This window comes from Coffea arabica, chromosome 11e (genome assembly GCF_036785885.1).
Source record: "Coffea arabica cultivar ET-39 chromosome 11e, Coffea Arabica ET-39 HiFi, whole genome shotgun sequence".
Lineage (NCBI taxonomy): Eukaryota > Viridiplantae > Streptophyta > Magnoliopsida > Gentianales > Rubiaceae > Coffea > Coffea arabica.
Window position 1 is genome coordinate 30,709,997 of NC_092331.1, and position 72,089 is coordinate 30,782,085.

The following is a 72,089-nucleotide window of genomic DNA, read 5'->3' on the forward strand; positions in this document are numbered from 1 at the left end:
TGCTACGGGAGCAAATGTTTCATCAAAATCAATTCCTTCTTCTTGTGCATATCCTTTAGCAACTAATCTGGCTTTATTCCTTATAACAACACCTTTATCATCCAATTTATTTCTAAATATCCACTTTGTGCCAATGATAGGTTGATTTTGAGGTCTATCAACAAGTGTCCAAACCTTATTTCTCTCAAATTGGTTAAGTTCCTCTTGCATAGCCAAAATCCAGTTATCATCCTTTAAAGCATCATTGATATTTTTGGGTTCAAAAAGAGAAACTAAAGCAAAATTGTCTATCAATATTCTAGATGAAGAACGAGTCTTTACCTTTTCGGATGGATCACCAATTATAAGCTCTCTTGGATGATTTTGGCTGAATTTCCAAGCATTGGGAAGATCTTTGACTGAATCATCATTCTCATCTTCATCACCCTTTTCTTGATCATTATGAGCTTCATCCATCATTTCCATTGCTGCTGGTTTAGAAATTCCTTCATCACCAATTTTCAGCTTTTCCATTCCTTCACGAACACCTACATCATCATCCTCACACGACCTTTTGGAATTATCATCATTATTTTCATCAAATGTTATGTGAATGGCTTCTTCTATCACAAGAGTCCTTCTATTAAAGACTCTATATCCTCTTTTGTTCTCACAATAACCCAAAAATATTCCTTCATCAGATTTTTTCTCAAACTTACCAAGATGTTCCTTTAAATTTAAAATAAAACATTTACAACCAAAGACTTTGAAATATCCAACCGTAGGTTTTTTATCAAAAATCAGTTCATAAGAAGTCTTATTCAAGATGGGTCTCAAAAGGATTCTGTTCATCACATAACATGCAGTGTTTACCGCTTCAGCCCAAAGGTATTTTGGCAAACTACATTCACTCAACATAGTTCTAGCAGCCTCTTGTAGTGTCCTATTTTTCCTTTCTACAACACCATTTTGTTGTGGAGTTCTAGCAATTGAAAACTCATGTGTTATGCCATTATGATCACAGAAATCTGGAAAACCACAATACTTGAATTCCGTTCCATTATCACTTCTAATCCTAACAATTTTTAAGCCAAGCAGATTTTGCACTTTAGCAAACAATGAAGTGAAATTCTTGAAGGCATCATCCTTATGAGCAAGAAATATCACCCAAGTATATCTAGAATAATCATCCACAATCACAAAGCAGTATTTCTTACCTCCCAAGCTAGTGATTTGAGTAGGACCAAATAAGTCAAGATGCAAGAGTTCTAAAGGTTTAGAAGTTGAAACACACTTCTTTGGTTTAAAAGAAACTTTTGTTTGCTTTCCAAATTGACAAGCATCACAAATTTTATCCTTTTCAAAACAGATTTTTGGCAAGCCTCTAACCAGCTCCTTTTTCGAAATCTCCTTTAGTAAATCCATGTTAAAATGACAAAGTCTCCTATGCCACAACCAAGGATCTTCATTTGAAGCTTTAAGACATTTGAAGCTAGAAGAATCAATTTTATCAAGAACCACAATATATATGTCGTTAAACCTCTTACCTTTGAACACAACATTATATTTGGAATCAAGCACAATGCATTCATGCTTTTTAAACAACACATTCAAGTCTTTATCACACAATTGACTAACACTAAGCAAGTTATAACCTAAATTATCAACTAAGAGCACATTATGAACAAAAGTTTCACCATCCTTACCAACATCACCTATTCCAATTGTCTTAGCTTTCACATCATCACCGAATGTCACCTTTCCACTTGATTTTGATTTTAGCTTTATGAACAAAGAGGGATCACCGGTCATATGCCTTGAGCAGCCACTATCAATAAACCATTTGGACTTGTTTGAGCCTTTTTCCTGAAAAGAGAAAATGTTTGGTACCCTTTTTAATTTTTGGGTCCACAATAGTTAGCATTGTATCTCACTAACCATATGCATTTCATCCCTCTGTTCAGATTTCTTTTCACATAGCAATCTCCTTTCAAATGCCCTTTTTGACAACAAAAATCACACATAATGGAAGAGTCCTTAACATGTACTGGTTTGACATATCTCAATCCATTTCTTCTATATGTAGTGAAACCATGTGCATTTTTGTTGCGTGCTAATGTTCTTTGATGAGCAGTAAGAAAGGTAGATGACATGTTCTTTTTGAGAAAATCTTGTTTTCTTGCTTTCAAAGTGTCATCCAAGTTGTCCATCTTTTTTTTCAAATCACCATGTCTTTCCTTCAGCATTCTACAAATATTTGTCTTTCTATCAAGCTCATTTTGAACATTAAATCCGGCTCTTACAAGACAATCATTGTCAGTCTTTAGTTGCTTATTTTGTTGAAGAAGACTTGTATTTTCATGAATGAGAAAAGTAATTTTCTGTTTTAGCTGCTTGTTTTTATCATAAGATTCCTTCAAGGCATTATGCAGTTTTTCAACAAAGGATTCAAGATCATCATCTTCTTCATCATCACTTTCAGATTGAGAGTGTATGGAAGTTACCTCATTATCTCCAATAGCCATGAAGGCCATTTGAGCTGATTCTTCCTCTTCTTCAACTTCCCCTTCAGAGTTGCATTCATTCCAAGTAATCTGGAAGTTGTTGAATCTTGGCTTTCGATCAGCTTTCCCATCTTTCATTTTCTTCATGGGGCATTCGTTTGCATAGTGTCCAGGCTGTCCACATTCATAGCATTTATCCACTAGCTTCTTGTTGAATTCTTGTTTTCCTTTGTTCCTTGCATTTGATGAATAATTTTGAAATTGATTGCTAGGTCCTCCCTTTCTAAACTTCCTTTTATTCAAGATTCTCTTGAAACCTCTTGTGATGAGAGCAAGATCATTATCATCACCATCTGAGTCTTCATCATCCAAGTGAGCTGGATCATCTTCACTTTGAGTAGTCTTCAGAGCAATATTTCTCTTTGCTCTAGCATCCTCTTCCTCCTGCACTTTAGATTTCAGTTTCAACTCATAAGAGGTTAGTGAGTTAATGAGAGATTCAATAGGCACAGAATTTAAATCCTTAGCCTCCTCTATTGCAGTCACTTTATTTTCCCATTCTTTGCCCAATGCATTGAGAATTTTCCTGTTCTTCTCTCCCAAGGTGTACTCTTTGCCCAACACCTCGAGATCTTTGATCAAGTCATTGAACCTGCAATACATTTTGTCAATATCCTCAAGAGGTTCAATTTTAAATGATTCATACTTTGTGACCAAGATAGCCTTTTTCTGTTTTCTCACGTTGTCACCACCCTCATGGATTTCTCTTAGCTTATCCCACATTTCTTTGGCCGATTTACAGCCTTTTACTCTAATTGATTCATTTGAATCTAAGGCACTATAAAGAACATTCATGGCTTTGGCATTCAGTGTGAGATTAGTCCTATCTTGAGCATTCATTTCAGCTCTTCTTTTTGGCCGAAGCAACCCTGTATCTGCATCAAGAAAGTTAGCTTCATGCGGTCCTTCACTCACAATAAACCATAGCTCAATATCAATAGATTGCAAAAAGATAATCATCCTTTCTTTCCAGCTAACATAATTGGAGCCACTGAACATGGGAGGCCTAGTAACAGATTGTCCCTCAACAAACATCGCATGACTGGTTGTCATCTTTACTCCAAGCCGTTAGAGCTTAATCTCTAGGAGACCAAGCTCTGATACCAATTGTAAGGTCCAAAGACAACCTAAGAGGGGGGGTGAATTAGGTTGATTAAAATCTTAATCAAACTTATGCAATTTTTGCTTAATAAAATTTACCTTCTTTTCTAATAATGATCAATCAAGTAGATTAGAAGAAGAGAGCAATATTGATTCGAAAAACAAGTATAGATAAGCAATGAGAGTTTTATTAAACAAAAAGAATAAGATAGAATATCAAACCGATTGTCTACCAAGCTTTCCTCAAACTTGAAGACCAATCACTAGGTTGAGCAACTTCTCTTTGATGAAAGATGATCAACTAGATGTACAATGGAGGGAGCACTTCCTCCTTGCCCTAAGCCTCACTTAGTCAAGCTAAGAAGTTTTACAATCACTCAGATAACCCTCAAAAAAGTTACACTAAAGAAACTTTCAACCACAAGAGAAAAGCTCACAAGAAATTCACACCACTTGGAGAACAAATCTAGCTTTGGAGACTATTTTCTAGCTAAAATATCTCTTGAGATCTTGTAAACAAAGTGTGCAAAAGTCCTCTTCTGAATCAGAATCGTTTGTATTTAAAGGGAGCCAAAAATGGGCTTCATTAATACTTCCAACGGATAGAAGGCAGATGAAGAGTCAGCTAGCCGTTGGAGCTGTCGGACGTCCGACGTCTTAGTCATCGTCCGATCCCATCGTCCAAAAATCAGTCAAGTTGTTGTTCGGACGTCCGATGATATTTTATCGTCCGAGCTTCTGTGTCCGAACGTCGTCCAGAGAGTTATCAAATCTTCGTGGAATTTTTAGGACGTCCGATGAGATTGATGTGCGTCCGAAGCATGCGTCCGATCCTTCAGGACGTCCGATGCTTCCTTACGAGCGTCCGACAGAGTCTTGGCAGAGAGTCATCAACATTTTGTGGAATTTTTAGGACGTCCGACACGTTCGATGTGCGTCCGAGGAGTACGTCCGATCCATCCGGACGTCCGATGCTTCCTCACGAGCGTCCGACAGAATCTTCTTCTTAATGATCTTCATCCTTTTGGACGTCCGACCAATTCCTTAGGACGTCCGACATGAGTGTCCTGTTTTTGCTTCTTCTTTTGGTTGATTTTCATTTCTTGACATATTCGTACCTGATTCTTTAATAGGCAAAAAACACTTATATTTGAAGAGAGTTAAATAAACATTTCAAAGTCCTTTGTGATCATCAAAACCAAGAATAACATGGATTTCGATGTATATATATGCTTGGTTGAGGTTTGGTTGGAATCCGGACTGATCTACATTTCAAATGGCAAAGGAAAAATTTTGGCGGGAATGAACAGGACCAAATTCGGATTCTGATGTGGACGGTACTGTTCATCATCGGCTTCGATTTTCATTTTTTTTATTTGGTGATTTTGACTTGTTTACGCGCGTGGGTATGTTCTGGAACGTATTAAATCGATGTGAACTGATCCGTAGTCCTGGCGAGAGCTGGGCAGGCAGCCCGCTAACCCCTTTGGTTCGCCTTAGGGGAAAGTGGGGCTGTTACAAATTCGACCTCTAACTATGAGGAAAAGTACCGGGCAGAATGGTTGAATTGAAACCCTAAATCCGAATTTTTCCGTTCAATGCAGAAATTTTCCGCAAACAACCACAATTTACACATTCTAGCTTCATTCTAGATCATTTCCAACCATCATACATGGCCACACAATAGTAATCATATGAAAACAAAAAAATCATGATTAAATAGAAAATGCACCAAATTCTACCAAAAGTCATGAAACAACACCTAAAATCATCACTTCACCTCACACATGTCAATAATTAAGCATTATTGAGTTGCAAGAAAGGTCCCTTAGTTACACACCTTAACAACCCAAGAACAAGAGCAACTTAGCACCTTAATCCTCCAAACAACTTCACTAATCACCTCACAACCACTCACTTAAGGGTTTTTATGGAGTAAATGCAAGATTAAACGGTTGGTTTGTTGGATTGAGCAAGTTTGGAGCAAGAGATTGGAGAGCTTTTCCTTTCTTTTTTGGAGCAAGAGGTTCGGCCAAGGAAGCTTTAAAATGAGGATGATTTTTGGAAATTTTTACTTAAATTGGTAAAGCAAGAAAGTTGATCAAAATTGACTAAGTTGAGAATTAACCTCCAAGTGACACTTGTCACTCCATTTAATACATCTCTATCCTTTTGTCTCTCCAATAATAATCCATCTAGGTAACTTCTAATTATCTCTTAACATCTGATAAATTAAACTCGGTAAACACAACTTAACCTAATTGGCCGAATTTTATCAAACTTACCGCACTAGTGGGTCCCACGTCCGGTATACGCTCTTAATTTCTCAAAAACTAACCGATACTAGAAAAATCATCTAAAAACTATATTTACTCATAAAAATTATCTAGAAAATTTTTCTAATAAAGAAAATACAGAAAAGCGTGCAATTAAATAAAATAAAATCTAGAAAATAAGAAAATCCACGGGTTCTCACATTATAGTTGTTGCCTTTGCTTTTGAAAATACTTATTACGTTTAAATTGGAAAGGAAAATGTTGGCAAGTATCGAGTGTTGTACACAGCTCGATTGTGTACCTCAGCGGAGAACTCTAAGTTTTCGGACAGCTTTGCAAACCTGCAAGTACTAAAATGGGTGCAATTGAATGTTGGTAATGCATGAATTTCATGAAGTCAGATGTGACTGTAGTTTGACAAAATTGGATCTTCTCCCATTTATACATTGTCATGTGTCTAATGTAGCTTTTGGATTGGTGTAGATTATGTTTTGGGGTATATTGAGAAGGACTATATTAACCTTGTGGTAGATTATTGAAACTTTTAAATTGATAGTCATCATATGTACATAAGTGTACCTGTTGTTGAATTTGGATGACGAACACATTGCAGTGTGGGGTCCATACATGTCTCCCCATAAATTAGGGACCGAAGAATAGCTTTCATAGTTCAATATTTGTTACAAAGCGCACATATAAAGTTACAACAGAGCACATAAAAAAGTATGGGATCCATACAACAGAGCATATATGAATTTGGACCCAGTATGGGGTCCATACATGTCACGTTTGGACCCAAGAATAGCTTTCGTAGTTCACAATTTGTTACACAGAGCACATATAAAGTTAGTGCACGTGCATTGTTAGATTAAATTATCATATACATAGCCCGTAATAGTCACTAAATGGCGCTAACAGGTGTAGATGAAATTTTGTGTTGACATTTTCAATAAAATATGACAAATTAATATTTTTGGACATTAAGATGCATCCTTTAAGTCGGAACCTTTGACAAAATATGTATCCTTGCAAATTGGTACTACCTTTTGGACCAAAGACACCATTTATTGTCATTAATAACCCTACACGAAATGTATTTTTAAAAAAACAAAGCGTAAGTACATGGAAACTACTTGTAATAATTGAACGGGTATTCTTCACCCGTGTAATGATATGTTATCTATATGTATGTTACTTATTGTTGAAGCAGGACCAAACTTACATCTAATCAACAACCCGAGACATCATAGGTGCTTACCCGAATAAATTGACCACTGCTAAGCTTATTGTAGTAACTACCATTACTACATGGGTGTATCACTTCTTTAAAGAAGGAGTAAAGACAGGTGAACTACTTGTACATCAAATATTAAAACCCAGGGAGCCAAGACGACTATTTAAAAATTTCTATAATTTTTATCAACACTGAAGTGTGTGACAAAATAATCAATAGGTGTGCATTGAAGTGCAAACATTTGAATATACACCAAATACTGTAAAATTGGCAAGTTGTACGCTGGAAACAACAAAGGGAGGGACCCTCATTCAAAGCACATGACCCGCTGAGTTAATTGTTAAGTTCCTTTGACGATAAAAGCTGCAATCTTCCGTAACTGGTTAATAAGTCGACGTAACACTCATCAAAGGTGTCGGTACTACTTGTGCCATTACGCTTTGTACATAAACAACCCGAATTCACATGGATATAGTTGTATAAAAAAGCATGTTACTCACCAGCTTTCAATCCCGTCACCTAAATACATCACTCTTGGTCCTAGTTATAGACTAAAGACACAGTGCACATGTAAAGTTACATCTTGTGCATTTTTAAACAATATCGACCCGAACACATAACCTAACAAACAAGTATTTACTTCAAAAATTTGTATTAATTACTATAAAAGTACACCCAACATTTTTTATTCATTATGTGTACTTCGGCTTTTGTGTTTGTTTCCAAAAAACATGTTACTTATTCCATACTTACTAATTCTCCAAAATTATGTTACCAGCTTATATCCTTTCTTGCCACATATTAACTCCCACCTATGTGTTGGTCCGTGTTAGCTCCTGATCGACACACAACCACTACTTCATCAAAAGGTTAAAACACTTCAGCTTATATGCCCCAAAGGAGTTTTAGATCGTTCAAATGTCTTCATCGAGCAATATTGGTGGCGCATCTACTGAGTTAAGGTACCAATATCGGTACTATCACTGCGAAAAAAGGGCTGGGCTGAAGATCGTGGAGTCACAGAAACCAACGAAGGGGTTGCTGTACTTCGTCTGTGAAGGAAAAATTTGTGCTTTTTTTGCTTGGTGTCATCCAATAGGGAGAAGTCCTGAGCAAGTTCAGGCTAACTACTGCCCTCCCTCACCTAATCGACAAGCAATAAGCAGAGAAAGCTCCTTTGACAGTCCCGGAACAGTGCAAAATGAACCAAACTCTTTCCCGTATCATGTGCACCGAATCGAACAAGATATTCGACAAATGAAAACCTTCATGACGATATCGGTAGCGGTCGCCATTCTGTTGCTCCTAATAGTAATTTTTCGCTGACACCACTTTCAATTTTTCGACCCATATGATACGAACTTCGCCTGTAGTTTGTCGGAGATGTATCCTCTATAGGCAAAGTAGCTGACTTCCTTGTACTGTTGACTTTCCATTTTGGCAGTTGATCAAGAAGATAGAGTAAACAGTAGATGCAGTCGTATAGTTGAATGAAACTGTTGAAGTCACATTGAAAGTTTTTTGTGAAGTTATATGATTGCTCTTTCATCTGAAATCACTTGTGTTGTTCAATTGTTCTGTGTTGATGACTCCTACAGCATTGAAGCTATTAATTGTATAATGATGCATGAATGGCTACCTTAATTGTAAATTGTCACAATTCATACATTCTTACTTACAGCTTTGTTCGTTCTAAGTTACAACATTCATAAAATTAAAGGTCGAGAAGAACTTCTCTAATAGAGCATCAGGAGCAGAAGGAGGTGCTCGTTCAGGTACTAATTTTGGGTCATAACATGACCAAGGCCATTCAGTTTTACACATCTGACTTTGGGCTAAGAAACTGACATTCATTATGAGGCTTTGTGCACAACGTGTTGCGTATCACTGTGTATGCACATTGTCAAAATTAAGGTCACTGATGTGTAACTCTGTATTCACACCGGTACCCTTAATGTTGCAGTACAGGTCATTTCATGATAAAAACTGTAAAATTTGTTTTATTTTCTGATGCTGATTAGTGACATAACATAACACTTATCAAGAGTATCGATACTAAAAATATAGTTCAACATTTTGTCCATACGATTGACAAACGGTTCATATATTGTTACAATTCGTAAGTTCTTACTTACAGCTTTGTTCGTTCTGAGTTACAACATTCATAAAATTTCTAGTCGAATTTGAAAGGACCTATAGAGCATTGGAGCAGAAGGAGGTACGAATCGCTCACAGAGGCAGTAAATTTGGGTCATACACTGACCAACGCCATAGAGTGTTACACATCTGACTCTTGGCCAAGAAACTGTTGTTTTGGGCTTTCTTACCTACGTGTAGAGTGTAACTGTGTATGCACACAGTGAAATGTACATGAATCCAATGTGTAACTCTGTATCCACGTGACCCTTAAAGTTGGCGTACAGGACCAGAACATGATAAAAGCTGCAAAATTTGTTTTATTGTCTAAATTGATTTGAAATAGTTCACCAGCGGCATGTGACTCTATAGCTTCCACATTTGGGATGAAATTGTTGGCCTGGAATGCGTTGGGCCCTGATATTTTAGCACATTGCGAGGGTCCTGCGGACTATAAAAGGGCGCGGTTGCAATTTTATATCCCTCAACAACACAAGTTTGTTCGTCGCCCTTTCAATATTTGTTACACTTTCCACTATATTCCACTTCACACTTCCCGTTTCATACCGCTGAAGGGTGGCAATGAAAAGAAAGAGATGAAATTTATTATTAGTAGTCTTCAAGCCCCCTCCAACGTCTCTTGCAGTGTCATCAATAGAGTGTTCACACAGAAATCAAGTTCTTGGAAGCCAAATAGCGGCCAATGGGTTGCAGGATGTTCGAGAAGATCTCGCTAATTTAATGAGATGTTCGAGAAGGCCTCGCTACATCAATTGTTTTGGGGTTCGAAACGAGCATCTCTATATTTTCATTAGACACTTAATACTGTGTCTAATGAATTTAATGTGTCGGGGGGAGGAATTATTGTTTGTGCCAAGCGCAATTGCACAAACAAGATAAGAAGAAAGGTTCATCGGACGTTAATTAGTTGTAGTATCACTAGTTGTAACATCGGGGAATATCTAGTTGTAATATCACAAGTTTTAACTAGAGAAGACGAGAAGCTGTCAATTGCGAATTCATTAGTTGTAATAAATTGTAACATACACCTAACCGGTTGTAATTCAATCTGTACATCTCGCAATGACAATTTGTTCCATTTTAAATATTAGTTACCCCACTTTCAAATTAGTTGTCCCAACAAAGTATCATGTTATTCTTCGAAACTGTTACTTATTATGTGGTCGTGTGGTACCAAGCCAAGCCGCCAATTGTAACTTTGTTTCTGTACTAAAGGAGTAATACCTATTGAAGTGAATGTAATACTAAAGTGTAATACTCATCTTTAATACAATTAGGCACCCTATGTCTGAAAAATCTAGTGCTACAGACCGCAAATCTGCTGCTAGACACCTAATGTCTGAAGTAATTTTAGAGTTACGGTCAAGAAGCACTAATTTTAGAGTTAATGTCTGACCCTTAATGTTGGAGTACAAGTCATTTCATGATAAAAGCTAACAAATTTGTTTCATTGTCTGATGCTGATTAGCAACGCGACTTAACACTTATCAAGAGTATCGGTACTAAAAATATTGTCTAACGTTTTTTCGAAGTGATTCGCAAATTGTTCATATATTGTTACAATTCGAACATTACTACTTACAGATTTGTTCGTTCTTAGTTACAACATTCATAAAATTTCTGGTCGAATTTGAAATCCCCTATAGAGTATTGAACCAGAAGGAGGTACGAATCGCTCGTAGAGGTAGTAAATTTGGGTCATACACTGACCAAGGCCATAGAGTGTTACACATCTGACTCTTGGCCAAGAAACTGTTGTTTTGGGCTTTCTTACCTATGTGTAGAGTGTAACTGTGTATGCACATAGTGAAACGTACATGAATCCAATGTGTAACTCTGTATCCACGTGACCCATGAAGTTGGTGTACAGGACCAGAACATCATAAAAGCTGCAAAATTTGTTTTATTGTCTGAATTGATTTGAAATAGTTCACCAGCTGCATGTGACTCTACAGCTTCCATATTTGGGACGAAATTGTTGGCCTGGAATGCGTTGGGCCCCGATATTTTAGCACATTGCGAGGGTCCTGCGGACTATAAAAGGGCGCGGTTGCAGTTTTACATCCCTCAACAACAAAAGTTTGTTCGTCCCCCTTTTAATATTGTTTACACTTTCCACTATATTCCACTTCACACTTCTCGTTTCATACAACTGAACGGTGGCAATGAACTCAAATATGAAATTTGTTATTAGTAGTCTTCAAGCCCCCTCCAATGTCACTTGCAGTGTCATCAATAGAGTGTTCACACAGAAATCAAGTTCTTGGAAGCCAAATAGCAGCCAATGGGTTGCATGATGTTCGAGAAGATCTCGCTAATTTAATGAGATATTCGAGAAGGCCTTGCTACATCAATTGTTTTGGGGTTCGAAACGGTCATCTATATGTTCTCAGTAGACACTTTTGTAAGTGTCTGCGAAATTTAATATGTCTGGGGGAGTTATTATTGTTTGGGCCAGGGGCTATGGCACAAACAAGAGAATGGCAAAGGTTCATCATATTTTATCTAGTTGTTATATCAGTAGTTGTAGCACATTGTAATATCACAAGTTGTAATATCACATACTGTTCATATATAGTTATAATGCATACGTTATTAGTTACAACTATGTACGTTCTTAGTTATAACGTTCAAAGTTTGAGATCCAAAACATAACTAACACTCAGTCCTATCCCGTGGAGAACAGGATAAAATGACAGACCCTGACAGTTGTTAAAGGTGTTCAAAATAAATGTGTACTATGATGCCACGGACATCCGCTTTGATATCACACAATAACTAAATAACATTGTGTTGCTATTTATATCACACAATAACTAAATATGTTTACATACATACACATTTAAACGTTATACCCACCATCTGCCATCCAAATTTATACCTCTTTGTTATCTCCTCCTCCTCCCCAATATTTTGGCAGACCATCGTTCCTTTCCTCCATCCAAACAATAGTGGGTCTTAGCATAGTCATGCAACCAAATTTCGAAAGATCTCATGAAAGCTCACGATCAAAGGTTCGGAAAAAAAGACGGAAGGTATCGTCGGGTCCAACCAATGCTCTAAGGAGGTACGAAACACCAGATGGGAGAATTTTATATGGTACCAAATGCGATTTCAGGAAAGCTCCACTTAACACCAACAACTCTCTGGAACTAACTGGCCACATTTTCAAAGATAGTGTCCACGAGCACCTACCCTCTGGTAATTACATTATGGAACATGAACCCATATGGGAGCCTATTCGTGAGCGAAGAATGAAACTAGAGGTATTTTGTCGCTAGCATAGCCTCCGCGTCCCGAGAACACGCTCGGCGGAACTTGTTATAGGACCAGAAGTGAATGATGCAAGCGTAGTACATAGACTACAGTGAGAAGTGATGCAAATAGAGCGCCGGCTACACAGGTTTCACGAGATTGAGGCCGCAAAAAGACATGCTATTGCAAAAGATTTTGCTGTCAATAACATTTTAGCAGATCCCATGCTTATATCCGACCCGGACCTATCTGACTTTACTGAATTAAGCGACGATGACTTTCAGAGGTACATACCCGATTGTCTAATACATGACGGCATTCCCAGGTGTTGTATGGCATACGACAGATGACAAGAGATGTAGTGAGAACCCGTAATTTTCTCATTTTCTAGGTTTTATTCTCTGTATTGGCATGTTTTTGGCCTTTTCTTTATTAGGAAAATTTTTTTGATAATTTTTATGAGTAAATATAGGTTTTAGATGATTTTTCTAGTATCGGTTAGTTTTTGAGAAATTAAGAGCGTATACTGGACGTGGGACCCGCTAGTGCGGAAAGTTCGGAAAAATTCGGCCAACTAGGTTAAGTTTTGGATACTGGGTTTAAATTATCGGGTGCTAAGAGATAATTAGAGATTACCAAGTGGATTGGTGTGAGAGGAAACAAAGTGATATGCATGCATTAAATAGGGTGACAAGTGTCACCATATGATTAAATCTTGCATTTTGACTACTATTCACCTTTTTACCATTTTACTAAATAAACCAAAAAATTGACCAAAAACTCTTCATTTCCAAGCTTCTTGTGGCCGGCCACTCCAAACAAAAAGAAAGGGAAAAGTTCTCCAAATTCTTGCTCCAATCTTGCTCAAATTCAACACACCAACCGTTTAATCTTGCTTTTACTCCATAAAAACCCTAAAGTGAGTGGGTGTGAGGTGGTTAGTGAAGTTGTTTGGAAGCTTAAGGTGCTAAGTGGTCTCTTTTCTTTGGTTACTAAGGTGAGTAGTGAAGGAACCCCTCTCATCTATCTAATGATGTTTAATTAATGACTTGTGGTAGCCTAAGGGATGAGATTAGGTGTTATTTCATGATTTTGGTTGAGATTGATGACATTTTCTATTTAATCATGATTTTTCTGATTTAATATGATTCATATGTTGTGGCCATGGATGATGATTGGAAATGATCTGGAATGAAACCTTAGTGTGTCAATTGTAGTTATTTGCGGAAAATTTCCGCATTGAACGGAAATTTCGGAAGTTAGGGTTTCGATTACCCCCTTTCTGCCTGGTACTGTTCATCATAGTTAGAGGCCGAATTAGCCTTGGGTTAAAACATGAAAGTTGTAGGGAATGATATTTTAGAGATTCCTGCAAAATGTCAGGCTAATCGGAGTAGCGTAGCTTATAAAAAGACTGAAATACCCTTGCTGCCCTGTTTCTACCCAAACTTAATAATTGCTTCTGTAATTGGTTAATTTGATTGAGAATACTTCTGATTTGGTTGTTAATGTCTTCTTAATAAATGTATCCTGGTGTCTTAGTTTTCGGATGGCTTTGGAATCACTTGATTTGGACTTAGGTAACCTGAATTGCGGTTCGTTAACCAGAATGCGGTTTGTTCACCTATTTTTGCGGTTCTGGTTTAGTATACTGAACTTTGACCTAGTTTCACTACAAACTGGGCTGAGTGACCTTCTATAACATTGTAGCCCTATCTGTTAGCTTCGAAATGGTGTATATTTCACCTCCATCCGATAATCGTAGTGCCAATGGTGGCAAAACCGCTAAATGATGTCAAAAACTATTTTTTGGGGTTTAGAACTCAACTTCATTCCCGGATTCCCCTAGCTTACTTTAGTACTTATACATTCTAATGGAACCTTATTTTGGTAGTATGTGAAATTGGTTTATGACTTGTAATCGAGTCTTATTGTGCTTATTTGAATATTTTAGGGCGTGACGGTGAGTAAAGACGCTCTTTGGGCGGAAGTTTACGAAATTTCACTTGCTTGCTTGGTGAGTGTACTACTCACTTGCTTGTTACTGTGTGGCTTTGTCTATTTGAACTGGATGCCTTGAATGCTTATTTGCACTGTTGAAACTGATTAAAGTGAGGGTGTACTTGACTGCTCTCACCCCTTTTGTATTATATATGACTGTTTACCGTGAAATTGAATGATACATGCAAATACTTGAATTGGTGTCGTATGGACGAGTATCCAACGGCCTTACTGTTATCACTGAGCTCAACCCTATTGGTGGTCAATTGAATCGAGCCGGCAAGGGTTTGGTCGTGAAAATTGACGAGCCATGGGGACTGTTATATGGAATCTTGTAGTATGAGACTCTCGATTCCGGTATACTCGAGTATTACCAAATTTGTACTGTATGGAGTTCGGGCCCGGTAGGGGTATGTTGGGTGAAAGGAATGGAAGTAAAGTGGAGCCTATGGTTGGTTACTCGAAAACATTGACGAAGGGTCAATGAAGTCCGATCAAGTATACAAGCAAGGAAAGGGGCTCTTGAGAGCCGTCTGTATCCTTTTACCAACTTTATTGATGTGTACTCTTGGCTTACTTTTATTAGATGAATTGGAATGAAATGCTATCTGCTTATATGATCTTCGTTGCTTGAGTGGTAGTGTCTCACTGGGCGTAAACTCACTCTATTCCTTTTGTTTTCCTTACAGGATTTTGAATACTTTCGGAAAGGCTATGAATGTTGGTTGCCGAGTTGAGCTTATGTGAATGTAATTTGAATAGCTCCTTTTGGGCAAAACCCTAAATGTATTTTGATCCAATTATCTCCCTTTTGTATTTGTAAATTTACAAACGTATGTGTATAACACTGTTTAAATATCGTTTATGTGTCCTATTTAGTTGGGAATGTTTTTCCGAGTTATATGACATGGCACCCACTATTCACCGACGATTTGATTTGCATTTTGCTATTTTGTGATTTCGGCTTGTGTGAGCGCATATTATTTTTCTGAAACGTCTTAGATCGTGTTTGCCTGCACCGTTAGTCCTGGCGAGAGTTGGGCAGGCAGTCCGCTAATCTTTTTGGTTCGCCTTAGGGGAAAGTGGGGCTGTCACAGATGTAGTCGGATGTTCGTGAAGGTAGCAAGACAAAGTTTAATCATTATAATCTCCACTTTAACTTTTTGCCCCCTATTTGCATATTAATCATGCCTATTAAAGATCCTTGTACTAGTTCTAACCTATTGTAACATACAACTAATTGCTTGTAACTCATTCTGTACTCTTCGTTATGAATATTTGTTGCATTATAAAACTTAGTTTTGACAAACGAAATTAGTTGTCCCCTCACACTATCATTTTCTTCTGCGCAACTATTACCTTATTGTGGTCGCGTGGTTATTTGATCATAATTAAATTAGGAAGATTCTTGTAATACCTATTGAAATGCCTGTAATACATTATGTCAATGGTGCGAACCGTTCATTCTGAAAATGTAACCCATATGTAGTGAATTATGAAAAATTTTTGGTGACTAAATGACACATAATAATTCACCAAGGCGTCGTAACAAAATAATAACAATTTGTTAAGGCCGATTGCTATATGATACATATAACCATTCTAAGTGCCATCCATGCCAATAAAGATGTTATTTACAATTGGAGCTGACTGTTGGACAATACTATATATATCACGACAGCCATTTGTTATGGTATTCTATGAAAAATACCATAATCATAAAGAAGAACGTTCAATCGTATTGCAAAAATTGTTACTCTAATTTTCGGTCGACTTTATAATTTCTTAACAACTTATACAACCCATTACAGAACAATTGATGACTACTAATACTGAAAATTAATACAATTGTAACCCACTTGTCTAAGTTTGAACAGAGTGAAACATTGAAGGTCCCTGTACAGGCACATGAATAACTTGTAACAGCTTATTAAGTGCTTGTAACGTAGATATGCAGCATTCCCAACATTGCCGACATGGAGGTCCAATAACAAATGTTCGTCGAAAAACACCGCAAATCTCGTTCAGGACAACTAATGTATGAAAATAAAAAAAAATCTAGTCAGTTACAGTCAACATGCACTAATTCATTTCAAAATTGTAGATTAAAAGAAACTGACAATATGGAAGCGATTGAAACTGAACAATATCTTCAACAGAGAAGTACTAACATCAATAAATGAGGTTGACTTGGTGAATGAATAATTGGAACTCAATAGTTTGGTCAACCACTTAATGTGTCATTAAAAAATTAGACGTACACATCATTCATCAACCTACTTCTGCGGGGGGCGACGCCAACAGCTAGTTGCAAACTCTGGGTGTTGTTTATTTCCTGAAATGCATAACGATGGCAAATCAGCCAATACACCTAATGGAACATACGATTAATAATATACGGTGTCCAAGTATCCAATTAACAATACTACATAAACATGTGATGTAACGATAAAAGTTTGTCACCTGTGGTGATGGTGAAAATACATGATATGCATCAATGTCACGGTGTATTGAAATTGCCGCACGCTCCTCCTACATTATATAATATAACTATTCAACTATCAACAAATCATTACCAGTGCCTATATTGCTCACTTCAAAAGCTAAATTGGACAAGACAATATAAAAAAAAATGATATATCAGACCATTAAGATATCTCTGACGGAGTTATGCTTGGAAAAAATAGAAAATTTAGGGTGGATCCATTCTGTAGGGGACTGTTGCAGGAAGCCCCTGATTAGGCAACCGGAGGACCTTCGGATAATACAAAATAATTTGTTATAGAAGCGATCATACGTTAACTACATAATAGACATGCTTTGAAGCGTTTAGGTGCCCACCATTACAATAAGCAAAAAAGTAGTTGTACGATACGAATAACAAAGTCTTTATTTTTCCTACTAAATGTATGCATACCATTTCACTTTCCTCGATTTCGGGAGCAACAGCGTTTGGAGAGCCATTCACCGACTGGCTCCTTGAATGCGTCTATGAGTTTAGAATGGTCAAATAATTGTATAAGACAAACAAAATAGGTATATCAGGAGGGATGACGGGCGTAACAAAATTATCACATAATGTAACATCGATGTAACTAATTATGCTATTAGAAACATCTAAATAAAAGCTAAAGCCATGACCATTTTATACTAACCGAAACAGAGTCAGTAGATGAACGGCATCCCAAAAACATGTGTTCATCAAATTCAAGTGACGTCGGCTCCGATTCTGAGACCTGTATTATTGACACGACAATAATGTTACTTCATAGTGAATGGTACCTAAACTTGAGTTAACGGAAATATAATAAGAATGTTTTATCATAAATGTTTACCATAAAAAAAAATGGATCCATACCGTAGTCTGTGTAGTCCTTGACAATCTAGAATTTCTTTTTACTCTGTCAAATTTATCGACACAACTTCGCATCACTCTATTTCTCTTCCCACCGGCTCGTTTTTTAATGCCTCTTGCGACTACTACCTCTCCCATTTCATTTACAATTTCAATTTTATCACGTTCCTCTACATTCAGATTTTTATGATTTTGCGAAGGTTGCTCTTCATTTTCTGAGAGGAGGAGCTCAACTCTCTTTGCCAAAACGGATATGACGGTGATTACTACTTTGCTGGTGTCCTCCGACATTGCTGCTCGAGTTGCGACCTTAATCATGGCTGGAGCGAGTTCCCGATAACGAGTTGAAATGATTGCTTTTGGATCAGCCATAATTTCCCGTCCTCGCCGATCAAAACAGTCTCCAGTCCGAGCTCTTTTTGTCCATCGCCTCTTAACGTATTCAGGAGGAATTGTCTTTATGCCCACGGTATCAAATACCTTCAACGCGTGCCCACACAAAATTCCTTCATTCTCGTATTTTTTGCAACTACAGCGTACACTTAGATCATTCCTATTGAATACCACTATTCTTTCAGGTCCTCCATCATATCTCATGACAGCAAACTCCACAAACATCCCTGCATTTTGTCATTTCAATATAACCATAGCTGTGGACTCGCCATATTCATTTTGGAATGCAACAAATACGGTTGGTGAATATGTATCTGCAGCATGCACAAGCATAGGTGTTTGCCTCAACCCAACCATGGGGAGCTTTTGCCTCATTTCATATTCTACGATGAGTTCATTATGTCTCTTATCATCAACCACCCGATTGAAATGTCTAAAGAACTGCACAAGGTCGTGATCCAGTTTCAAATAATTTTTAATTGCTGCATTTAGGCTTTCGCTAAGTTGGATGCTTTGTATTCCCGCGGTCCATCTTTCTTTCATCATACACCTTGCCCACTTATCACGAATTCGATACAGCCCGGAAAGCCATTCATTATTTTCAAGATTGTGTTTCTTCACCATCGCCTCCCACACCCTGTTGAATTGTTCAACTTCTTCAATCTCATACATGCAGGCACCAAACATGTATGGAAGGTCACTACTTTCCTTGTAGTGATTGCCAAGATGTTTCATAAAATTACGTCTTATATGAAACGTACATAGACCGTGAAACGTTTGGGGCATGACAAGTGAAAAAGCGGCTGCCATGGCGTGATCTTGGTCTGTTAGTATGGTGCTTGGACGCTTTCTGCACATTGCTTCTAGAAATGTACCAAACACCCATTTGAAAGAATCTATCGTCTCATCATACATAAGGGCAGCACCGAATATCACAATTTGCCTATGTTGGTTAAAACCCACAAATACTCCAAGTGGCCGGTATTCTTTATTTGTTTTGTAGGTTGTGTCGAATGTGACTACGTCTCCAAAAAAGTTGTAGTTAATTAACATTCCTGCATCAGCCCAAAAGATATTCGTTATCTGTTCTTCACAGTCCAGCTGTACGGCATGAAAAAAGGATGGATTCTCAAGTGTTTGCTCTTGAAAATAATTCAGCATACTATCTGCTTCTCCATATTTCAAGCTCCTTTCCCATCTCGTTCGAAGATATCGTTTAAGATTATCCCGAGTATATCCCACATTGCTCATCCCACCTGCCTCCTTTCCCATAAGCTCATGGCTCTGTTTCAATGAAATCCCAGCATCTTCGCTTATTTCAGCTTGGAATCCTTGAGCCACACTCACTTTTCTTTGTGATGGTATCATGTGCGCACATTGAGCAATGTGCAACTCATGGTTATGCTCTAAAACAAGGTCATGCACACGGTACTTCATTGTCCCTCTAAGCAACACGATAACCATTTTAGCTCCATACCCTGTTTTCGTCGGCACTCGTGTCCTCTTTGGCATCACATCACCTTCGTACTTGCGCTTCACACCTTCCTTGCAGCAACTATATCTCCTAGACGTGGTCACGCCGTCTTTGTCATTATTTAGATAGTCTTTACGTACACTAAAACTCATTTTAAAGGCATACTTGTTGTAAAACTTCTATGCATCCTCTTCACTGCTGAACTCCATTCCTAACTCAGGAGTCCCATCTTCTGCCAATTTGCTGCAATCCATTACTTCTGCTCCTACCAATTATGCATCAAACACCCTAATTTGCAACACTTCATGAATAGTATGTACATAAATGACAACATAAATGTATATTACCATTCATAATGTGTTATGAATCACACATTACTCGTATACTAAATCCTATTATTACGCTTATCAATATGATTAATGATTCACATCACCTTACTTTTACTCTAAGACAACGGCATTATCTATGTACAAATACAACTCCATGTACAATAACTTATACGGACCGTAATGTATTGATCACACGATGTAAGTCTATTTTAACTGTATGTACATCCATGCTGGTGATTATATTTTGATTCTAGGTTCTTTAGCTCACTGGACCTTATATTTTGATTCGTTAATGAATACCGCATAAGCCAACTCCGCATTTTCTACTATTTCTACATTTTGAGGGCCAAACAAGCACTTTCTACTCATTGTAATATATTTCTTACATCATGTAATTTACTTATAACACAAGGTTCACCAATTTATTATTCACATATATGTCTTTTCCTCTGTTTCACCTCATTCAACTCTACGCCTCCATTTTATACACACTGCATGGTCAGGAGAGGGGCAAACTAATATTGCCCTATGAGCATGGACCAACTATTAGATGCACAATGATTCATATCAATTGTAATACGGTGGCTATAACATGTAACTAATTTACAACAGGATGTACATTCATTCACTTGTTAAATATGACTTTGTTTCTCTCATCTTTCCCTAATTCCGTTCGACGGTTTACTTGAATACATACCCCTAGGTCTTCCAAAAACTACTATCCCATTATAGTCCATCACCGAAAAGCTGAATGCTCACACACACACAGATACGGTACACACATACAAATACAGTACAACTTCACTATTCTTCTATCATTTTCATATTATGTTTTCAGTGACTCTAATTTCATCCTTTATTTAACAGATATGCATTTGGGTGACAAATTATTGGTCACAATTACTGACATGGTTTAGTCACGTTACCTTGGTCTGCTATGTGACGACCCCACTTCTCCCAAGGGCGAACCCAAGGGTATCGGCGGGCCGCCTGCCTAGCTCGCGCCAGGACTCAAACCTTAAAGTGATAAAAACCAGAAAATCCAAAAGAGTACCTTACATACTATATACAAATCCCAAAAAGGTTATAATTACATTCTCCAAAAGTACCTGCTCAAACTATTACACCCTTATAATTACAACCAAAACTAAAAGGTAGACCCTAAGGAGGGTCCTTATACAAACCACCACAATAAAAACAAACATCCTAATTGTCCAACTATGACAAACCAATACTAGTGTAAGTGCCCATAAGTCCCCGCGTCGGCCCCTGCTAAGGAAAACAAAAGGAACGGGGTAAGCTATATGCTTAGTAAGTAAACAGGGGCAAAAGCGTAAATGTCACGTAACCACAGTTACTCAATAAGAGTAAAGCAAAAGCAGAAAAGTAACATCACATAATAAGGATACAGGTGGCTCCAAAGCCAAGTCGTTGCCATGCGTGACCTCCTGTCGACACTCCGTCGACCATACATAAGGTCCGTAGAACTCCACTTGTACACCCACCGAACACCTTATCACCCTCACTGGCCAGTCACCTCACAAACTTGCCCAGGCGAACGAAATCACAAACTTGAGCTTGAGTCACAAGCTCGGGTCACAAAATTGGTTCACATACTCAGCGAACCGGGTTCACAAACTTGGTGACCTCAAACCAAGTTGGACTGACTTCGACCAAGCTCTAACCGGCTCGAATAGTCCATCTAGGTATTGAGTTCAACCTCAAACTCACAAAATTCACAAAATTATTCAAAAGTCACCCTGAGCCACCAGCTCAAGGGTTTTAGTTCCAAAATTGCTTATATACATAAGCCATGTTCAAATATGTGTGCAAATTAGGGTTTAGAGCGAGTGCGATAAAGTACACCCTCGTCTAAGTACCCTCTTCATACATATCGAAACACATAAGCAACTAACATACAAAAGCGGCCTGAATACTTACTCCAAATACAAAAGTAGTACAAAAGCGGAAATCACTTCGTTGGTTGGCTAGTAGTGGGCCCCACCGGCTCCACCTAGTTCACCACCGTCTGAAATCGAAGATTGTGTCACAATATATCACAAACAGCTACTCACACACGTAAAACAAGCAAAACGGCAAAATTGGCACGCGCAAGTGTGAAAACGGCAAAAAGGGGCACACGCGCGCGCGCGGAACGGCAAACGGGACGGCCAAATCGGCCATCTTAAACCGTTTTGGTTGAAAGTTAGGCTAGGAGTGTCGGATCAAGGTGAGCGAGATACCGTTTCGAAGCTAAGAGGAAGGGCTACAATTCTCATGAAGACATCTCAACCCAGATCTCAATAGGTATAGGTCAAAAAGGCACGAAATAGTGCCAGCTGTTTCATGGCAAGTTACCAAACATGCCCTGTTTGCAAGGCCGTAACTCACGGCTCAGAAATCGAAATCAAGAAATTCCAAAGGCGTTAGAAAGCTGAGACATAAGGCTAAAACTTTGATGTTTTGGCCAAGACCTGAATCCACTCAGAACAGAACGAAAATCGAGTGTCAACGTACCCGTCAGAACTGTCCAAATACAAGGCAGTTCTGACCAGCGTTATTGTTTTGATCATAACAGGAGCTACGGAACTCGGTTGTCGACGTACTTTATACCGTTTCGAAGCTGAGACCAAGATATAAATTTCTTATGAAGGAGTCGACACCCAGATCGTATGGAATCAGAACGGAAAAATGCACGGCAGAAACTGAAATGCAAAACGTACACAAACGGACGTCTAAAACAGGTCTGAGGGTTTTGTCTATAACTCGGAATACATTAATCCGTTTGACCTGCAATTTTACAGGCACCTATAAAATGTCATTTCCTACAACTTTCATGTTTTAAGCCAAGGCCAATTCGGCCTCTATCTAGGACCAAAATATTCGGACAGAATGAAGAACCAAGAAACCCCAATTTTCCAGATTTCATTCAAAACAGAAATCACTTGCAATCTTCCACTTTTTCCACCATCTAGCATCATTACATACCATTTCCAACCATCATATATAACCACACAATCATGCTTATATTAAAACAGGAAAAATCCCAATAAATATAAAACTTCACTAAATCATCCACAAATCAAGATATAAACCATAATTTTTCATCTCTTAACACCACTAAGCATGAATTAAGCTTCATTAGGTGAAGGAGAGAGTTCATTCATTACTCACCTAGTAAAACAAGAGAGAGGGAGTTGCTTGTCACCTTAGCTTCCACAAACACTTCACCAATCAACTTACTAATACCAAATGAAGAGGTTTTATGGAAGGAATTCAAGATTAACCGGTTAGTTTATGAGATTGAGCAAGATTAGGACAAGGAATTGAGAGAGATTTTTCTTTCTTCCTTTGGAGAGAATTTCGGCCAAGAGAGAGAAAAGAATGAGGAAGATTAAGCTTCATTTGTCTTATAAGAAGGTTGGAAAAAATAAGAATTAATTCTAGCCACAAGTTTGGTTAACACTTGGTTGAATCACAACCACACAATTTTCTCTCTCTTGTTGCATTTTGAACCACTAATTTTCGGCCAATAAGAAGCTAAGAGGGGGGGAAGATATTTTGCTCTATTAGTGGTAAACTTGCATGGCAAGTAAGTGGTGGTCAATTGGTGCGTTCAATCGGTAATGCGCGGGACCCGCCGGTTCGCGCCGTTTTTTCTTAAAACACACGTACTAGGGTTTTTACTTCCTATTCACTAATCTTATCTTATTGCTCCTAATTACATATTATTTCTCACTTAAAAGTCACTTTTAATCACCAAATTTGATCCTTTTTCCGTACCAAAATTTCATCCGGCGAAAATCACAAAAACCCTAATTTTGCTCCAATGCTGAAACCGAAGAGTGAAACCCTACTTTCTAGGCTCACTTGCACTTATTATGGAATAATTGGATAGTAGGGCTTTAAATCTTAATCCCTACATAGGGTTTTCGAAATACTCCTAAAACCAAACGTTACCGCCCAGCTAATGAATATATCAACGTAGAACGGACTGGGGCCTCACAATCTCCCCCACTTAGAACAATTTCGTCCTCGAAATTTTTCTATGAACGGAACCTATCGAATCTAAAGTAACCAGTGGCCTGTACCTTCTTCGTCCTCAGAAGAAACGAGGCTTTTCATTCCAGTCCCTTCTCTATTTGACGGTCCAGGGTCGGTCTGGGTTGGCTGCTGGGTTCCTTTCTTTTCACGCAATAAACTAGGGCAATTAGCAATCCGATGCTCGGTGCTCCCGCAACGCAGACACCTTCCATCCTTTTTCCAGCAATCCACCTCCATATGGTTGGATTTTCTACAGTAGCCACAAAATGAGAGAGCGATTGGGGTCTGATCCTCTTGTGAGACATCATGCAGTGGTCCTTCTCCACTTGGGTTTCCTCCCGGAGTATCCTCCTTAAGTGTCTCCAAAATTTTCACACCCCTTACTCCACGACCCTTCTTAGCGACTGGCCTACCTCGCTTACACTGTTCTGGCCTTTTACCTCTTTTCTTTGCATGGAAGATATTTACTTGTGGCCTTGCAATTCCTGTCCTTTGAGCTTCCTCTGGAAACCCCATAGCAGTAGTGTTTTGTGCCATTGTTAAGGCCTCCTCAGAAATCCCTTCGTATTTCCTTTTTAGCTCCAAGTTCTGGTGCAAGAGCTCAATCTTTTCTGAATACTCGTGCTTCCATCGCCCTTCCCAGTATGCGGCTAGTCTCCTTTGGACCTCTATTTCGTCTCGAAGAACTGCGATTTCCTTATACATCTCGACCCAATGTGCCATCTCACGGAGTTGCTGGACCTTCGATAGTAGCCTGCTGGCCAAAACAATGGGTCATAATAAATTCCTAAATACCAATGACACTCTCGGTCCCTGGTTTTGTTCAGTGGTTGTTTCCCCTTTTTCTTGACTCTTGGCCCCGCTTGGCTCCACGGCCACGACCATGTCCGCGACTACGTCTTCCCTCTATGTTTTTTTTTTCTTCCAAAGGGTACTTTAATAAATGAAATACGCAAATAAACTTATACGCACATAACACGCCATATTAAGGAGACAGATAATCAATTACACAAATACATATCAAATTGGACAGATAACCATGTACACACACACACATACTAACATCATGTAGTAACTATATACGGGCGAGTCAAAAGAAAAGGTGAAATCGTCCCAGTCTCAAATAAATAACCCCGTCCGATCTATCACGTTACTTTCTATCCAAACTAGACGTCCATTGACCTCTTGTGCTCATTCTAGTCAGACAAAGCCTGTTCATGTTTCCAAAATGAAATTTCAAGTACTTAACGCTGCCTCAACTTTAGAGTACTCGGGCACGAGAATCCGAAATAAGATAATTCACATCTCGAGCTGGCCAGTCCCAAGAGTAAACTATCTACAATCGAAATTCCTACCCGACGTACCTATTTATGATCCTCAAATACCACGGAAAAGATAAAGGCCCATAACATTTGCAATTCACAGCTTATGCTCGAACGAGCACTTAGTCCTTCATATTTATTCACCACTTAGTCCAGGCTCACTCCGCGCAGAGACCACGCGAAGCAGCTATATATTTTATCCCTCAATTACTTAACTTTCATATCAAATCAAATCCCACAGTCCGGCATCCTAAACTTCAAGCCTAGGATACACTACAGAGATCTGAAGCCTAAGCTCTGATACCAACTGTGACGACCCCACTTCTCCCAAGGGCGAACCAATTGTGAGGCCCCAGTCCGTTCTACGTTGATATATTCATTAGCTGGGCGGTAACGTTTGGTTTTAGGAGTATTTCGAAAACCCTATGTAGGGATTAAGATTTAAAGCCCTACTATCCAATTATTCCATAATAAGTGCAAGTGAGCCTAGAAAGTAGGGTTTCACTCTTCGGTTTCAGCATTGGAGCAAAATTAGGGTTTTTGTGATTTTCGCCGGATGAAATTTTGGTACGGAAAAAGGATCAAATTTGGTGATTAAAAGTGACTTTTAAGTGAGAAATAATATGTAATTAGGAGCAATAAGATAAGATTAGTGAATAGGAAGTAAAAACCCTAGTACGTGTGTTTTAAGAAAAACGGCGCGAACCGGCGGGTCCCGCGCATTACCGATTGAACGCACCAATTGACCACCACTTACTTGCCATGCAAGTTTACCACTAATAGAGCAAAATATCTTCCCCCCCTCTTAGCTTCTTATTGGCCGAAAATTAGTGGTTCAAAATGCAACAAGAGAGAGAAAATTGTGTGGTTGTGATTCAACCAAGTGTTAACCAAACTTGTGGCTAGAATTAATTCTTATTTTTTCCAACCTTCTTATAAGACAAATGAAGCTTAATCTTCCTCATTCTTTTCTCTCTCTTGGCCGAAATTCTCTCCAAAGGAAGAAAGAAAAATCTCTCTCAATTCCTTGTCCTAATCTTGCTCAATCTTGCTCAATCTCATAAACTAACCGGTTAATCTTGAATTCCTTCCATAAAACCTCTTCATTTGGTATTAGTAAGTTGATTGGTGAAGTGTTTGTGGAAGCTAAGGTGACAAGCAACTCCCTCTCTCTTGTTTTACTAGGTGAGTAATGAATGAACTCTCTCCTTCACCTAATGAAGCTTAATTCATGCTTAGTGGTGTTAAGAGATGAAAAATTATGGTTTATATCTTGATTTGTGGATGATTTAGTGAAGTTTTATATTTATTGGGATTTTTCCTGTTTTAATATAAGCATGATTGTGTGGCTATATATGATGGTTGGAAATGGTATGTAATGATGCTAGATGGTGGAAAAAGTGGAAGATTGCAAGTGATTTCTGTTTTGAATGAAATCTGGAAAATTGGGGTTTCTTGGTTCTTCATTCTGTCCGAATATTTTGGTCCTAGATAGAGGCCGAATTGGCCTTGGCTTAAAACATGAAAGTTGTAGGAAATGACATTTTATAGGTGCCTGTAAAATTTCAGGTCAAACGGATTAATGTATTCCGAGTTATAGACAAAACCCTCAGACCTGTTTTAGACGTCCGTTTGTGTACGTTTTGCATTTCAGTTTCTGCCGTGCATTTTTCCGTTCTGATTCCATACGATCTGGGTGTCGACTCCTTCATAAGAAATTTATATCTTGGTCTCAGCTTCGAAACGGTATAAAGTACGTCGACAACCGAGTTCCGTAGCTCCTGTTATGATCAAAACAATAACGCTGGTCAGAACTGCCTTGTATTTGGACAGTTCTGACGGGTACGTTGACACTCGATTTTCGTTCTGTTCTGAGTGGATTCAGGTCTTGACCAAAACATCAAAGTTTTAGCCTTATGTCTCAGCTTTCTAACGCCTTTGGAATTTCTTGATTTCGATTTCTGAGCCGTGAGTTACGGCCTTGCAAACAGGGCATGTTTGGTAACTTGCCATGAAACAGCTGGCACTATTTCGTGCCTTTTTGACCTATACCTATTGAGATCTGGGTTGAGATGTCTTCATGAGAATTTTAGCCCTTCCTCTTAGCTTCGAAACGGTATCTCGTTCACCTTGATCCGACACTCCTAGCCTAACTTTCGACCAAAACGGTTTAAGATGGCCGATTTGGCCGTCCCGTTTGCCGTTCCGCGCGCGCGCGTGTGCCCCTTTTTGCCGTTTTCGCACTTGCGCGTGCCAATTTTGCCGTTTTGCTTGTTTTACGTGTGTGAGTAGCTGTTTGTGATATATTGTGACACAATCTTCGATTTCAGACGGTGGTGAACTAGGCGGAGCCGGTGGGGCCCACTACTAGCCAACCAACGAAGTGATTTCCGCTTTTGTACTACTTTTGTATTTGGAGTAAGTATTCAGGCCGCTTTTGTATGTTAGTTGCTTATGTGTTTCGATATGTATGAAGAGGGTACTTAGACGAGGGTGTACTTTATCGCACTCGCTCTAAACCCTAATTTGCACACATATTTGAACATGGCTTATGTATATAAGCAATTTTGGAACTAAAACCCTTGAGCTGGTGGCTCAGGGTGACTTTTGAATAATTTTGTGAATTTTGTGAGTTTGAGGTTGAACTCAATACATAGATGGACTATTCGAGCCGGTTAGGGCTTGGTCGAAGTCAGTCCAACTTGGTTTGAGGTCACCAAGTTTGTGAACCCGGTTCGCTGAGTATGTGAACCAATTTTGTGACCCGAGCTTGTGACTCAAGCTCAAGTTTGTGATTTCGTTCGCCTGGGCAAGTTTGTGAGGTGACTGGCCAGTGAGGGTGATAAGGTGTTCGGTGGGTGTACAAGTGGAGTTCTACGGACCTTATGTATGGTCGACGGAGTGTCGACAGGAGGTCACGCATGGCAACGACTTGGCTTTGGAGCCACCTGTATCCTTATTATGTGATGTTACTTTTCTGCTTTTGCTTTACTCTTATTGAGTAACTGTGGTTACGTGACATTTACGCTTTTGCCCCTGTTTACTTACTAAGCATATAGCTTACCCCGTTCCTTTTGTTTTCCTTAGCAGGGGCCGACGCGGGGACTTATGGGCACTTACACTAGTATTGGTTTGTCATAGTTGGACAATTAGGATGTTTGTTTTTATTGTGGTGGTTTGTATAAGGACCCTCCTTAGGGTCTACCTTTTAGTTTTGGTTGTAATTATAAGGGTGTAATAGTTTGAGCAGGTACTTTTGGAGAATGTAATTATAACCTTTTTGGGATTTGTATATAGTATGTAAGGTACTCTTTTGGATTTTCTGGTTTTTATCGCTTTAAGGTTTGAGTCCTGGCGCGAGCTAGGCAGGCGGCCCGCCGATACCCTTGGGTTCGCCCTTGGGAGAAGTGGGGTCGTCACATGCTAATACGCTTTACATTTCATCGAAGTCGGAGAGCGTAGCTGCTTCTGCTATTAAGTTGAAGGACAAAATCTGGGTTCGTGAGATGCTGAATTTCCTCTGTTTGCTTCTACCTTACAGCCTGCCTTGCACGCATTCAAAATAGATACAACACTCCCATACCCAGTTGAAGACCACAGCTGCTTCTGCTATTCAGTTTTACGAACAAACTTTGGCTTCGTCTCTGTTTGCTTCTACCTTGCCGCCTGCCTCTCCACCCACTTTTCTGTCAATTGCTACCTACATCAGAGTAGACTACACCCACTTCACCTAGAAACACCCAGTAGGTCGAATCCCACCCGAACTTCAGCTTTCTACCTTCAGTGAGCGGTCGGTCAGAGTAGACTACCTTCAGAAGCATGCCAAGACTCTTCCCTCAGTTTTGTTTTCTGCGGCTAATTCAAAATTTCAACTTGAATTTCAAAATCTACTTCTCTTCCGTTTGCTCCGTCTGCTCCCGTTTAGAAGTCAACATTTTTTTATTTGGAACGGCGTCGTTTTTATGCCCTGCTTGAGCCTTGCTTACTTGGCTCAGTTGTCTCCTCACGTTTCTGATTGTGAGGAGACCGTTCAGGAGTGGTCTCCTGCCCCGTATCCATGTCATCAAATGCTCCACTATTTGGGCCCAGCATAATGATGTGGCATTACCACATTATCCATGGAGTTCATAGATATACACGTCATCATTCAAATTAGAATGGCATTGGGGTAAATTCACTCAACGTCCCTTATTTTTTAATAAACTTTGAATAGTGATGAATTCCCTTATCTTGAATTATAACGAACTTATATCCTCTTTTTGAAATTCTATTATTCCTTTTATCATTACCCAGAATTTCGCATGTTATTTTAATATTTTTTGTCTCAAATTTGATAATTAACTACTGAACTTAATCAAAAGGTTATAAGTAAAGAGTTTTAAACCTAACAGATATCAAGACCTAAAATGTGACAACAAAAATTTCAAAAACGTGGGTTTTATGTAATGGATGCATTGAATTGGGCCTTTGCGTCAGCCATTGTATACTTAAGCAATATTAATAACATGTAATGGAACCGTAAATTATACGCAAAAGGCTTACTGGTTCGGAGGAAAAATCGACCATTAACCCCAATTATTAAACTACTTTAGTCCAAATGACCCTTAGCTGTTCATGACTTGTGTGGGTAAAATTAACCATTAACTTTAGTTATCAAACAATCCCACAGAAAAGACCCTTAACAGTAACTTACGATTCATGGTCAATGGGAATAAAACTGGTCACTTATCAAACAACTTTACTGAAATAACCTTTAAAACTAAGATACCGTTGATGGTCCTTGCATGTAGAATTGAAAATTCAACAAAAGCAGAGTTAGAGGGGAATAGGCAACTTTTAGTTTCCCTTCTTTACCAAATTATCCTCTCTTCTATTTTAAATATCACGTGTCAAACATGTAGGTTGGTAGAGTAAACCACTTTTTCTTTTTAGCAAGTTCTTGATTCATTAAGTTGCAAATGCAAAGGATTTGACACATCTACTCTAGCAATAGCAAGATCTCCAGCAAAAGAACAATCTACTTTTTCACAGTTGCCAGCGTAGAATGCCTTATTGATGCAAGTCGCTGTTTTTGGGTACAAGCGGACGGAAAGAGCTGGTCCAACGGATAGTCAAAGAGAACTATGCACTCTTTGCTTGACTTTAAACAAAATATAAGTCCAGACACAAAACCAAAATCAAAATATAAGTCCAGACACAAAACCAAATCCAAAACAGTTGGGGGAAAAACGGAAGCAGAAATGCTGCCCAAAAAAGGCAAGTGAAAACGAATGTGGCTAATTATATTCTGCAGAATCAACAATGGATACAAAAGCACATACAAGGATCTTAAGGCCAACAAGGAAGCTTATGTTTAAAACAGTAATTATCACAAATCACTCCACTTTCTGCAAATTTATGCAGAGTATTGGCCTATTCTATAATAAAAAAGCATTCAGATCCTGCTAGCTGTTTCCCGAAGTGGAGACCTCAGCGCTGCAGAACGGACAAACCTACAGCCGAAAAGAAGAAATAAAACATAAAAAGACAACCTCAAAGTCAGCAACAAGAAGAATCAAGCTGATGGTTGAAGAAATGTAACTTGGAAGCCAACTTAATTCATACACTTGGAAGCTGATTTTTTTTGGGGTCAAATGACAAAGGAAAATGAAGTTGGACATGGCATGGTCTGGAGGAGGAAATAGAGACCAATTGGGAAAAGCAGACTACATTGTGAAAACAGTAGAACAACAGGACTTAGACACCAGAGAGTTGGATGAGGTCATTAATATGTCAATAACAGCACTTTGAAGAAAAATCCAGGTTACTATCAAAACAGGAGTCTTCTCAAGTCAGTGTCCTTGGTAACACTTCAACTTAATTATTCTTGTTCTAAGACTATGAACACTTTAGTAGTCTTTTAAGTATTTTGTATCATTTTACGTATTTTGTATCATGCCTAGATTAGTATGTTAAAGCAATCAAATGTTATTATTGTCAATAAGAGTTACAAGCACTTTTGTGGCTTGTAAAATTTCTAAAACAGGTATGTGACTTTTGCCTTTGCACCTGCCCTTTTGGATCCTTAGGGCACTGTAAAAATACAAATGCTGTGCTTCTCTTTACTTAACCAAGGTATAAAGAATCCTGAGGTTCTGTTAATTCTTACAAAGGTCAAGTTCAAACAACATACCCATTGGATGCAACTCAAAAAACTGATAACCAAGCCGGCCAACATACCTTATTTATCTTTAACCAATTGTTTATACAATCCGGGTGGTAAGAATGCTTGCAAGAAAGCACTGTCAATCTGTCACCTTCCTCATAGTCCAACCTACAAATTACGCACCTGCAAGAAAAAATTTTCAATTCCTGAATTACCACATGATAACTGGTTACATGTAAAGTACAAAGCACAAAGCATTTGGCGAAACTTCAACAAATCGAATATCTTCGGAATAATGAACTCAGAGTCAATCAGACCGCTAGTCCATAGATTTGTCCTAATATGAACACTTTCTTAGTTCCAAAATTAATTTGATCCACTATGGAAATTTTTTCTAGCTGTTTTTCTTTTTCAGCCTTATATTCCAATTTCACTGACCTTCCCAACATACCATCCAATAAAGGTGTAAATATAAAATCTCTAATATTGACGCTTGGCGGAGATTTGAAATGGTAAGAGACATACAGAAGGGATAACTTTAAAAACCATAGATGACATTCGTATATCTGCAACAATGTTGGTAAATGCCAATATGTCACATCAGTTATGTATACTTACGAATCAGTGCTTCCAGCCTCTGTGCACTGAGACTTATAGCTCATTGCTGGCAAAGAGGCAATTGTGTCGGCAGAAAGACCCCTGCTCTCAGTTCCAACAACCTCACCCAAGGCAAGCAATTCCTAATATAAATACAAAGTAAATGAGAAAAGTTAGAAGTATGATCCCATCAACAGCCACCACTATACTCATTGTTGTAACAGTAAATCCAATGAAACCAATTTCAAACACCAGATTCACCTCATATGATAGCTCATCAGGATCAACTTCTTCCCATGCATCCTGAAAAACCAATAGGCTGATCATTCATGATATCCACCAGAAAGTTTAATCTCATAATCTTTGAAATCATGTATCCAGAAAAGCTTGAATTTCAGTGATGACTGCACTACATAAATGGTATTCAAGAAGGAATCAGAAGGTTGAACGATTGTGCAGATAAACTAACTGCAAGCAACTCCATTCAAGCACAAGTAAAACTACGTAAGCTCACTAGGCTTAACAACATTTAAGAAAGCAAATGTGACCAACTACTCAGAGCTAAAACCCTACTCTTGTTCCATGCTCATGAATTTTGAATAAAAAAATTGTCCCTTGACCACATGCAGAACAAAACTTTGAAGAATCAACATAGCAGGTGTAGCTTGTGTGTCTGACCAAAACTTCCTGATTGGTTTGCTTTTTTCTTTTTGTCTCTTAGCCAGGCACTCCAGCCTCCGCCCAGGAGAGATGTTTTAAGGAAAAAAAAAAATGTTTACACTGAAAATACGTCTATTTGGAAATCCCAGACGAGATTTGAGGCAACATTATGCAATTGCAATAGTAGGAGAATCAAAAGCGCACACCCAAACATATACATATACATACAGATGCATATATATATGTGTGTGTGTGTGTGCGCGCGCGCGTTGAACATGCAAAAATAAATAAACGCAGCAAAAAAAAATACATCAGGACCTGGAAAATGCCTTCAAACTGCACATAAAAGGAATTTTGTAGATCACATAAATTACACTACTATATGTAGTAATTATCAAGACTTAGAAAAAATTTTAAAAACGACTAAATAATGAAACAAACTACAAAGGCAGGATTTGCAAAGAGATGACTGGAACTTATTAATTCATAAAGCACAAAGGGTAAATGCAAAGTAAAGATCTCATTTTAACACTTGCATCACTCATAAAGAAAATTCTGCTTCTAACAAGTAGATGAAAGGCACTTTCTATTTTGTTGGATAAGTTAAACAATAGAAAGTTAAACAATAGAAAGTAAAGGGGGAACTAAAATCGGTCTATAGCATTAAGCATACTAGAAATAAGCAAACCTAGATGTTTAAGAAATGCAAAAGAACACAAAAGATGCAGAACAAGAATCTAATTCAAATGAGAGCACAAGCAAAGATCCACCATAATGAAAACGGGCTAAGCAACCATTAAAAAGGTTCAAACCCTGTATGACAGCTCTTTCTTTAATCCTCTTCGTGTATAAATAGGAAAATCTATATGATGGACAGATGGAGAATGTTAAGTATGCGTATTTGCATAGCCTGAATTTCAACGACTTGGCAATCAGCAGTTCATATTTGTTCGAAGCAATTCAAATTCCTATTGAACAGCACAATGTTTAAGAATTGAAATTTGTTATGAACTCTGAACTGTGCTTACAACGATCTGTTTATTTCAACAAAACTCAAAAGACTGAGGTTCGCTACAGCAGATAATAAACAATTTTACATAATCGATTAAAAATCACACCAAGGATTTACTTATTCGTTCCAAATTAGCACACTTGCAAATCCAAGAACTTTGATATCAATCCACTAGTATATCAGAGATTGAGGCCCAGAAGAAAAATAAAAAAATAAAAAAAATTATGAAATGCCAGTGAGCTAAGACCTTAGTCCATTTTCGCTTTTTCTTCAAAGATTATGTGGCCAACATAACTGTTTAAGGATTCCTTCAATCTTTTTCTAGACGTGATGCATAAGTTTAGCCCTCATCATTTCAAAACACTTCCGACATGCTATATATTCTTCTTCTTTACCTCTTTCTTTCTTCACCAGGTGCACATCATCAGCTAATTATCATTCAGAACTAAATCTTTTATATCCTTGAGGGGGATTGAGATCATGTGAATAAAAGGGAAAACCAAGAGTGAAAGATTAACTGTGTAAGGAAAAAAAAGTTAGAGAAGTTTCTAAGAGTCGAGAAAATTTGTTGAAGTTTGTTATCCCAGTCCTAAAGTCAAATAACTAAAGCACTAACAAATAGAGCAGCAATCCAACCTTGTTAATCCGAAGACACTTCACACCACAAAGTTTGACACATGACCACACTTCAGAACGATGCAGATCATTCACTTGCAGGTAGGCAACTCAGCTGAGCCAATCCATACACTATGCTGCTCAAGCTTGATCATTTATTAAAGTATTTAAGCTTCACATGTATACTGTAAAGTGAGCTCAAATGCTTTTTATACAACTAAGGTCAAGTAAATTAATACATTTCCTATAACAATAGCATTTAATCTTTATTGAGTACACAATAAGCTGAGATTGACAACTTAATGACACTCAAAACATGTACAACCATAGTGTTAGTTTATAGACAAATAAGAGTGAGCTCTTAAGATGCCAATATAGAATCACATTCTGTATAGCTATTTCTTGCTGTACAATTAATGTTGAACGGCAACTTTTCGCTTCTCGAATACCTAGCTCCTCAAATAGCAATAGATTAATCTAACTTGAAAGCTACGACCTAGAGTATGAGCAGCTCCAAATCTTGCCTCGTTCTTTGGCCTTTTGCTTTCCCCCTCAACCAGCCATAACATAAAAGGAAAAGTTTTAATTCCAGCAATGGAAAGATAGGGAATTCTGTCTACCATTCCGTTGTAAACAACAATCTTATCATAGATCCATCAGCGTCTCAAAGTTATATAATTTTTCCCCATGAACATTACAAAATTTGCTAAATTGATGGCCATCTAGTATCCTTTCAACTAAAGGAGAAAAATGTCAGATATGAACAACACAACTTTCTAAGCAGTTGACACTGATAAATATTGAACAGAGATAACTCAGCAGCAAAATCATCGAAGACTAAGCCATCAGAGAACTTGTAGCACTCAGATCTTTTTTGTTATTTTGGTTAAGAAAAAAAATAATCACCTGAGAATTACCATCATCTTCTTCTTCATCATCAGCTTCACCAATAACCACTAACAATCACCAGAAACTTCATTAACTCAAATTTCCAAAGAGAACTGCCAAGAAAAGAAAAATGTCCAAGCAAGAACAAATTTGATGAAGCCACTTACTTTCATTTATTCCAGCCATGGACAGCAATCTAGCAGCCATTTCCCTTTCTTCCGCATCTTGCAATGCTCGAGCATAGGCTTCATCACTTGAATAAGCAGACGGATCAATTTCAACATTCTGGCTGTCATCCTCCTCTTCCTCATCCTGTGCATTAACATCAAATGCATCTTCTTCTTCTTCCTCATTTTCATCCTCTTCTACTTCACTGCCATCATATTCTTCTTCGCTGGGATCATCAAAATCATCATCCTCGTCATCTACATGCCCATAGCTCCCACCTTCCCAACTTCCATAATCACTTCCCTCACCAACATTCATTCTTAACATCATATAAGCTCTCTCCTGTAGCATAACCAGTAAGTTTGTTTGATAAACCCAAAACAGCAAAACCAATAAGCAACTAAAATATAAGATCAATGTCCCATGAGGAACATTTACTCTAAAGATTCAATGATGTTGATATCTGGTTTTAGAGGTAAAATATCTTGTTACTAACAAAAAAAAAAAGGAAACATTTCATTCATTTTAGTAATGAAAATGAAAGATTAATTTGACCTACAATATAAGGAAACGGTCAGAATGATCTGAATTGAAATAGAGCACACAGCACAAGCAGAAATTTATATTCTGTAACAATTCCTGCAAAATCTTTGCTCCCCGAACCCCCCAACAACAACAACAACCCAAAAAAATGTTGTACGATAGATTGATGAAACTTCATAAAAATTCGTGCTTCAAAGCAAAGCTCCACCTGACTTAAGTGCTAATAGTAGGGAAAGACACATTTGACATACTCTAATTGAAAGTCTGTTTTCCTATTTAGGACGATGACCTCACAGGCCATTTAAACACTAACAGTCTAATTGGATTTTAAATCCTTCCCGCTTCTTAAACAATTTAATTACAAAACATCTAAACTTGACAGCATCAATGCCCCACAGATTACTTCCCCAAAAGCATATTTCGTTATGCAAAAATAAACATTAAATATAGAAGCAATACGCAAACACCATAAAACCAATAAGCCCCGCCCAAACAAAAACGTACAGTAAAAATATCAAAAGTAACATATTCTCAAGAATTCTCACGAAACCAAAACATACAGAGACAAATATACCACCATTATAGCTCTATATTCCAAACTCATCTGACCAAAATGCCACCAACTCAAAGTGCAATTCAAATTTCAAATTGCCAGAACCCCCTTCCCCCCAACCCACCAATAAACCATAACAAAAAGAAACCCTAAATATCAACATTAAAAGCTAAAATAACTCATAAACCATGTAACCCAAACAGCTCTTCTAAAAGCAGTGCATATATTAAAAAAAATACCGGAATTCGCAAAATTGAACGTCAAATATATAAAGGCATAAATGTTCCAAGATAATTGCTTTTCTAATCAAAATCAATCACTGGTACCTGTTCTTGAAGAGTCCGGGCTAGGGCAAGATCGGCGTCTTCTTGACTGAGGTCGGTGAACGGCGTTCTCTGCCGGCGGCCATCGCCGCCTCGTTCTGTATCGTTATTGTTACTGTTACCAGCAGAATTATTAACTGGAATAGTGCTAGGGTTTTCTTCTTGGTTGATGGAATTATTTTCGGATTTACGATCCTCCATTATTATTGGAATGATAAATTCTTCAAATTAAACGAGAAGAATAAAGTTATTATCAATGATTGGGAAAAAATAGTAATTAGTTAATAAAAATAGTTTATATACAGAAAGCGTCTAATCTGAAAAGTGGGAAGGGATAAGATGGAAAAGGAAGAAATCGGAGACGTAGAAGAAAGGGATGCTTAGAGAGAGAAGGAAAAGCAACTGAGAGAAGCAAAAAATGAGAAAGACAAAAGCCCAAAGGATGTGTGGAGATTTGGTGTTTGATTCTTTTAGTGCGCTGCTGTTCAAATGCTTTAATTTGAAATTCTTCCTCTCTTGTACAAGAAGGCATAATAATTAGGATTTTTATCAGTTTACCCCCCTAAACTATATTTCAACTATCAGTTTAGTCCTTAACGTTAACTTTTAGCCACTTAAATCCTTGGACTAACTGTCCTAAAAGTTAACAACTTAAATATCCTTGGACTAACTGTCAAACAGTTAGTCCAAGGATATTTAAGTTGTTCTGTTTGATTCTTTTAGTGCACCAAACAGTTAGTCCAAGGATATTTAAGTTGTTATGTTTGATTCTTTTAGTGCACTGCTGTTCAAATGCTTTAATTTGAAATTCTTCCTCTCTTGTACAGAGAAGGCATAATAATTAGGATTTTTATCAGTTTACCGTCTTAAACTATACCCCAACTATTAGTTTAGTCCCTAACGTTAACTTTTAGTCACTTAAATCCTTGGACTAACTGTTTGACAGTTAGTCCAAGGATTTAAGTGACTAAAAGTTAACAACTTAAATCCTTGGACTAACTGTTTGACAGTTAGTCCAAGGATTTAAGTGACTAAAAGATAACGTTAGGGGCTAAACTAATAGTTGGAGTATAGTTTAAGGGGGTAAACTGATAAAAACCCCATTTTATAATTCACGTAAAAAAATATGTTTGATCCAACTTAATTATAAATGGACAAATATACCCATAAATTGCACTGCTAACTAACTAAAGTTTAGTGAAAAATTTTATGACAAAAATACCCTCTCCTTATGCTTTAAGTATAAAACAAGGATTAGAAAGCTTTTCTCTCCTCTATTTTCTTAAATTGTTTACAAAATTTTTTATTTTGTGCAATACCTTGTCAAGACATTGCAAATATGATGATATCGAAGTGTGGAATTTCATAACCTATTTGCACGTCATCAAGTAAAGACAATCTTGAAGGAAATTTTTATAGTTATTCCATTATAAGGTCTATTTTTTCTCAAGTGATATATTAGTAAAAAAATTTTCCCTACTGATCCTTTTCTTTTCATAATTTTCCAAATTATAAGAACATGCGAGTTTTTCCAAATTGAAGCAATTCTCACATATTAGCAGGGCAATTTATGGGTATATTTGTCCATTTATAATTAAGTTGGATCTAAACATGTCTTTTTACGTGAATTATAAAATGCCTTCTTATTTGACCGTTAGTCCAAGGACTTCAGTGACTAAAAGTTAATGTTAGGGACTAAACTGATAGTTGGGGTATAGTTTAATGGGGTAAACTGATAAAAACCCTAATAATTAACTAGTGCTCTGTGCACATTCACTACGTGTGCAATAAAAAATACATAATATTTATAGTTATATATTTTAAATAAAATTTTGATTATTGAAGCAAACTTTAATCTATTAAATATTTTTCATAAAATAATTTTATATCGTTAGTTAGTTATGTTTAAAACATATAATTAAATAGTTAAAATAAAAAATAGTCATGAATAGTTATAGGTAGTTAAAATAAAAGTAATTTTTATAAAGACAAAAATGATAATTCATAAAATGATAATAAATGTTAACACTAATGTTAATCCCAAACCCCTTCCTCAGACTTTATATATAGTATAGATTTCAACGAAATTTCTACTCTAACAGCATACAACGTATACAATAGATATATATCTAGTTTCTGATTTTTTAGAGTTTATAAATTTGTGTCCATGCTAGCATATTTTAAGTTGTTTCTTTTGTATGTGAACTCATAAATTTCATAATCTCACATCTTTACAATAATAAATTCCGTGTAGGTATTAACACCAATTTGATGTTAACTTTGTGTGATTTCAAATTTACTTTTATCTCTATTTATACCATATATAAAGGGGTAAGGAATCTTTTGGTGTAAATAAAAAGTTGTTATCTTATGATATTCCTAAATTACCTTTAAATATGACTATCCACTGTCATATCTACCTTTGTCTCTCCTACCCACTGTCATATCTACCTTTGTTTCTCGTATCAACTATCATATCTACTTCTGCTTCTCTTTTTATAACTACCCATTGTCACATAATAATTTATTTGAATATTTTATTTATGTAAATGTCAATTTTCCGTATGTTTTATAAAAATATAAAAATAAATCTCATAAAAAATCAACAAATATCTTTAAAATTTTTTTATATATTTATTTATTATTGTGCTAGCATCGAGTGTGCCTTAAGCACTAGTACGTAGACATGTATGTGGTAGTAGTGAAACTTTTAACAGTCACACATAAAAATTGAAATATATGAATATTAATACGAGTCTACTTGGTAAATGGGTTATTGCTGCATTATAAAAAAGACAATGTTTTTAAGACACAAACATGTCAAAAACACCTTAAAACATTCAAATTTTGTTCTTCTTTTATGCCACTTTGATAGTCTTCTTTTTTTTTTACATAATTTAAGAAAAATTAATTAACTTTTTTGGAAAAATAAATCTAACCTGCTGTTTTCCTAAAACATTCTTATGTTAATTACAACAATTATTGCAATAATTGTGTTAGAGTATTAGGAGTATTGTGACAACCACACCTCACCCTAAGGCGAACCAAAGGGTTCAGCGGACCGCCTGCCCAACTCTCGCCAGGACTACGGAGTCGAACCACTCAATCCCTAGATAGGATGCGCGAGAACTCAACGAAAACGTACAATTGGAGATCACCCAGGGTTAAACAGAGCTTACCAAACTATACGGAAGTACGGGACGTCAATTAAATACTTATACATAGATTTACATCGGAGTCTTGAACCAATGAACCAACATACAAGCCAGAGTATTCACGCTATACAAAATACAATTAGGGTTTCAGTTACAGAAGAGCATAAACAAAAGAAGTCCTACAACTGGCTCAACTCTTTTCTTCCAAAATCTTGGTTTCAAAACATGGAACCCTGTAAGGAAAAACAAAGGTAACAGAAAGGGGTGAGTTTGCACTCAATGAGGTACCAGACATAAAGCAGTAAAATCATGACATTTCACATTTAACAAATCAGGTACACATGTCAGATGTAAAGTAAAGTAGTTAGAACCAATGATTCAAATAGGAAGGATACAGGTGGCTCTCAGGAGCCAAATTCCCATTTGCTTCACCGAAACTTGATCGAAATAATAGTTGACACTCCGTCAACGCTAAAGGAGTAACCAATACCGTAGACTCCACTTTCTCCGATCCCTTCCACCTCACATACCCCTACCGGGCCCGAACTCCAATCAGTTCAGAAATGGTAATACTCGAGTATACCGGAATCAAGGGTCTCAATACCCAAAGATCCCAAAACAGACTACCGTGGTTCGTTATTTAATCGACCAGACCCTTGCCGACCCGACTCGAGTAACTAGCCACAGGTGTTGAGTTCAGAGGTCACAGAAAGGTCGTTGGATACAAGCTTCCAAACGACGTCAGAACAGATACAGATGCAGATACAGATACAGATAACAGATTCAGATTCACATCAAAAATTGGCATATGAACAGACAAGAGAACGAGTGTGATAAAGTACACCCTCGTCTCCAACAAAATAAATAGATAATTCAGTCGTTCATATCACAGATTGCATGTACAGAAATCGAGTTGAACAACAAATGAGGGGAGTGGTACACTCATCGGTTTCAGTACAGATATTTCAAAAGTTTTCACTTCAGATTGGCTTTAATCGCCAAGAAACCCTAAAATAATCAAAGTAAACCAATTGAAGGTTTCACATCCAAAATCGAGTAAACGGAATGCACAAGTGAGGCTCGACTACGTGTCGTACGCCTTTCCATGGTAAGTACTAGTACAAAAGAATAAAGGGTTAATACTACTTTGTCCCCCCAAACTTTGGACGATTGCCCACTTCAGTCCCTAAACTTCAAAATGGTACACTTAAATCCCTAAACTTATAAATACCTCCCACTTAAGGAAAATTGCTAACAAATCCTGAATGCCGTTGGTGGTCAAAGTGTTCCATTTTATAAGGATTTAGGGATTTAATTGTCCCATTTTATAAGTTTAGGAACTTAAGTGGGAGGTATTTATAAGTTTAGGAAATTAAGTGTCCCATTTTGAAGTTTAGGGACTGAAGTGGGTAATCGTCCAAAGTTTGGAGAGACAAAGTGGAATTAACCCAAGAATAAAATATGACTTTCAAAAGGCAACTCAAACCTAAAGAGATTAAACGGCCTAGAAAATTGGACAGCATTTCCCCTAAATTTGCTTACTTTTCCAGCCGTCATGGCTTCATTATTTTTCTCAGCCAGTCCCAAAGTCATACGAAATATAAATTCATCACAACAGCCATTCAATAGGCTCAAAGTCATTCAAGTACAAAATTTAGCTAGGAAAATGACCGCAAATGAAAGTCAAGCCCTAAAATATTCAAATAAGCACAATAAGACTCGATTACAAGTCATAAACCAATTCCCAATACTATCAAAATAGGGCTCCATAAGAATACATAAGCACTAGAGTAAACCAGGAAAATCCGGAAATGGAATTAAGCTCTACCCCAAAAAACAGTTTTTGACATCATTTTATGGTTTTGGCACCATTGACACTACGATTATCGGATGGAGGTGCAAGATACACCGTTTCGAAGCTAAGAGATAGGTCTACAATGTTGAAGAAGGCTACTCTGTCCAGTTCGTAGCATAACTAGGTCAAAATTTTAATATGCTACACCAGAACCGCAAAAACAGGTTCACAAACCGCATTCTGGTTCAAACATCATAAGTCAGGCTACCTAAGTCCAAATCAAGTGATTCCAAAACCATCCGAAAGCTAAGACATCAGGCTAAATTTCTTCAGAATATCTAAACAACCAAATCAGAAGTATTCCCAACCAAATTAACCAATTACCAGAACTGATTACCAAGTTCGGGTAGAAACAGGGCAGCAGAGTTATTTCGGTCTTTTCACAAGCTACGGTTCTCCGATTGACGTGAAATTTTTTAGGCATATCTAAAATATCATTCTCTACAACTTTCATGTTTTAACCCAAGGCCAATTCGGCCTCTAACTATGAGCTATAGTGCCGGGCAGAATGTAAGAACATGAAACCCTAACTTTCCAAATTTCTTCCAAAACAGAAATTTCCTGCAATTAACCACTTTTTCCACCTTCTAACTTCCTTAAATATCATTTCCAATCATCATACATGACCCCATAATAATAATCATATGAAAATAGAAAAATCACCAATAATTATAAAACTTCACCAATTCAACCAAAATCAAGATATAATCCATCAAATTACATCTTAAACTACCACAAATCATGAATTAAACATCATTAGATGGAGGAGAGGGGTCCTTCACTACTCACCTTAGTAATACAAGAGAGAGAGCAACTAATCACCTTAGCCTTCCAAACAACTCCACTAAACACCTCACAATCACTAAGTGAAGGGGTTTTATGGAACAAATGCAAGATCAAATGGTTGTTTTGTTGAATTTGCGCAAGATAGAAGCAAATATTTGAAGAGCTTTTCCCTTTCTTTTTGCTTGAGGTGGCCGGCCAAGAAGAGGAAGAAAAATGGTAAATTTTTGGTAATTTTTTGATTTATTTGGTCAAATGGTAAAAGGTGAATAGTGGTCATCAAGTACAACCAATCTCTAAGTGACACTTGTCACTTTATTAAATGCATAGCTATCACTTTGTTTCCTCTCACACCAATCCAAATAGCAACCTCTAATTATCTCTTAGCACCCGATAATTTAAACCCAGTATCCAAAACTTAATTTAGTTGGCCGAATTTTTCTGAACTTTTCGCCTTAGCGGGTCCCACGTCTGGTATACGCTCTTAATTTCTCAAAAACTAACCGATACTAGAAAAATCATTTTAAAACTATATTTACTCATAAAATTTAATTTTTTAAAATTTTCGAATACAGAAAATGTGGAAAAACGTGCAATTAAAAGAAATTAAAACCTAGAAATTAAGAAAATTACGGGTCCTCACAAGTATGATTAATTATTATATCTTTATATTAATTACAACAACAATATTAATAGAAAGGTGCACCATACCAATACGCTTTGGAAAAGTTAACAATATTAAATAAGATAGATAGCAAATTACATTAAATTAGGGTATTTTTTAGAAATTAAAAGTTAATTATATTCTTTAATTGGAAAGTAAACTATAATTTAAAATAGATAAAAAAACAAAACTATAAAAACATGATGGAGGAAGTATAAAAAGACCCAACAAAAATACATCCAAAAAAACATCCCATCATGTGACAGCCCCACCTTCCCCTAAGGCGAACCAAAGGAGTTAGCGGACTGCCTGCCCAACTCTCGCCAGGACTAACGCGACAATTCAATACGGTTTAAACGTTCCGGAACACACAAGCGCGCTTCAACAAGTCAAAATCACAAAATAAAAAAAAATGAAAACGGAGTCGGCCATGAATAGTAACCGACACGTCAAAATCCAACCACGTATCAATCAAACATATACATCTTGAAATTTAGCATTTACATACCAAAAGGGCATACCTAAGTTGTCCAACAAGTTTATACAAGTACGGTTTGTAAATTACAACTCAACATTTTTGGTTGGATCCAAAATGCACGTAGAGTTTTGCCCAAAAGGAGCTATTCAAAAGATAGTTACAACAAGCTCAACTCGGCAACCAACATTCATGAACTTTCCAAAAGTATTCAAATTCCTGTAAGGAAAACAAAAGGAATAGAGTGAGCTTACGTCCAGTGAGATACTATCACTCAAGCAACCAAGTTCATATAGGCATAAAACGTTCAATAATGAAGTACCAAGATCACACATTCACAACATGGTTAAAAGGATACGGTTGACTCTCAAGAGCCCCTTTCCTTGCTTGTATACTTGATCGGACTTCATTGACCCTCCGTCAATGTTTACAAGTAACCAACCGTAGGCTCCACTTTACTTCCATTCCTTCCACCCAACATCCCCCTACCGGATTCGAACTCCAAACAGTATAATGTGGTAATACTCGAGTATACCGGAATCGAGAGTCTCATACCACAAGATTCCATACAACAGTCCCCATGGCTCGTCGATTTTCACGACCAAACCCTCGCTGGCTCGATTCAATTGACTACCAATGGGGCTGAGCTCAGTAGTAACGGTAAAAGCCGTTGGATCCTCGTCCAAACGACACCAAATCCAGTTTTCCATGTACATTTCAAGTACCACAGTGAAACAGTAGACAGTCGTATATAATACAAAAGGGGTGAGGGCGATCAAGTACACCCTCACTTTAATCAATTTCAACAGTGCAAATAAGCTTTCAAGGCATCAAGTTCAATATAATAAAGCCACATTGTAAACAAACAAGTGAGTAGTATACTCACCAAGCAAGCAAATGATATTTCATAAACTTCCGCCCAAAGAGCGTCTTGGACCACCGTCACGTCCTAAAACATTCAAATAAGCACAATAAGACTCGATTACAGGTCATAAACCAATTCCAAATACCACCAAAATAGGGCTCCATAAGAATGTATAAGCACTAGAGTAAACCAGGGAAATCCGGAAATGGAATTAAGCTCTAAACCATAAAAATAGTTTTTGACATTATTTTGCGGTTTTAGTACCATTGGCACTAAGATTATCGGATGGAGGTGCAAGATACACCGTTTCGAAGCTAAGAGGTAGGGTTAAAATGTTGAAGAAGGCTACTCAGTCCAGTTTCTAGTGAAACCAGGTCAAAAATTCAATATACTAAACCAGAACCGCAAAAATAGGTGAACAAACCGCATTCTGGTTCAAACATCATAAGTCAGGCTACCTTCGTCCAAATCAAGTGATTCCAAAGCCATCCGAAAGCTAAGACACCAGGTTACATTTCTTCAGAAGGTGTTAATAACCAAATCAGAAGCATTTCCAATCAAATTAACCAATTACCAAAGCTGATTACCAAGTTCGGGTAGAAACAGGGCAGCAGGGGTATTTCAGTCTTTTCATAAGCTACGCTATTCTGATTGACCTGAAATTTTGCAGGCATCTCTAGAATATCATTCCCTACAACTTTCATGTTTTAACCCAACGCTAATTCGGCCTCTAACTATGATGAACAGTGCCAGGCAGAATGAGGGGGATTGAAAGCCTAACTTTCACAATTTCCTTCCAAAACAGAAATTTCCTGCAATTAACCACAATTTACACCTTCTAGCTTCATTCTAGATCAATTTCCATCATCATACAAAGCCACACCATATGAATCATATTAAATCAGAAAAATCATGATTAAATAGAAAATGTCATCAATCTCCACCAAAATCAAGAAATAACACCTAATCACATCCCTTAAGCTACCACAAGTCATGAATTAACCATCATTAGATAGAGGAGAGGGGTTCCTTCACTACTCACCTTAGTAACCAAAGAAAAGAGACCACTTAGCACCTTAAGCTTCCAAACAACTTCACCAATCACCTAAATACCCCTAAACTAATAGGTTTTATGGAGTAATTTGAAGATTAACCGGTTGGAATGAAAGATTGTGCAAGATTGAAGGTAAGAAAATTGAGTAGTTTTTCTTCTTTTTTTCTTGAGAAAGAGCCGGCCAAGAAGCTTGGAAATAAGGGTCAATTTTGGTCAATTTTTGATTTAAATGGTAAAATGATGAATAGTAGTCATAACTCAAGACTTATTCTCCATGTGACACTTGTCACTTCATTAAATGCATCTCTATCTCTTTGTTCCTCTCACACCAATTCACTTGGTAATCTCTAATTATCTCTTAACACCCGGTAAATTAAACCCAGTATCCAAAACTTAACCTAACTGGCCGAATTTTTTCGAACTTTTCGCCCTAGTGGGTCCCACGTCCGGTATACACTCTTAATTTCTTAAAAACTAACCGATACTAGAAAAATCACCTAAAAACTATATTTACTCATAAAAATTATCTAGAAATTTTCCTAATAATGAAAATGCAGAAAAACATGCCATTGAATATAATAAAACCTAGAAAATAGGAAAATTACGGGGTCTCACACTATCTCTCCCTTAAAAGAATTTCGCCCTCGAAATTTCTCACCTTAACTCACGAAAAGTTCAGGGTATTTCTTTCACATTTCTTCTTCCACTTCCCAGGTAGCTTCCTCTACCCCTGGTTTTTCCACAGTATCTTAACCAACAGAATCTTCTTGTTTCTCAGCTCTTTAATTTTCCGGTCAAGCACTTGGACAGGTTTCTCTATGTTGGCAACTCGATTCATCTATGTTGATTTCCTCTGGCTGTAAGATATGGGACGGGTCGGGATAGTACTTCTTGAGCATTGAAACGTGGAAAACGTCGTGAATTCGAGAGAGACTGGATGGCAGCTCTAACCGATACGCTACCGTACCTATTCTTTGGAGAATCTTATAAGGTCCGGCGAACCTCGGTTGCAATTTCTTTCCTCTACCCGCCGTGACGCTTCGTAACGGTGTAACCTTGAGGAAAACACGGTCTCCAACTTCGAACTCCAAATCTTTCCTTCAATTGTCTGCGTAGCTCTTTTGTCGGTTTTGAGCGGTTTGGAGTCGTTGTCGTATCAACTTAACCTTTTCTCGAGCTTCCTCCATCCAGGGAATAGTTGCTGGATCTAATGCTTTTCTCTCGCCAACTTCATCCCGGTAGATCGGTGACCGGCATTTTCGTCCATATAGTGCTTCATATGGAGCCATTTGAATCGACGAATGGTAGCTGTTGTTGTACGCAAACTCTACTAAGGTCATGAGTTGACCCCAGTTGCCTCCAAAATCCAGAATGCAAGTCCGTAGCATGTCCTCGAGAGTTTGGATTGTTCGCTCCGATTGTCCATCCGTCTGAGGGTGATAGGTGGTGCTTAGATTGAGTTTAGTCCCTAGAGTTTCTTGGAATTTCTGCCAAAATCGAGATACGAACCGGGGATCTCTATTGGAGACGATACTCACAGGAACACCGTGTAACTTTACAATCTCGTCCATTTACAGTTGAGCCAACTTGTCCATGGAATACTTCATGTTTACCGGCAAGAAATGGGCCGACTTGGTTAATCGATCGACGATCACCCAAACGGCATCGTGTCTTCGTTGCGTTCGCGGCAAATCTGAAATGTAGTCCATGGTGATGTTTTCCCACTTCCACTCGGGTATCTCAAGGGATTGTAACAAACCCGATGGTTTTTTATGCTCCGCCTTAACCTGTTGGCAAACGAGACATTTTTGCACTTACAGAGCGATTTCCTTCTTCATATTGTCCCACCAATAGGTTCCTTTCAGATCCTGATACATCTTGCTACTACCTGGATGGATTGTATACTTGGACCGATGGGCTTCCTCTAGAATCTCCGTTTTCAACGCTTCATCCTTCGGCACCACTATTCGGTTTCGGTATGTTAAAATACCCTCAGGACTAAAATTGAAATCAGTTGTTTCTCCTTTTTCCACTTTCTCTCCTCACTTCCGTACAATCAAATCCTCCTTTTGCGCTTCTTTAATGCATTCCAGTAGAGTGGAGGTCACTTTAACATTGGCAAAACTCACCTAATGACTCCCAAGGCAGGGTTTCCACTCACAAACGGATTCTAGCAAATCCCACTCTTTGATCATCAACCCTGCTATTTGAACCTTGCGACTCAAAGCATCGGCCACTACGTTCGCCTTTCCTGGATGGTAGTTGATGGTACAATCGTAATTCTCCAGAAATTCCATCCACCGTCGTTGCCTCATGTTCAATTACTTCTGTGAGAAGAGGTACCTAAGACTCTTATGGTCCGAGTAAACCTCAAAGGTAACCCCATATAGGTAGTGTCTCCATTTCTTCAGAGCAAAAACAACTGCGGCTAACTCCAGATCGTGGGTTGGGTAGTTCTGCTCGTGGGGTTTTAACTTTCTCGAGGCAAAAGATATCACATTTCGGTTCTGCATCAGCACACACCCTAGACCTTCCCGGGACGCATCGGTGTAAACGACAAACCCGTCACCTCCGTTAGGCAAGACTAGAATTGGAGCCATGGTCAATCTTTTCTTTAACTCTTGAAAACTTGTCTCACTTCGGGCATTCCAAATGAACCGACCATGTTTCTTCGTCAAGTCGGTTAGGGAACCGGCCAGTTTGGAAAAGTTCTTGATGAAACGTCGGTAATATCCAGCCAGCCCTAGAAAGCTGCGGACCTCGGTAGAATTTTCTGGCCTTTTCCAATTAGTCACAGCCTCTACTTTCGCCGAGTCAACTGAAATACCCTCTTGAGAAATTACGTGTCCCAGAAAAGAAATTTTCTCCAGCCAAAAGTCGCACTTGCTGAACTTGGCGTACAGTTGATGGTCTCTTAGGGTTTGTAAGACAATTCTCAAGTGCTGCTCATGCTCTTCACGTGTCTTGGAATAGACCAGAATGTCGTCGATAAAGACTACGACAAATCGATCCAGGTAGGGCTTAAAAACCCTATACATTAAATCCATGAAGGCGGCAGGGGCATTGGTTAGTCCAAAGAGCATAACTGCGAACTCGTAATGCCCATATCTCGAGTTGAAAGCGGTTTTCGGAATATCCTCCTTCCTGATTAATAACTGGTAATACCCTTGGCGGAGATCCAGTTTCGAGAAGACCACCGCTCCCTGCAACTGGTCAAACAACTCATCTATGTGGGGCAGTGGATACTTATTTTTAACCGTAATATTATTCAGGCCCCGATAGTTGATACACATCCTCAAACCACCGTCCTTTTCTTCACAAACAGTACAGGGGCTCCCCACTCTCTTGAATGAACCCCCGCTCTAAAAGGTCCTGTAATTGTAATTTCAGCTCCTTGAGCTCCGCAGGGGCCATTCGGTACGGGGTTTTTGAGATAGGTGAGGTTCCCGGTAGCAGGTTTATTTTGAATTCTATCTCTCTTTTCGGAGGTAGAGCTACTAACTCATCAGGGAATACATCCGAAAATTCCCTTACTATGTGCACATCCTCTATCTTCACTTTATCTGTGGGGGTGTTGATTAGAAAGGTTAAAAATCCTTGTGCCCCTCTATTTAACAAGTTTCGAGCCCGAATGCCCGAAATCATAGCAGATGAGGCTAATCTTCCTCTTATATCTAACCTCAGGGTCGCCTCCCCAGGAATACGAAACTCTACCACCTTCTGTTTACAATCTAGTTGGGCATTATACTTAGCTAGCCAATCCATGCCCAAAATCACATCATACCCCTTAATGGACAGGCTAATCAAGTCCCCTAACAATTTTCTCTCTCCTACCCAAACTTCGCAATCCTTGTAAACCAAACTAGTAACCAAACAATGATTCCCCGTAGGCGTACTAACTTCTAGGTCGTAAGGTAAACTAGCAGATTTTATGTCAATACCACACATAAAATTAGGGTTAACGAAGAAATGAGTGGCACCATGATCTACTAAAACTTTGGCAAAGCGGTGGAAAATAGGGATCATACCTTCTACGACCTCAGATGAATCTGGGACTTGCTGGGGCTCCAACGAATATACGCGAGCCGCGACCTTAGGTTTCGTCCCATCTCCCTTAACCGGTCCCGTATTGGTCTTTGGCGCGGGTTGAGCTCCCTTTCCGTCTTGCTTTAAAATTGGGCAGGTAGCAAGCTGGTGATCTACGTTTCCGCAACGCAGACATTTGCCCTCTTTCTTCCAGCAATTATCTTCGGAGTGATTCGGCTTTCCGCAGTACCCACAAGGCCCACGGTACGCCGATCCTGAACCCTTCTGGAAGTTTCCGCCTTGGCCTCTCCCGGCTGAGCCACCCCTGGACTGAGCCCCTCTGTCGAAACCCGTCTGTCGTCCACCTCCAGCTCCTCGTTCGAACTTGGAGGGGGTACCTTTATCCCCTTACTCGGAGTTGCTGCCAGGAAAACCCCGCTTCTTCGCCTGGAAGTTCCGTACTTGTACCCTGGCGCTCTCTACCCGTTGGGTCTTCTCAACAGCCTCGCTAAAAGCGTTAATCTGGGCCACCGCGAGGTCCTTTTGAATCTCCACGTTCAGGCCCTGGATAAAACGCCTGATCCGTCGTTGCTCTGTCATAATCAACTCAGGGGCAAACTTGGATAAGCGCGTGAACTGGCTTTCGTACTCCGCTACAGACTGAGCTCCTTGGCGGAGTCGAATAAACTCATCTTTCTTCCTCTCCTGAACTAGATGAGGGAAAAATTTCGCGTTGAATTCTCTCATAAAATTCACCCAAGTCCTGGGCGTTTGTTCCCGTTCCCATTTTTGCCGAATGACATTCCACCAGGAACGGGCCGCCCCTTCCAGCTGGAAAATGAAAAAAGTTACCTGCCGTTCTTCGGTATAGTGCTGGGCAGCGAAAATGTCTATCATTTTCTCAAACCACCTTTCGGCGACATCCGGGTCGGGTCCCCCAATAAACTTCGGCGGTGCGAACTTCTGGAACCTCTCAAGTGCCCTATCGTCGCTTTCGACGTGGTTGCCCAGATTTTCAGGATTAGGGTTTGGGTTTTGGCCTTGTTGCTGCACCACTTGTGCCAGCAGGTTGGTCATTTGCTGCATAGCGGCAGCTATCTGCACGTTGGGGTCAACCCTCAGTTCAGGATTAGGTCAAGAGGAGGTTTCCCCAGCACCCCGGTCTGGCGTAGGTTGCCTACTCCTACGCCCACGTCCCCGATCACTACGTGTGCCTTCCATAAAATCTATTTGATCTAGGCAAACGTACTAGAACAATAAAATAACAATGCATGTAAATAAAATCTCAAAAGCTTTTACAATAACATATATATACATTCCAAACAAAGTCAAACAACACACATATCAACAACCAGTCAAGCCAAGTACAGTCAAATCAAGTACAGTCAAGTCAAGGATAAACATAGAAAATCCACCAGGGAATAGCCTTATCAAAAGAATATACATGTAGCTAATCCAACGTACAAAACGGCTAACTAAGGCTCTTTCCCCATCCGTCCTATATACAGAAATAAAACTATCCCAAAAGATCCTAGGAGTCACAACCTAGTCCGTCGTCGGGCTAGTGGACCCACCCGACGGGATGGATTCACCCGACGTCCCGGCCCCGGTGCACGATGCCTCGTCGCTCACCTCCTCGAGCACGTCGGTACAGAGGTTCAGGATCGACGCGGCTCGAACTCTAACCTTCCGAGCTCGCTTAGTCTCACGCTCACGGGCCTCCCTGAGCTGAGTGTACAGGTCATCCACCCGATCCTCTGCCTCGAGCACATCGTACTCTAAATCCTTGATTCGCTTGGCTTGTTTCTCATTATCCGCCCTCAACTGCTTCACCTCGGTCTCAAGCCTAGAATTATCTGCGGCCAACTCCTTACGTTCCTCTGCCACGGCCAACACTAAGGCATTAGGGTAGGTGTACGTGTGTCGACGCTCGCAACGTCGGAGGCGGTTAGCCGGACTCCAACGCACAACGGCCCCTCTTGGCCGAATCTGGTATAGGATCACTGGGAGCGCTCCACGAGGTCGCTTGCCCGGAGGGCTATCACTAGGCTCACCCCGTCCGTCCATCCTACACCAAAAGAGTAAATAAATGTAAATAACCTTAAGGAACATACGTAACATAATCCTCAAGTCGAGCCTTTCTAACACGCCCTGGCCAATTCAAACCTAGGCTCTGATACCACCTGTGACAGCCCCACCTTCCCCTAAGGCGAACCAAAGGGGTTAGCGGACTGCCTGCCCAACTCTCGCCAAGACTAACGGGACAATTCAATACGGTTTAAACGTTCCGGAACACACAAGCGCGCTTCAACAAGTCAAAATCACAAAATAAAAAAAAAAAAAACGGAGTCGGCCATGAATAGTAACCGACACGTCAAAATCCAACCACGCATCAATCAAACATATACATCTTGAAATTTAGCATACCAAAAGGGCATACCCAAGTTGTCCAACAAGTTTATACAAGTACGGTTTGCAAATTACAACTCAACATTTTTGGTTGGATCCAAAATGCACGTAGAGTTTTGCCCAAAAGGAGCTATTCAAAAGATAGTTACAACAAGCTCAACTCGGCAACCAACATTCATGAACTTTCCAAAAGTATTCAAATTCCTGTAAGTAAAACAAAAGGAATAGAGTGAGCTTACGCCCAGTGAGATACTATCACTCAAGCAACCAAGTTCATATAGGCATAAAACGTTCAATAATGAAGTACCAAGATCACACATTCACAACATGGTTAAAAGGATATGGACGGCTCTCAAGAGCCCCTTTCCTTGCTTGTATACTTGATCAGACTTCATTGACCCTCCGTTAATGTTTACAAGTAACCAACCGTAGGCTCCACTTTACTTCCATTCCTTCCACCCAACATCCCCCTACCGGATCCGAAGTCCAAACAGTATAAATGTGGTAATACTCGAGTATACCGGAATCGAGAGTCTCATACTACAAGATTCCATACAACAGTCCCCATGGCTCGTCGATTTTCACGACCAAACCCTCGCTGGCTCGATTCAATTGACTTCCAATGGGGCTGAGCTCAGTAGTAACGGTAAAAGCCGTTGGATCCTCGTCCAAACGACACCAAATCCAGTTTTCCATGTACATTTCAAGTACCACAGTGAAACAGTAGACAGTCGTATATAATACAAAAGGGGTAAGGGCGATCAAGTACACCCTCACTTTAATCAATTTCAACAGTGCAAATAAGCTTTCAAGGCATCAAGTTCAATATAATAAAGCCACATTGTAAACAAACAAGTGAGTAGTATACTCACCAAGCAAGCAAATGATATTTCATAAACTTCCGCCCAAAGAGCGTCTTGGACCACCGTCACGTCCTAAAACATTCAAATAAGCACAATAAGACTCGATTACAGGTCATAAACCAATTCCAAATACCACCAAAATAGGGCTCCATAAGAATGTATAAGCACTAGAGTAAACCAGGGAAATCCGGAAATTGAATTAAGCTCTAAACCATAAAAATAGTTTTTGACATTATTTTGCGGTTTTAGTACCATTGGCACTAAGATTATCGGATGGAGGTGCAAGATACACCGTTTCGAAGCTAAGAGGTAGGGTTAAAATGTTGAAGAAGGCTACTCAGTCCAGTTTCTAGTGAAACCAGGTCAAAAATTCAATATACTAAACCAGAACCGCAAAAATAGGTGAACAAACCGCATTCTGGTTCAAACATCATAAGTCAGGCTACCTTCGTCCAAATCAAGTGATTCCAAAGCCATCCGAAAGCTAAGACACCAGGTTACATTTCTTCAGAAGGTGTTAATAACCAAATCAGAAGCATTTCCAATCAAATTAACCAATTACCAAAGCTGATTACCAAGTTCGGGTAGAAACAGGGCAGCAGGGGTATTTCAGTCTTTTCATAAGCTACGCTATTCTGATTGACCTGAAATTTTGCAGGCATCTCTAGAATATCATTCCCTACAACTTTCATGTTTTAACCCAACGCTAATTCGGCCTCTAACTATGATGAACAGTGCCAGGCAGAATGAGGGGGATTGAAAGCCTAACTTTCACAATTTCCTTCCAAAACAGAAATTTCCTGCAATTAACCACAATTTACACCTTCTAGCTTCATTCTAGATCAATTTCCATCATCATACAAAGCCACACCATATGAATCATATTAAATCAGAAAAATCATGATTAAATAGAAAATGTCATCAATCTCCACCAAAATCAAGAAATAACACCTAATCACATCCCTTAAGCTACCACAAGTCATGAATTAACCATCATTAGATAGAGGAGAGGGGTTCCTTCACTACTCACCTTAGTAACCAAAGAAAAGAGACCACTTAGCACCTTAAGCTTCCAAACAACTTCACCAATCACCTAAATACCCCTAAACTAATAGGTTTTATGGAGTAATTTGAAGATTAACCGGTTGGAATGAAAGATTGTGCAAGATTGAAGGTAAGAAAATTGAGTAGTTTTTCTTCTTTTTTTCTTGAGAAAGAGCCGGCCAAGAAGCTTGGAAATAAGGGTCAATTTTGGTCAATTTTTGATTTAAATGGTAAAATGATGAATAGTAGTCATAACTCAAGACTTATTCTCCATGTGACACTTGTCACTTCATTAAATGCATCTCTATCTCTTTGTTCCTCTCACACCAATTCACTTGGTAATCTCTAATTATCTCTTAACACCCGGTAAATTAAACCCAGTATCCAAAACTTAACCTAACTGGCCGAATTTTTTCGAACTTTTCGCCCTAGTGGGTCCCACGTCCGGTATACACTCTTAATTTCTTAAAAACTAACCGATACTAGAAAAATCACCTAAAAACTATATTTACTCATAAAAATTATCTAGAAATTTTCCTAATAATGAAAATGCAGAAAAACATGCCATTGAATATAATAAAACCTAGAAAATAGGAAAATTACGGGGTCTCACACTATCTCTCCCTTAAAAGAATTTCGCCCTCGAAATTTCTCACCTTAACTCACGAAAAGTTCAGGGTATTTCTTTCACATTTCTTCTTCCACTTCCCAGGTAGCTTCCTCTACCCCTGGTTTTTCCACAGTATCTTAACCAACAGAATCTTCTTGTTTCTCAGCTCTTTAATTTTCCGGTCAAGCACTTGGACAGGTTTCTCTATGTTGGCAACTCGATTCATCTATGTTGATTTCCTCTGGCTGTAAGATATGGGACGGGTCGGGATAGTACTTCTTGAGCATTGAAACGTGGAAAACGTCGTGAATTCGAGAGAGACTGGATGGCAGCTCTAACCGATACGCTACCGTACCTATTCTTTGGAGAATCTTATAAGGTCCGGCGAACCTCGGTTGCAATTTCTTTCCTCTACCCGCCGTGACGCTTCGTAACGGTGTAACCTTGAGGAAAACACGGTCTCCAACTTCGAACTCCAAATCTTTCCTTCAATTGTCTGCGTAGCTCTTTTGTCGGTTTTGAGCGGTTTGGAGTCGTTGTCGTATCAACTTAACCTTTTCTCGAGCTTCCTCCATCCAGGGAATAGTTGCTGGATCTAATGCTTTTCTCTCGCCAACTTCATCCCGGTAGATCGGTGACCGGCATTTTCGTCCATATAGTGCTTCATATGGAGCCATTTGAATCGACGAATGGTAGCTGTTGTTGTACGCAAACTCTACTAAGGTCATGAGTTGACCCCAGTTGCCTCCAAAATCCAGAATGCAAGTCCGTAGCATGTCCTCGAGAGTTTGGATTGTTCGCTCCGATTGTCCATCCGTCTGAGGGTGATAGGTGGTGCTTAGATTGAGTTTAGTCCCTAGAGTTTCTTGGAATTTCTGCCAAAATCGAGATACGAACCGGGGATCTCTATTGGAGACGATACTCACAGGAACACCGTGTAACTTTACAATCTCGTCCATTTACAGTTGAGCCAACTTGTCCATGGAATACTTCATGTTTACCGGCAAGAAATGGGCCGACTTGGTTAATCGATCGACGATCACCCAAACGGCATCGTGTCTTCGTTGCGTTCGCGGCAAATCTGAAATGTAGTCCATGGTGATGTTTTCCCACTTCCACTCGGGTATCTCAAGGGATTGTAACAAACCCGATGGTTTTTTATGCTCCGCCTTAACCTGTTGGCAAACGAGACATTTTTGCACTTACAGAGCGATTTCCTTCTTCATATTGTCCCACCAATAGGTTCCTTTCAGATCCTGATACATCTTGCTACTACCTGGATGGATTGTATACTTGGACCGATGGGCTTCATCTAGAATCTCCGTTTTCAACGCTTCATCCTTCGGCACCACTATTCGGTTTCGGTATGTTAAAATACCCTCAGGACTAAAATTGAAATCAGTTGTTTCTCCTTTTTCCACTTTCTCTCCTCACTTCCGTACAATCAAATCCTCCTTTTGCGCTTCTTTAATGCATTCCAGTAGAGTGGAGGTCACTTTAACATTGGCAAAACTCACCTAATGACTCCCAAGGCAGGGTTTCCACTCACAAACGGATTCTAGCAAATCCCACTCTTTGATCATCAACCCTGCTATTTGAACCTTGCGACTCAAAGCATCGGCCACTACGTTCGCCTTTCCTGGATGGTAGTTGATGGTACAATCGTAATTCTCCAGAAATTCCATCCACCGTCGTTGCCTCATGTTCAATTACTTCTGTGAGAAGAGGTACCTAAGACTCTTATGGTCCGAGTAAACCTCAAAGGTAACCCCATATAGGTAGTGTCTCCATTTCTTCAGAGCAAAAACAACTGCGGCTAACTCCAGATCGTGGGTTGGGTAGTTCTGCTCGTGGGGTTTTAACTTTCTCGAGGCAAAAGATATCACATTTCGGTTCTGCATCAGCACACACCCTAGACCTTCCCGGGACGCATCGGTGTAAACGACAAACCCGTCACCTCCGTTAGGCAAGACTAGAATTGGAGCCATGGTCAATCTTTTCTTTAACTCTTGAAAACTTGTCTCACTTCGGGCATTCCAAATGAACCGACCATGTTTCTTCGTCAAGTCGGTTAGGGAACCGGCCAGTTTGGAAAAGTCCTTGATGAAACGTCGGTAATATCCAGCCAGCCCTAGAAAGCTGCGGACCTCGGTGGAATTTTCTGGCCTCTTCCAATTAGTCACAGCCTCTACTTTCGCCGAGTCAACTGAAATACCCTCTTGAGAAATTACGTGTCCCAGAAAAGAAATTTTCTCCAGCCAAAAGTCGCACTTGCTGAACTTGGCGTACAGTTGATGGTCTCTTAGGGTTTGTAAGACAATTCTCAAGTGCTGCTCATGCTCTTCACGTGTCTTGGAATAGACCAGAATGTCGTCGATAAAGACTACGACAAATCGATCCAGGTAGGGCTTAAAAACCCTATACATTAAATCCATGAAGGCGGCAGGGGCATTGGTTAGTCCAAAGAGCATAACTGCGAACTCGTAATGCCCATATCTCGAGTTGAAAGCGGTTTTCGGAATATCCTCCTTCCTGATTAATAACTGGTAATACCCTTGGCGGAGATCCAGTTTCGAGAAGACCACCGCTCCCTGCAACTGGTCAAACAACTCATCTATGTGGGGCAGTGGATACTTATTTTTAACCGTAATATTATTCAGGCCCCGATAGTTGATACACATCCTCAAACCACCGTCCTTTTCTTCACAAACAGTACAGGGGCTCCCCACTCTCTTGAATGAACCCCCGCTCTAAAAGGTCCTGTAATTGTAATTTCAGCTCCTTGAGCTCCGCAGGGGCCATTCGGTACGGGGTTTTTGAGATAGGTGAGGTTCCCGGTAGCAGGTTTATTTTGAATTCTATCTCTCTTTTCGGAGGTAGAGCTACTAACTCATCAGGGAATACATCCGAAAATTCCCTTACTATGTGCACATCCTCTATCTTCACTTTATCTGTGGGGGTGTTGATTAGAAAGGTTAAAAATCCTTGTGCCCCTCTATTTAACAAGTTTCGAGCCCGAATGCCCGAAATCATAGCAGATGAGGCTAATCTTTCTCTTATATCTAACCTCAGGGTCGCCTCCCCAGGAATACGAAACTCTACCACCTTCTGTTTACAATCTAGTTGGGCATTATACTTAGCTAGCCAATCCATGCCCAAAATCACATCATACCCCTTAATGGACAGGCTAATCAAGTCCCCTAACAATTTTCTCTCTCCTACCCAAACTTCGCAATCCTTGTAAACCAAACTAGTAACCAAACAATGATTCCCCGTAGGCGTACTAACTTCTAGGTCGTAAGGTAAACTATCAGATTTTATGTCAATACCACACATAAAATTAGGGTTAACGAAGGAATGAGTGGCACCATGATCTACTAAAACTTTGGCAAAGCGGTGGAAAATAGGGATCATACCTTCTACGACCTCAGATGAATCTGGGACTTGCTGGGGCTCCAACGAATATACGCGAGCCGCGACCTTAGGTTTCGTCCCATCTCCCTTAACCGGTCCCGTATTGGTCTTTGGCGCGGGTTGAGCTCCCTTTCCGTCTTGCTTTAAAATTGGGCAGGTAGCAAGCTGGTGATCTACGTTTCCGCAACGCAGACATTTGCCCTCTTTCTTCCAGCAATTATCTTCGGAGTGATTCGGCTTTCCGCAGTACCCACAAGGCCCACGGTACGCCGATCCTGAACCCTTCTGGAAGTTTCCGCCTTGGCCTCTCCCGGCTGAGCCACCCCTGGACTGAGCCCCTCTGTCGAAACCCGTCTGTCGTCCACCTCCAGCTCCTCGTTCGAACTTGGAGGGGGTACCTTTATCCCCTTACTCGGAGTTGCTGCCAGGAAAACCCCGCTTCTTCGCCTGGAAGTTCCGTACTTGTACCCTGGCGCTCTCTACCCGTTGGGTCTTCTCAACAGCCTCGCTAAAAGCGTTAATCTGGGCCACCGCGAGGTCCTTTTGAATCTCCACGTTCAGGCCCTGGATAAAACGCCTGATCCGTCGTTGCTCTGTCATAATCAACTCAGGGGCAAACTTGGATAAGCGCGTGAACTGGCTTTCGTACTCCGCTACAGACTGAGCTCCTTGGCGGAGTCGAATAAACTCATCTTTCTTCCTCTCCTGAACTAGATGAGGGAAAAATTTCGCGTTGAATTCTCTCATAAAATTCACCCAAGTCCTGGGCGTTTGTTCCCGTTCCCATTTTTGCCGAATGACATTCCACCAGGAACGGGCCGCCCCTTCCAGCTGGAAAATGAAAAAAGTTACCTGCCGTTCTTCGGTATAGTGCTGGGCAGCGAAAATGTCTATCATTTTCTCAAACCACCTTTCGGCGACATCCGGGTCGGGTCCCCCAATAAACTTCGGCGGTGCGAACTTCTGGAACCTCTCAAGTGCCCTATCGTCGCTTTCGACGTGGTTGCCCAGATTTTCAGGATTAGGGTTTGGGTTTTGGCCTTGTTGCTGCACCACTTGTGCCAGCAGGTTGGTCATTTGCTGCATAGCGGCAGCTATCTGCACGTTGGGGTCAACCCTCAGTTCAGGATTAGGTCAAGAGGAGGTTTCCCCAGCACCCCGGTCTGGCGTAGGTTGCCTACTCCTACGCCCACGTCCCCGATCACTACGTGTGCCTTCCATAAAATCTATTTGATCTAGGCAAACGTACTAGAACAATAAAATAACAATGCATGTAAATAAAATCTCAAAAGCTTTTACAATAACATATATATACATTCCAAACAAAGTCAAACAACACACATATCAACAACCAGTCAAGCCAAGTACAGTCAAATCAAGTACAGTCAAGTCAAGGATAAACATAGAAAATCCACCAGGGAATAGCCTTATCAAAAGAATATACATGTAGCTAATCCAACGTACAAAACGGCTAACTAAGGCTCTTTCCCCATCCGTCCTATATACAGAAATAAAACTATCCCAAAAGATCCTAGGAGTCACAACCTAGTCCGTCGTCGGGCTAGTGGACCCACCCGACGGGATGGATTCACCCGACGTCCCGGCCCCGGTGCACGATGCCTCGTCGCTCACCTCCTCGAGCACGTCGGTACAGAGGTTCAGGATCGACGCGGCTCGAACTCTAACCTTCCGAGCTCGCTTAGTCTCACGCTCACGGGCCTCCCTGAGCTGAGTGTACAGGTCATCCACCCGATCCTCTGCCTCGAGCACATCGTACTCTAAATCCTTGATTCGCTTGGCTTGTTTCTCATTATCCGCCCTCAACTGCTTCACCTCGGTCTCAAGCCTAAAATTATCTGCGGCCAACTCCTTACGTTCCTCTGCCACGGCCAACACTAAGGCATTAGGGTAGGTGTACGTGTGTCGACGCTCGCAACGTCGGAGGCGGTTAGCCGGACTCCAACGCACAACGGCCCCTCTTGGCCGAATCTGGTATAGGATCACTGGGAGCGCTCCACGAGGTCGCTTGCCCGGAGGGCTATCACTAGGCTCACCCCGTCCGTCCATCCTACACCAAAAGAGTAAATAAATGTAAATAACCTTAAGGAACATACGTAACATAATCCTCAAGTCGAGCCTTTCTAACACGCCCTGGCCAATTCAAACCTAGGCTCTGATACCACCTGTGACAGCCCCACCTTCCCCTAAGGCGAACCAAAGGGGTTAGCGGACTGCCTGCCCAACTCTCGCCAAGACTAACGGGACAATTCAATACGGTTTAAACGTTCCGGAACACACAAGCGCGCTTCAACAAGTCAAAATCACAAAATAAAAAAAAAAAAAAACGGAGTCGGCCATGAATAGTAACCGACACGTCAAAATCCAACCACGCATCAATCAAACATATACATCTTGAAATTTAGCATACCAAAAGGGCATACCCAAGTTGTCCAACAAGTTTATACAAGTACGGTTTGCAAATTACAACTCAACATTTTTGGTTGGATCCAAAATGCACGTAGAGTTTTGCCCAAAAGGAGCTATTCAAAAGATAGTTACAACAAGCTCAACTCGGCAACCAACATTCATGAACTTTCCAAAAGTATTCAAATTCCTGTAAGTAAAACAAAAGGAATAGAGTGAGCTTACGCCCAGTGAGATACTATCACTCAAGCAACCAAGTTCATATAGGCATAAAACGTTCAATAATGAAGTACCAAGATCACACATTCACAACATGGTTAAAAGGATATGGACGGCTCTCAAGAGCCCCTTTCCTTGCTTGTATACTTGATCAGACTTCATTGACCCTCCGTTAATGTTTACAAGTAACCAACCGTAGGCTCCACTTTACTTCCATTCCTTCCACCCAACATCCCCCTACCGGATCCGAAGTCCAAACAGTATAAATGTGGTAATACTCGAGTATACCGGAATCGAGAGTCTCATACTACAAGATTCCATACAACAGTCCCCATGGCTCGTCGATTTTCACGACCAAACCCTCGCTGGCTCGATTCAATTGACTTCCAATGGGGCTGAGCTCAGTAGTAACGGTAAAAGCCGTTGGATCCTCGTCCAAACGACACCAAATCCAGTTTTCCATGTACATTTCAAGTACCACAGTGAAACAGTAGACAGTCGTATATAATACAAAAGGGGTAAGGGCGATCAAGTACACCCTCATTTTAATCAATTTCAACAGTGCAAATAAGCTTTCAAGGCATCAAGTTCAATATAATAAAGCCACATTGTAAACAAACAAGTGAGTAGTATACTCACCAAGCAAGCAAATGATATTTCATAAACTTCCGCCCAAAGAGCGTCTTGGACCACCGTCACGTCCTAAAACATTCAAATAAGCACAATAAGACTCGATTACAGGTCATAAACCAATTCCAAATACCACCAAAATAGGGCTCCATAAGAATGTATAAGCACTAGAGTAAACCAGGGAAATCCGGAAATGGAATTAAGCTCTAAACCATAAAAATAGTTTTTGACATTATTTTGCGGTTTTAGTACCATTGGCACTAAGATTATCGGATGGAGGTGCAAGATACACCGTTTCGAAGCTAAGAGGTAGGGCTAAAATGTTGAAGAAGGCTACTCAGTCCAGTTTCTAGTGAAACCAGGTCAAAAATTCAATATACTAAACCAGAACCGCAAAAATAGGTGAACAAACCGCATTCTGGTTCAAACATCATAAGTCAGGCTACCTTCGTCCAAATCAAGTGATTCCAAAGCCATCCGAAAGCTAAGACACCAGGTTACATTTCTTCAGAAGGTGTCAATAACCAAATCAGAAGCATTTCCAATCAAATTAACCAATTACCAAAGCTGATTACCAAGTTCGGGTAGAAACAGGGCAGCAGGGGTATTTCAGTCTTTTCATAAGCTACGCTATTCTGATTGACCTGAAATTTTGCAGGCATCTCTAGAATATCATTCCCTACAACTTTCATGTTTTAACCCAATGCTAATTCGGCCTCTAACTATGATGAACAGTGCCAGGCAGAATGAGGGGGATTGAAAGCCTAACTTTCACAATTTCCTTCCAAAACAGAAATTTCCTGCAATTAACCACAATTTACACCTTCTAGCTTCATTCTAGATCAATTTCCATCATCATACAAAGCCACACCATATGAATCATATTAAATCAGAAAAATCATGATTAAATAGAAAATGTCATCAATCTCCACCAAAATCAAGAAATAACACCTAATCACATCCCTTAAGCTACCACAAGTCATGAATTAACCATCATTAGATAGAGGAGAGGGGTTCCTTCACTACTCACCTTAGTAACCAAAGAAAAGAGACCACTTAGCACCTTAAGCTTCCAAACAACTTCACCAATCACCTAAATACCCCTAAACTAATAGGTTTTATGGAGTAATTTGAAGATTAACCGGTTGGAATGAAAGATTGTGCAAGATTGAAGGTAAGAAAATTGAGTAGTTTTTCTTCTTTTTTTCTTGAGAAAGAGCCGGCCAAGAAGCTTGGAAATAAGGGTCAATTTTGGTCAATTTTTGATTTAAATGGTAAAATGATGAATAGTAGTCATAACTCAAGACTTATTCTCCATGTGACACTTGTCACTTCATTAAATGCATCTCTATCTCTTTGTTCCTCTCACACCAATTCACTTGGTAATCTTTAATTATCTCTTAATACCCGGTAAATTAAACCCAGTATCCAAAACTTAACCTAACTGGCCGAATTTTTCCGAACTTTTCGCCCTAGTGGGTCCCACGTCCGGTATACACTCTTAATTTCTTAAAAACTAACCGATACTAGAAAAATCACCTAAAAACTATATTTATTCATAAAAATTATCTAGAAATTTTCCTAATAATGAAAATGCAGAAAAACATGCCATTGAATATAATAAAACCTAGAAAATGGGAAAATTACGGGGTCTCACACATCACCACCACCACTACCCTTCATACAACTACCACCACTCAGCCCCTAAAGATTGATTACCGCCTTTCTCCTCCTTATTCTCTTTCTACCACCCAATCCTCCATTTCCAACTGCCTCCATCTTCCGCCTTTCCCTCTACCACCACCTCATCCCTTTTCCTGTCTTCTCTTTTCTCCCCATCTAGCCACACCTCCCTCCTTCCTTCCTCCTCTTGCCCTTCCTCCTATCTCACTCTCTCCATTTCCCCACTACTTCCTATCCCCAGATGAACCACTCCCTTCCACCTTCCTTTCTTTTTCTATCTCTTCAACACTCCCTCCTTCTCCATATCTTTCCTCCCTTTCTCACTACCACCTATCCTTGATCTAGACCAGATCTGATCCAAAATCAAACTAGTCAAGATCGGAGGTAGGAAAGGACAATGGGGAAGGAGGTAGTGGCAAAAAGGGAAGAAAAATGGAAGGTCTACATCAGGGGTAGGAGGGGGCAGCGGGGAATAGGGGAGAGAAAAGGAGAAAAGGGGAGATAGATGCATGATAGGGAGAGGAGTGGCGAGTGGGGGGAAGGGGAACACGGGGGTGGCAGGTGGAGGAAGTGGTGTGTGGTGGCAGTTGCTGGTGGAGTAAATGGTAGCGCTCAGTGGCATGGGTGATATGCGAAGGATGGCAAAGTTTTACAACTATCTTTCAAATATTCCAAACATATAAAACTTTTTGTAAAAATTCTATAGTAAGTTATAGTAAAACTTTAGACAAATACTTTAAAAACTTGTTTAACAAGCAAAGTATATATTTAAACTCCAACTGTTATTTGGTAAATCATATGTCTATGTTAGGTTTAGAATGATTTGAAATATATATTTCTTCTCATTTTATGTGATGAGCGTGGGGTATACATATAACAATTAGTTCATCCACAGTCAAGTTTTACATTTATAAGTTTCACCACGCGATTTTCTGCAAGTATACAAGTCGAAAGTTAAGTGTAGGGTATTAAGGGTCGAACTCACAAGAAAGAATGTCAATCACCGATATTTTTCAAACTCTATTATTTAGACTATCATAAGTGCAAAATATTAAATCTACACTACAAACATGAAATAAAAGTAATAAAAATAACAATATAAAGCTCCTAGAGGTATGGAATTTGTGACGACTCCACCTCTCCCTAGGGCGTATCCAAGGGTTTAGCGGACTGTCTGCCCAACTCTCACGAGGACTCACTCACTAACGTTCTTGAAATAGCTGTTCAAGTCTCGAAATTAACATAAAAGTTCCATTTTCAACCAACAATTCAAACTTAATTTACAAGCCAAGAGTAAAACATAGGATTACATTTCTAAAGATTCCAAATACATTTCATCTACAAAAGTACAAGTGCGAGAGATTATATACACTAGTTCACTGCTACTTGCTATAGCCTCCACTCCTGTAAGGAAAGCAAACTAATGGGATGAGCTAAAAGCTCAGTGAAGTTCCCAAACAAGCAATCAAATAGGCATATACGGAAACATTTACATTTAGCACTTTGCACACTTGGCACAGTAATAAACAGTCATTCAAGAATCAATCATTCATTCATTGAAAGGATACATGCTCATTTGGAGCCATTCATTTATTCGCCAATCATTTTCCTTATCCCTCCGACATTAGAAAACATTTGCAAGTGAAACTCCTTCAGTGTTCATGTCATTCATTCATTGATTTCATTGCATTGAATTCACTGGCCAGTTCTCCACCAGATTTTGTGGTAATATTCGAGTATACCAAACATTATCCCAGGGTCACCAGTTGCCCGACCGAGTCCGCTTCTGGCTCGAGTCGACTGGCAATGAAGGGCAAGGGTTCAATTCAGGTTAAAGGCTTACATTTATGCACAAGTAGCATTCAATCATTGAAAATTCACTTTTACTTGGGTCGAATGCGACAAAGTACACGTTCGCCCATCGAAAATCCATTTAGTAATCATTGAAAGGCATTTAACATTCCTGCAACATTCACAACATTTCACGTAGTCATTTAAAGCATACACATGCAAGGAACACTCACCTTTTAAAGTAGATAAAAGCTAAACGTTCAACTCCTAGTCGTGCTCGTTTCTATCGTTAAACTCTAAAAGTAACCAAGACAAGATGTCGTGGTCCGATCATTCAAAACTTAGATTAATAAGGTGCTCACTTTAGCCTTAATCATGAGCCATACGCCTATCTAAATTCGGCCCCTCAAAACACGAAACTTAAAGACAAACTTGAAAGCCAATCGAAGAATGTCCAAGTGTATTCTAGGGCGATGAAGTACACTTGTTTAAGGCCACAAAACCATCCAAAATCACACCAATTAAAGTTTAAGACCTAGAAAAGTTTTCTCAAAGTTTTTCAAGTTCCACTCAATTCATTTGACAAAATCTTCCAGCTTTGGTGACATTCTTTGAAAAAGTATAATTTGAGTTCCGTAGGTCGAAAAGTCACAAAACCTCGAAGTACTAATAGACCTTGGAAGACATCTGCATGAAATTCAACTCATAGGTTAGTCAAATTTTCAGTTCAAAATCACTACTGTCTCATGTGCAAAACAGAACAGTCATGGTTTTTTAAGAAAGTTTGTAAATTTGCTGGTATTTATAGGAGTTGAACCAACCCCTGATTTTTACACAGTTAAAAGAGCTATGAGTCTAGTTTCAAATGCAATAAGCAGAACTCAATTTGGATTTTTCTACACCAAGATATAACAAATTTCCCAAGACTGCTCAAAATCTCCTACGGGAAAAATTTTCAGCAGCACTTCCCCTTATTTTCCCTAATTTCCAGCCATTTTCAAAGCTTCATTCTCACCACAAGACAGCCCCAAATCAGGTTCACAAGGTATAGGATACATAGAATACTTATTTCAGCCACAAAACTAGCTATAATCAACATATACCTAAGCCGGAAAATTCTCTACCAAGGCTGGAACTTTGCAACTAAGGCTGAAAATTCTTATTTGGAAACTAAAAAGTCATATTAAAGCTATAAATCTTCATACAAGTCCATATCAAGGCTAGATATTATTATATCATGGCTGAAAATATAATACAAAGCTGGAAATAAGCAACACAAGCTGGAAATGGCAGCCTACAACACAAAACCACAAAATCAGTCACAAAACCTACTATAAATAAGCCAAAACTCCAACCAAATGCAAGATTAAGGAGATAAAGTAACTTTTAACCAAGAATACCTTCAATGCTCAAGATGAGCAGCAAAATACAGCTTGCTTTCTCCCAAAATAACTCCACTCTAGCCCACATTTCTTCCTTGTAGCAACTTCCTATGAATTGGTTTTGGATTGGAGGTTGATTTCCTACAATTTTTGGCTAAGAATCAAAGTGAAAATGAAGAAAGTTTTCTCCCTTTTTTCTCTTCTCTCTCTCGGCCCTCTTGAATGGTATAAATCTGGTGAGCTTTGGTGAGAAATAAAGTATAAGTAAGGAAGAAAAGTTGGGTCAAAGATAGCTTGGATGATCAACACTTGTCACCTTCCATTCTTTTCCTTTTCTTTTCTTTTCTTTTCCTCTCCTTTTGGTCAAACTTTTCAGCCAACCCTAGGATAATATTAGGTGAAAGAAAATGAAAGAAAAATAGGAAGATTAAGGAAAGAAAGTATTGGTCAAGTAGTGTCCTCCACTGGTATCAAACGGCGCACGTCGGTTTAAGCCTATTTTCCTAACTCTCTTGTTTGTCTCTAATTCCCATTGTAGACACCAAATTTTTGGTTTCGAACTTTATTTATTTAATTAGTTTAATTTTAGATTTATTTGTTTCAATTTTAGGTTTATTTTATTTTATTCCTGTTTCATGTCTCTTATTTTATTTTAATTGATTTAAAAGCAATTTTTTTATTACACTAAATTTCAGAAAAAAAAGAAAAAAAAGGCAAGCTCACGCTTGCATGAGCCACACAGGATCCGAGCTCTTTCTTCATATTAAGCAGAGGCATGAAACGAACAGAGAATTACAGCTGCTCAAATCTATCATCTAAGGGCTCCAAAATCTTGGAGAAATCTCACTATCATCCTGACCTTAGGTGTGAGGGTTTTGGGATTTAGCTCCCTATATAAAAGGCATAAGATGAAGCCGCAAGGCAGCGGGGAGGGGGAGAATAGGGAAAAACAGAAGAGGACGGCTGGACAGAAAAGAAGGAGTGACGGCTGGGAAGGGTTTTGAGAGGGAGGAGAAGGAGAACAACGTGAGAGAGCTAGGGAGGAGAGCCGAAAGAAAGGAAAAGAAAAAGGAAAAAGAGAGGAAAGGAAAAGTCAGGGGGGGCCTGATGAGAGGAAAAGAAGGAGGCATTCGGGATAACGGCTGAGAGAGGGAGCTAAGAGTTTTGAGAGCTAGGTTTTAGAAAAGAAAAGAGCTGAAGGGATAGAATGGGGTTGGCGGCCGAGGGTGGAAAGAAAAAAAAGAAAAGGCTACGGGGGTTTCTGGAAAAGGAATGGGCAGCTGAGTTTGAGAGAAACCAAGAGAGCTGAGGGTTTGGAATAGAAAGGGAGAGTTTTTTGTGCAGAGAGCAGAAGGAAAACTGAGAAAGGTGGGAGCTTGAAGCTGAGAAAGAAAAAAAACAAGCAGGGCAGTGCTGCGGTGTCACCTGTTTCCTCCTCTTCTGGGTGCCGACGTCTCATCTGGGATTCGATCAGCAGCAGCAGTGGCAGCAAAGGCTCCCGACAGTTGCCTCAACAGCCTAGGAAGTTCATGGATCTTGGCCAACAGCAACTCCCTTCCAGTGGCCGAGAGGAGGGTCAAAGGTGATGTATCCCGTCGTTTTTCATTTCAGTTGGATTTGGTATGGCATCAAGCTTGTTAAAATTTCTTGCTCAACTTGTTTTCTTCGTTTCCTCTTTTTCTGAAATTTTTGCCATTTATTTTTGCAACTCATTTGGTTGGGTTCTACTGGTTGATGAATGTTTTAAGTGTAGTTTATGGGTTTGAGTGTGGTGTCGTCCTTGAGTCCGAAGCTTTGCAAATGTGGGTTTCTCCCTTGCGTTTGAGAAACCCCAACAGATTGCAGTTTTTAGATTCGTATGTCCTTGGCCATCGTGTTTGGTTCCTATTAACAAGGATGAATTGATGTTCATGTGAGCGTTGAAGTTTTAGGGAATTTTGGGAATATATTTGCTGGCTTGGTTTGAGATTTCATTGAGATTTCATCATATGCCTCGGTTGAGTATGCTGCAAAATTGCAGAAACCCACAAAGTTGCAGAAAGGCTTCTGCGAAGAAGAAAACTCGTAGGCTACATGAAATAATTTCCAGAAATTGCCTTTTAACGTTCTCCTTGTTATACTAAGACCCAGAAATTCTAGTGTAGGAAACCAGGTTTCTGCTAAAAGATGCATGAACTATCAACCCCTTTTGCCGCTGGTTTATTGAGCTTGTTCCATAGCTTTACCATGTTTACTCTTTGATGTCTCTCTTGCCATTGTTTTTTTTCCTTCTATCCTGTGTATCTTGGGCATGAGTTTTGAAATAAAAGCATCGGCTGCATGATTCAGCTGGGATTCGTGCACGAAATCTGCTGCAACAAGCAACAGGCTCGAAGCTGCCGATTTGTTGCAGCGATTGGACAAAACTGATCTGTCTTTTGGTGTTTGAGGTTCTGGTTTGGCTTGAGTTTTCATTTGGGTCTGTTTGCTGTGTGTTAGTGATGTTGTGTATATGCTTGCTGCAATTTACAGCAGTAAGGTGTGATGTCCCAGCAGGCTGCAACGTGGCAAGCCCATTCGTTGCAGCCATAGATTAACTTTGCTGCATTTTATGTCTAGTTGCTGTGATTAGTTCTTTTTAGGGATAGATGATTGTTTTTGGGTGATGTTAATGGCAATGGGATGAAGTTATAGCATCTGGGGGTTTGATTCAATAGGCTTCGTTTGAGTTATTTCGCAATGATGTTTTATAGTTTCCTACAAAATTTCAGCCCAATCGGAGCAACGTAGCCTGTGAAAAGACCAAAATACCCTCACTGCCCTAGGATGCATTCCAGTGATCCGTTTTAGACAGTTCATCAGTTTGGCTATGTTTATTCACTATGATCCGTGCAGATTTAGCCATTTTCCAAAACATGAAAGTTTTAGTACTCTGTCTTAGCTTTTCAACGCCACCAAGAACGCCTTAAATGGACTTTGGTAGCCTGAGATATGGCCATTTAAATGTAGTATGGTTAATCAGCCGATTAGTTGGAATTTGGTTCTGTAAATTGGGAATTTGACTGGGTTACACTGGAAATTTGACTAAGTGATCTCATGGAAGTTGTAGCCTTCGGCTTAGCTTCGAAATGGTATAATTTACACCCCAATCCGATAAACGTAGCCTCAGATGTGTTCTTTCCGCAAAAACCCGTCAAATCTGTCTTTTGTAAACTTCATTTCCGCACTTGTTGTTAGCTTGATTTTGATCTTGTATTGTCTTGAGCCTATTGAACGGCTATTGAAATGGATTTGTGTTGTGTGTAACTTGGGTTTGAATGAGGAAAATAATGAAGCCATAAATGATTGGAAATAGGAAAATACAAAGGGCATGCTGCCCAAATTTACGCTCGAGGACTAGAGAAATATACTTGCGACTTGAGTAAGGGTTAAGAATGACTACTACTTGAATCATCTAGGATATTTGCGTCTTCTTTTACCGAGGTATATAAGTAAGGATTTGGCCAAACTTGTACCCTTGAGAAATACAACTATGACTACTAGGAATACGTTTTCCTTGTACTTTCGACTCAAATGGCATTTCCAAGTATAAATGTTACAAAGTTATATAGTTTGAAAAGCGAGCGAGTGTTTCACGAATATTCTCCAAGTGAATTTCCATTTCTTGATTCTTATTGAACGAAACGTCTAAGTTTCGAATCTTAGTCATGTTTCGAAGTTCTCAAATTGAGTTTTATCGCAGATTTGAACTCCGAACCCGGAGTATAACCCAGACGTGATTACTAGGGGCACTTCATTTTGGTGAGTGCTTCCAAATACGTGATTGAACTGGAAACTTGTTTCCAATACACTTGTTTCGAACCCGGAGTATAACCCAGACGTGATTAGTAGGGGCACTTCATTTTGGTGAGTGCTTCCAAATACCTGATTGAACTGGACACTTGTTTCCAATACTTGATCAATATGAGTAAATGATATATGATTGGCTTGATTGGGCAATAGTGTACTTTATCGCACTTGTCCTTATTTGATATATACTTGTTTATTGTTGAAATTGAATTGATATACTTGTTCATGTTGTGCGCACTTCCTGGAATTCCAGAAACCCTGTGGCAAGTTACTCGTGTCGAGCCGGCAAGGGCTTGGTCGATTGGGTAACGAACCCTGGGTCTCTTGATTGTCGAGTGGAGTGATATCTCCTCGACTAATCGGTATACTCGAGTATTACCACCCGTGTTTATTGAGGATTTTGGGCCCAGTAGGGGGTTTGAATGGTGGACGGAGAGTAGTGTAAGTGGTGTTCTACTGGATTGGTTACTTACTTGAAAGTTGACGGAGTGTCAACTATTACGTGATCAAGCTCCTGATGATGAATGGAAGTTGGCTCCTGAGAGCCATCCGTATCCTTATGCTTTGGAATGATTATTGCTTATTGGATTATTGTTTATTTTGAAAAAAAACTTTTACACTCACTCATTTTGAGATTGCTACTTGACGTGTTATTGCTCACTTTTATGAACTCTTCATGCTCGTTACTTTGCTATATCAAAAACTTGTACTTATAAATAATGGTCAATTTGCTATTTGGAACCTCACTGGGCTTTTAGCTCATACCACGCCATTTGTTTTCCTTACAGGGGTACGAGCGAGGCATGAGATATGTAAAGACTAGCGTAGACTAGTTGTTTTTGACTTTTGACTTGTACTTGCGCTATTACTCGAATAGAATATTTTGTATCTGGATTGTATACACTTTGAACCAGTTTGGGTATATTGAGGTTTTGTATCTTGATTGTGCATCAATGTAAATTATAAGTTTGAATTGCGATGTTATTTATGGTCTATGGATGTATGCATGTGATACGAGTGAGTGAGTCCTGGCGAGAGTTGGGCAGGCGGTCCGCCGAACCCTTTGGTACGGCTTAGGGGGAGGTGGGGTCGTCACATGACATGTATGGCTTCTTCTATAACAAGAGTCCAAGAAATAATATTTGGTACCCTTTAATTTTTTGGTCCTTGAGAGTTAGTATCATGTCTAACTATCCACATGCATTTTATGCTTCTTCTCATGTTCTTCCTCACATAGCAATCACTTTTCATGTGACCTTTTTGACAACAAAAACTATACATAACCAAAGAGTTATTTACATTAAAACCTTTAATAGATCTTACTTCTCTACTCTTATGAATAGTAAATTTATTTGCACCAGAATTTAACTTTTTTTCATGAGTGCCTAGATGAGACTTTGATCCATTTTCTTGAAAACAGTTTTATTTTTTATGTTGGAGAAACTCATTTAGATTGTCCATTCTTTTTTTCAAATCACTTTGTTCCTCTTTGAACATTTCACAAAGTCCTGTTTTTCAGTCAAGCTCATTTTGTAGATCAATTTTACCCTTTTTCAAGTAATCATTTTCAGTTTTTAGCTTCTTATTTTCTTGAAAAAGACTTGCATTGTCTTGAAAAAGAAAACTAATTGTGTGTTTTAATTCTTTGTTTCTAGCATAAGATTCTTTCAAACTATCATGCAATTTTTTAATGAAGGATTCAAGATCATCATCAGTTTCATTGTCACTTTCAAGTTGAGGGTTACAAGTTGTTATCTCATTATCTCCAATGGCCATAAAAGCCATTTGAGTAGATTCTTCTTCCTCCTCAATTTCACCATCCGAATTGCATACATTCCATGTGATTTGAAAGTTGTTGAATCTTGGTTTTCTTTCAACTTTCCTTTCTTTCTTTTTCTTCATTGGACATTTACTCATGTAGTGTCCA

General features: G+C 39.3%; 2 protein-coding genes across 2 annotated transcripts; both read right to left on the reverse strand.

Moving 5' to 3' along the window:
- Positions 1-18,552: 18,552 nt before the first annotated feature.
- Positions 18,553-19,941, reverse strand: LOC113718222 (protein FAR1-RELATED SEQUENCE 5-like). Its single transcript, XM_027243137.1, has one exon. The coding sequence runs from the start codon at positions 19,939-19,941 to the stop codon at positions 18,553-18,555; it is 1,389 nt and encodes a 462-aa protein (XP_027098938.1).
- A 10,784-nt stretch (positions 19,942-30,725) lies between these two features.
- On the reverse strand, positions 30,726-37,334 carry LOC113719605 (E3 ubiquitin ligase BIG BROTHER-related-like). Its single transcript, XM_027244847.2, has 7 exons — positions 36,992-37,334; positions 35,569-35,911; positions 35,420-35,469; positions 32,488-32,529; positions 32,248-32,369; positions 31,704-31,812; positions 30,726-30,976 (listed from the first exon to the last, which is right to left on the reverse strand). The coding sequence occupies exons 1-7, from the start codon at positions 37,187-37,189 to the stop codon at positions 30,929-30,931; spliced, it is 912 nt and encodes a 303-aa protein (XP_027100648.1). The 5' UTR covers positions 37,190-37,334; the 3' UTR covers positions 30,726-30,928.
- Between the last annotated feature and the right edge of the window lie 34,755 nt (positions 37,335-72,089).

Excerpts from the sequence above, each read along its gene's own strand:
- LOC113718222 (XM_027243137.1), bottom strand. The coding sequence starts at position 19,941 with ATGAGTTTTAGTGTACGTAAAGACTATCTAAATAATGACAAAGACGGC.
- LOC113719605 (XM_027244847.2), bottom strand. The coding sequence starts at position 37,189 with ATGGAGGATCGTAAATCCGAAAATAATTCCATCAACCAAGAAGAAAAC. Across the intron at positions 35,470-35,568 it reads CATGGCTGGAATAAATGAAA|TGGTTATTGGTGAAGCTGAT; the intron begins GTAAGTGGCTTC and ends GGTGATTGTTAG. Across the intron at positions 32,530-35,419 it reads AAGATGATGGTAATTCTCAG|GATGCATGGGAAGAAGTTGA; the intron begins GTGATTATTTTT and ends TTGGTTTTTCAG.